Source organism: Symphalangus syndactylus, chromosome 7 (genome assembly GCF_028878055.3).
Source record: "Symphalangus syndactylus isolate Jambi chromosome 7, NHGRI_mSymSyn1-v2.1_pri, whole genome shotgun sequence".
Lineage (NCBI taxonomy): Eukaryota > Metazoa > Chordata > Mammalia > Primates > Hylobatidae > Symphalangus > Symphalangus syndactylus.
Window position 1 is genome coordinate 38,595,796 of NC_072429.2, and position 72,089 is coordinate 38,667,884.

General features: G+C 35.7%; 2 protein-coding genes and 1 long non-coding RNA gene across 3 annotated transcripts; 1 reads left to right on the forward strand and 2 right to left on the reverse strand.

Moving 5' to 3' along the window:
* Positions 1-14,421: 14,421 nt before the first annotated feature.
* LOC134737209 (uncharacterized) lies at positions 14,422-30,929 on the forward strand. The gene is made up of 4 exons (XR_010121869.1): positions 14,422-21,677; positions 24,227-24,280; positions 24,386-24,502; positions 27,633-30,929. It is a non-coding gene; the product is annotated as an uncharacterized lncRNA (long non-coding RNA).
* On the reverse strand, positions 22,260-27,256 carry MARCOL (MARCO like). The gene has a single exon (XM_063643228.1). It carries the CDS (start codon positions 23,884-23,886, stop codon positions 22,588-22,590), a length of 1,299 nt encoding a protein of 432 aa, XP_063499298.1. The 5' UTR covers positions 23,887-27,256; the 3' UTR covers positions 22,260-22,587.
* Positions 30,930-44,655: 13,726 nt separating the features above from the next.
* LOC134737208 (serine protease inhibitor Kazal-type 6) lies at positions 44,656-57,813 on the reverse strand. The gene is made up of 4 exons (XM_063643232.1): positions 57,581-57,813; positions 54,681-54,703; positions 47,332-47,447; positions 44,656-46,456 (listed from the first exon to the last, which is right to left on the reverse strand). Exons 1-4 carry the CDS (start codon positions 57,636-57,638, stop codon positions 46,411-46,413), a joined length of 243 nt encoding a protein of 80 aa, XP_063499302.1. The 5' UTR covers positions 57,639-57,813; the 3' UTR covers positions 44,656-46,410.
* Positions 57,814-72,089: the final 14,276 nt, after the last annotated feature.

A 72,089-nucleotide genomic window follows, 5' to 3' on the forward strand; every position in this document is an offset into this window, starting at 1 on the left:
GTGTTGTTGGTTTAAAGTGTGCAATGTATTTGAGACTGAGGGAGATCAACTGTAAGAATCAGGACTATTACCAGTGTTGTAATCTGACTTTCCCATACACAGTGAGTGCCAGAGAAGACTCACTTTATGGCTTGTAGCTTCCCCCCCGAAAGAGCCGCATCCACGTCATCTTACAAGAGATGTGGATATATCATTGGGGAGACTAAGTTATTTCATCTTTTTTACTTGTGCAGATACTGCATTGTCTGAGTTGCCTGCTGTGTTGGCTGAGGTAAGTTACCTCGAATTTTTTAGAAAGTCGAAAACAATTTTTAAAAAACTGTTAGCCAAAAACTAACTGTTATATGGAAAATGTTCACAACAGAAATTATGTGTTACAACGTAAAACACTAACTTATTGCCCTTCTCCGGGAGGAGATACAGCAATCTCAGCATTCCAGAAGTTCTTCTATTTATGTAGACATTTCTTCTTATTTACTAGCTCTATGGTACTCTATTTTGTAGAATTTCAAGAGATAATCCAATCTTTTATATTTCAGCATTTAAATTGTTTCCCAGATTTTGCAATTACAGATGATAGTTCAGTGAATAGTCTGTGCATATATATTTACAATTTAAATTTCTAGCTGTGAGAATGCTAGTATGAAATGTAAAAATATAGGTAATTTTGTTATACATTTTACCATATTGGAAACAATATCCTTTTTAAGAGTTTTCCTAGTTTTTATTCCCATTAACAATGAGAGGGTCTTGATCTCCATAGTCTTGTCACCATAGTGGGCTGTCAAAAATTTTCTGTTTATTTGGATACATTTATATATTACATGCATAGATTGTGTAGTGGTGAAGCTAGGGCTTTTAGGGTATCCTTTACACAAATAAAGTACATTGTACCCATTAAGTCATTTCTCATCATTCTTCTCCACCTCCTCACTCTTCCATGTGTCTCCATTTTCTATCATTCCATACTCTATGTCCACAAGTATACATTATTTAGCTGCTACTTATAAGTGAGAACATGTGGTGTTTGTCTTTCTTCATTTGACTTTCATGTAAGATGGCCTCCAGTTCTATCCATGCAAAAGACATGGTTCAATTCTTTTTAATGGCTGCATAGAAATCAACTGTGTATGTATACTACATTTTCTTTATCCAAACATTCATTGATGGGCACTTAGATTGATTTTATATATTGACTATTGTGATTAGTACTGTGATAAACCTATAGATGCATGTGTGTTTTTTTTGACATAATGATTTCTATTCCTTTATGTAGATATCTAGTAGTTGGATTGCTGTGTTGAATGGTAGTTCTATTTTTATTTCTTTAAGTAAAGTTCATGTTGCTTTTCAGAGATGTACTACTAATTTACATTCCCTTCAACAGTGTATAAGAGTTCCCTTTTCTCCACATCCTAACACCTGTTATTTTTTATCTTTTTAGTAATAATCATTCTAACTAGTGAAAGATGATATCTTATTGTGGATTTAATTTGCATTTCTCTCATGATTAGTAATGTTGAGCATTTTTGTGTGTGCTTCTTGGCCATTTGTATGTCTTCTTTTGAAAAATATCTATTCATGTCTTTGCCCACTGTTATTGAGATTATTTTGGTTTTGTTTTTGTTGTCAGTTGTTTGAGGTCCTTGTAAAATCTGGATATTAATCCTCTGTCAGATTCATAGTTTCAAATACATTCTCCGATTCTACAGGTTGTCTGTTCATCCTGTTGTTTATTTATTTTGCTGTACAGAACCTTTTTAGTTTAATTAAGTCCCATTTGTCTGGGTTTTTTTGTTGTTGTTTGTTTGTTTGTTTTTCATTTGCTTTTGAGGTTTTAGTCACAAATTCATTGCCCAGAATGATGTTGTTTTTGTTTGTGTGTTTGTGCTTAGGATTGCTTTGGCTATTCAGGCTTTTTTGCCTCCATATATATTTTAGAGTTGTTTTCTCTAATCCTGTGAAAAATGATGACACTGGTACATTTTTACATTGTTAGGGATTAATTTGAATTTGTAGATTGCTTTGGGCATTATGGTCACTTTAATTATATTCTTCCAGTCCATAAGCATGAAACGTTTTTTCATTTGTTTCTGTTATCTACAGTTTCCTTTATCAGTGTTTTATTGTTTTCCTTGTAGTGATATTTCACCTCCTTGGTTAATTATATTTCTAGATTGTTAACATTTTTGGGTCTATTGTATGTGAAATTGTCTTCTTTTTCAAAGATTTAAAATTTCTGTAGATCTTGTATGTGGGAGTGAATATTATGTTTTAATTTTTCTAATTAGAAGTAAAATTTAACATCTTTTCTTATATTACAGAACCACTTTTCTAGGTCCTTTAGGAAATTTTTGATCATACATTTTGAACACTGTTCTCTTTGGCATTTTAAATATCTCTCTATTATTTATGAGTTTTAATAATATCACCATATTATGCTACATATGTTAAAAATATGAACGCATTATAACTTGATTATGGTGTTTATTTGCCATGCAAATGTCTTATGTGGTTAAATTTTTTGTTCTTTAGGTATATAACTTATTGACATTAAGTCATATTTAGAAACTTTCCAACTGTCTGGTTTTAGAGAAATTCACCCTTGTTGACTTCTAATGTTCTTGTCGTTTTATGATTTATACTTAATGCTTTGATATGTTGGGAGTGTATTTTTGAATATAGCGTGAGATGTATCTTCAATTTTATCTTTTTCCAAGAAGCAAATAAGGTTTCCCAGGATAATTTATTGAAATGTACACCTTTGTTTGAGTTATTTGAGAAACTACCTCTATTATATATTAGATTTCCAAATGCACTTTGATCTATTTATTGACTTTCTATTTTACTCTACTTCTTTGATCTGTAGGATATTGTCAAATTATAGAAGTTTAAAAAATGTTGAACATCTAGTAAAGCAAATTCATCAAGCGTATAGTTTTTATTTTCCAGTTTTTAACTATTGTCAAATATCTATTTTTCCCTGTAAAATAGATATCAATTAAAGATGCTCAATCGTCTTATCCAAGAACATAAAATATCTTTCTTATTGTCCAAATATACCTTTGTGTTTGTGTTATTCAGAAATTTTTTTTTAACTTTTATTTTAAGTTTAGGGTCACAAATACAGGTTTGTTACATAGGTAAACTCGTGTCATGGAGGTTTGTTGTACAGATTATTTCCTCACCCAGGTATTAAGCCTGGCACACATTAATTATTTTCCCGATCCTCTCTTTCCTTGCAGTCTGCACCTTCTGGTAAGCCCCAGTGTCTGTTTTTCCCTTTTATGTGGTCATGTGTTTTCTTTTTTTTTTTTTTTAAATATAACTGAAAATTTATTGGATAAACAGTAGATGCAACACAGCAGAAAGGGAATCAGTGAACTTTTTTTTTCTTCTTTTTTATTATTATACTTTAGGTTTTAGGGTACATGTGCACAATGTGCAGGTTTGTTACATATGTATCCATGTGCCATGTTGTTTTGCTGCACCCATTAACTCGTCATTTAGCATTAGGTATATCTCCTAATGCTGTCCCTCCCCCCTCCCCCCACCCCACAACAGTCCCCAGAGTGTGATGTTCCCCTTCCTGTGTCCATGAGTTCTCATTGTTCAGTTCCCACCTATGAGTGAGAACATGCGGTGTTTGGTTTTTTGTCCTTGAGATAGTTTACTGAGAATGATGGTTTCCAGTTTCATCCATGTCGCTACAAAGGACATGAACTCATCATTTTTTATGGCTGCATAGTATTCCATGGTGTATATGTGCCATATTTTGTTAATCCAGTCTATCGTTGTTGGACATTTGGGTTGGTTCCAAGTCTTTGCTCTTGGGAATAGTGCCGCAATAAACATACGTGTGCATGTGTCTTTATAGCAGCATGATTTATAGTCCTTTGGGTATATACCCAGTAATGGGATGGCTGGGTCAAATGGTATTTCTAGTTCTAGATCCCTGAGGAATCACCACACTGACTTCCACAATGGTTGAACCGGTTCACAGTCCCACCAACAGTGTAAAAGTGTTCCTATTTCTCCACATCCTCTCCAGCACCTGTTGTTTCCTGACTTTTTAATGATGGCCATTCCAACTGGTGTGAGATGGTATCTCACTGTGGTTTTGATATGCATTTCTCTGATGGCCAGTGATGATGAGCATTTCTTCATGTGTTTTTTGTCTGCATAAATGTCTTCTTTTGAGAAGTGTCTGTTCATGTCCTTTGCCCACTTTTTGATGGGGTTATTTTTTTCTTGAAAGTTTGTTTGAGTTCATTGTAGATTCTGGATATTAGCCCTTTGTCAGATGAGTAGGTTGCAAAAATTTTCTCCCATTCTGTAGGTTGCCTGTTCACTCTGATGGTAGTTTCTTTTGCTGTGCAGAAGCTCCTCAGTTTAATTAGATCCCATTTGTCAATTTTGGCTTTTGTTGCCATTGCTTTTGGTGTTTTAGACATGAAGTCCTTGCCCACGCCTATGTCCTGAATGGTATTGCCTAGGTTTTCTTGTAGGATTTTAATGGTTTTAGGTCTAACATGTAAGTCTTTAATCCATCTTGAATTAATTTTTGTATAAGGTGTAAGGAAGGGATCCAGTTTCAGCTTTCTACATATGGCTAGCCAGTTTTCCCAGCACTATTTATTAAATAGGGAATCCTTTCCCCATTTCCTGTTTTTGTCAGGTTTGTCAAAGATCAGATAGTTGTAGATATGCAGCATTATTTCTGAGGGCTCTGTTCTGTTCCATTGCTCTATGTGTCTGTTGTGGTACCAGTACCATGCTGTTTTGGTTACTGTAGCCTTGTAGTATAGTTTGAAGTCAGGTAGCGTGATGCCTCCAGCTTTGCTCTTTTGGCTTAGGATTGACTTGGCGATGTGGGCCCTTTTTTGGTTCCATATGAACTTTAAAGTAGTTTTTTCCAATTCTGTGAAGAAAGTCATTGGTAGCTTGATGGGGATGGCATTGAATCTATAAATTACCTTGGGCAGTATGGCCATTTTCACGATATTGATTCTTCCAACCCATGAGCATGGAATGTTCTTCCATTTGTTTGTATCCTCTTTTATTTTGTTGAGCAGTGGTTTGTAGTTCTCCTTGAAGAGGTCCTTCACATCCCTTGTAAGTTGGATTCCTAGGTATTTTATTCTCTTTGAAGCAATTGTGAATGGGAGTTCACTCATGATTTGGCTCTGTATTTGTCTGTGATTGGTGTACAAGAATGCTTGTGATTTTTGTACATTGATTTTGTATCCTGAGACTTTGCTGAAGTTGCTCATCAGCTTAAGGAGATTTTGGGCTGAGACAATGGGGTTTTCTAGATATACAATCATGTCATCTGCAAACAGGGACAATTTGACTTCCTCTTCTCCTAATTGAATACCCTTTATTTCCTTCTCCTGCCTGATTGCCCTGGCCAGAACTTCCAGCACTATGTTGAATAGGAGTGGTGAGAGAGGGCATCCCTGTCTTGTGCCAGTTTTCAAAGGGAATGCTTCCAGTTTTTGCCCATTCAGTATGATATTGGCTGTGGGTTTGTCATAGATAGCTCTTATGATTTTGAGATACGTCCCATGAATACCTAATTTATGGAGAGTTTTTAGCATGAAGAGTTGTTGAATTTTGTCAAAGGCCTTTTCTGCGTCTATTGAGATAATCATGTGGTTATTGTCTTTGGTTCTGTTTATATGCTGGATTATGTTTATTGATTTGCGTATGTTGAACCAGCCTTGCATCCCAGGGATGAAGCCCACCTGATCATGGTGTATAAGCTTTTTGATGTGCTGCTGGATTCGGTTTGCCAGTATTTTATTGAGGATTTTTGCATCAATGTTCATCAAGGATATTGGTCTGAAATTCTCTTTTTTTGGTTATGTCTCTGCCAGGCTTTGGTATCAGGACGATGCTGGCCTCATAAAATGTGTTAGGGAGGATTCCCTTTTTTTCTATCGATTGGAATAGTTTCAGAAGGAATGGTACCAGTTCCTCCTTGTACCTCTGGTAGAATTCGGCTGTGAATCCATTAGGTCCTGGACTCTTTTTGGTTGGTAAGCTATTGATTATTGCCACAATTTCAGAGCCTGTTATTGGTCTATTCAGAGATCAACTTCTTCCTGGTTTAGTCTTGAGAGGATGTATTTGTCAAGGAATTTATCCATTTCTTCTAGATTTTCTAGTTTATTTGCATAGAGGTGTTTGTAGTATTCTCTGATGGTAGATTCTATTTCTGTGGGATCAGTGGTGATATCCCCTTTTTCATTTTTTATTGCATCTATTTGATTCTTCTCTCTTTTCTTCTTTATTAGTCTTGCTAGTGGTCTATCAATTTTGTTGATCTTTTCAAAAAACCAGCTGCTGGATTCATTAATTTTTTGAAGGGTTTTTTGTGCCTCTATTTCCTTCAGTTCTGCTCTGATTTTAGTTATTTCTAGCCTTCTGCTAGCTTTTGAATGTGTTTGCTCTTGCTTTTCTAGTTCTTTTAATTGTGATGTTAGGGTGTCAATTTTGGATCTTTCCTGCTTTCCATTGTGGGCATTTAGTGCTACGAATTTCCCTCTACACACTGCTTTGAATGTGTCCCAGAGATTCTGGTATGTTGTGTCTTTGTTCTCATTGGTTTCAAAGAACATCTTTATTTCTGCCTTCATTTCATTATGTACCCATTAGTCATTCAGGAGCAGGTTGTCAGTTTCCATGTAGTTGAGCGGTTTTGAGTGAGTTTCTTAATCCTGAGTTCTAGTTTGATTGCACTGTGGTCTGAGAGACAGTTTGTTATAATTTCTGTTTTTTACATTTGCTGAGGAGAGCTTTACTTCCAACTATGTGGTCAATTTTGGAATAGGTGTGGTGTGGTGCTGAAAAAAATGTATATTCTGTTGATTTGGGGTGGAGAGTTCTGTAGATGTCTATTAGGTCCACTTTGTGCAGAGCCGAGTTCAATTCCTGGATATCCTTGTTAACCTTCTGTCTCATTGATCTGTCTAATGTTGACAGTGGGGTGTTAAAATCTCCCATTATTATTGTGTGGGAGTTTAAGTCCCTTTGTAGGTCACTCAGGACTTGCTTTATGAATCTGGGTGCTCCTGTGTTGGGTGCATATATATTTTGGATAGTTAGCTCTTCTTGTTTTTTTTTTTTTTTTTTGAGACAGAGTCTCGCTGTCGCCCAGGCTGGAGTGCAGTGGCACGATCTAGGCTCACTGCAGGCTCCGCCCCCCGGGGTTCAGGCCTTTCTCCTGCCTCGCCTCCCAAGTAGCTTTACCATTATGTAATGGCCTTCTTTGTCTCTTTTCATCTTTGTTGGTTTAAAGTCTATTTTATCAGAGACTAGGATTGCAACCCCTGCCTTTTTTTGTTTTCCATTTGCTTGATAGATCTTCCTCCATCCTTTTATTTTGAGTCTATGTGTGTCTGTGCACATGAGATGGGTTTCCTGAATACAGCACACTGATGGGTCTTGACTCCTTATCCAGTTTGCCAGTCTGTGTCTTTTAATTGGAGCATTTAGCCCATTTACATTTAAAGTTAATATTGTTATGTGTGAATTTGATCCTGTCATTATGATGTTAGTTGGTTATTTTGCTCGTTAGTTGATGCAGTTTCTTCCTAGCCTCGATGGTCTTTACAATGTGGAATGTTTTTGCAGGGGCTGGTACCAGTTGTTCCTTTCCATGTTTAGTGCTTCCTTCAGGAGCTCTTTTAGGGCAGGCCTGGTGGTGACAAAATCACTCAGCGTTTGCTTGTCTGTAAAGTATTTTATTTCTCCTTCACTTATGAAGCTTAGTTTGGCTGGATAGGAAATTCTGGGTTGAAAATTCTTTTCTTTAAGAATGTTGAATATCGGCCCCCACTCTCTTCTGGCTTGTAGAGTTTCTGCTGAGAGATCAGCTGTTAGTCTGATGGGCTTCCCTTTGTGGGTAACCCGACCTTTCTCTCTGGCTGCCTTAACATTTTTTCCTTCATTTCAACTTTGGTGAATCTGACAATTATGTGTCTTGGAGTTGCTCTTCTCGAGGAGTATCTTTGTGGTGTTCTCTGTATTTCCTGAATCTGAATGTTGGCCTGCCTTGCTAGATTGGGGAAGTTCTCCTGGATAATATCTTGCAGAGTGTTTTCCAACTTGGTTCCATTCTCCCCGTCATTTTCAGGTACACCAATCAGACATATGTTTGGTCTTTCACACAGTCCCAAATTTCTTGGAGCCTTTGTTCATTTCTTTTTATTCTTTTTTCTCTAAACTTCCCTTCTTGCTTCATTTCATTCATTTCATCTTCCATCACTGATACCCTTTCTTCCAGTTGATCAAATTGGCTACTGAGGCTTCTGCCATCTTCGCATAGTTCTCGATACTTGGCTTTCAGCTCCATCAGCTCCTTTAAGCCCTTCTTTCCATTGGTTATTCTAGTTATCCATTCATCTCATTTTTTTTCAAACTTTTTAACTTCTTTGCTATTGTTTTGAATTTCCTCCCGTAGCTCGGAGTAGTTTGATCGTCTGAAGCCTTCTTCTCTCAACTCAAAGTCATTCTCCATCCAGCTTTGTTCCATTGCTGGTGAGGAACTGTGTTCCTTTGGAGGAGGGGAGGTGCTCTGCTTTTTAGAGTTTCCAGTTTTTCTGCTCTGTTTTTTCCCCATCTTTGTGGTTTTATCTACTTTTGGGCTTTGATGATGGTGATATACAGATGGGTTTTTGGTGTGGATGTCCTTTCTGTTTGTTAGTTTTCCTTCTACCAGACGGGACCCTCAGCTACCGGTCTGTTGGACTTTGCTAGGGGTCCACTCCAGACCCTGTTTGGCTAGGTGTCAGCAGCGGTGGCTGCAGAACAGCGGATTTTCGTGAGACCACAAATTCAGCTGTCTGATAGTTCCTCTGGAAGTTTTGTCTCAGAGGAGTACCCGGCCGAGTGAGGTGTCAGTCTGTCCCTACTGGGGGGTGCCTCCCAGTTAGGCTGCTCGGGGGTCAGGGACCCATTTTAGGAGGCAGTCTGTCCGTTCTCAGATCTCCAGCTGCGTGCTGGGAGAACCACTACTCTCTTCAAAGCTGTCAGTCAGACAGGGACATTTAAGTCTGTGGAGGTTCCTGCTGAATTTTTGTTTTTCTGTGCCCTGCCCCTAGAGGTGGAGCCTACAGAGGCAGGCAGGCCTCCTTGAGCTGTGGTGGGCTCCACCCAGTTCGAGCTTCCTGGCTGCTTTGTTTACCTAAGCCAGCCTGGGCAATGGCGGGCGCCTCCCCCCCAGCCTCGCTGCCGCCTTGCAGTTTGATCTCAGACTGCTGTGCTAGCAATCAGCGAGACCCCGTGGGCATAGGACCCTCCAAGCCAGGTGCGGGACACCATCTCCTAGTGTGCCGTTTTCCAGACCCATTGGAAAAGCACAGTGTTAGGGTGGGACTGATGCGATTTTCCAGGTGCCATCTGTTACCCCTTTCTTTGACTAGGAAAGGGAACTCCCTGACCCCTTGCACTTCCCGACGGAGGCAATGCCTCGCCCTACTTCGGCTCGCTCACAATGTGCTGCACCAACTGTCCTGCACCCACTGTTTGGCACTCCCTAGTGAGATGAACCCGGTACCTCAAACGGAAATGCAGAAATCACCCGTCTTCTGTGTCGCTCACGCTGGGAGCTGTAGACCGGAGCTGTTCCTATTTGGCCATCTTGGCTCCACCCCCTGTTTCCATTTTTCTTAAGGTGTTTCCTCTCATAAAATCTTTCCACTTTCTTAATAATCATTTCCTTCAGAAGAACCACAAATATAATTATTAATCTTCTCCTTTAAGTATGGGCAGATTTCAAAATTGAATCTGGCCTGAGCAAGTAGGAAGGGTCAGTTGTCCCCACAATGGGACATATGTAGGTTTGGTGAACAGATGGGTCCCAGCTGTTTGTAGAAGTGGAGCACAGCCTTGTCCTGTCCCAAGTTCAAATCTTCACTGAAAAGAATTTGGTCCACTTCTCAGAGGAGCTTAACCTGATCTTTTAGTAGTGTATTTTTCTCTCTTTCTTTCTCTACAGACTTCGTGGTGAAAAACTTAAATTTTATCATTATGGTGTTTGCTGAATTCTGACAGAACCATATAATCATATGGCATTAGTGTGAGCCCATTTTGCAAAGGATTCTACTATTAGAATTAGAAATTAATCAGAGTCTCAAATTCATAGATGTCCAGGTGAAATCTTCTGTGGAATACAAGATAGAACATAGCATGTTCAAGATTCTTTCCAACTATTAAAATTTTGTGACTTTGGGGTTTTGATTACTGATGTTCAATTATTCAATGACAGTTTTTAAAATATTTTAAGTGTATGTTTGATAATGTAAAACCTAATGCAAATAAAAATAACAAATGTCTCACTCAAAAAATGTTAAATATTTTATCTTTATTTTAATAAGTACTTCTTTTTTTCATTAAGGTAATATTTTCCATTAGAACATAAAAATATAATCACCTAGTTGCATGGCCTTTTTCTTTATAGATGCTTTTAAAATAGTTCTTCATTGAATATGATATGTTCATATATGTATTCTTTTTTATATTTATTCACCATATTACATAAAAGGCTACAAGCACTATATCAGATGATAAAGACAAGTTGATCAGAGAAAGCAGGTGCAGTCACTCACTGTTCTCTAGGATCATTCACTGTATTTGTTAAAGTTATTGTCTATCAGAAAACGGAAACTCTTCTTTGTCGAGTGACTGTTATCTGCAAAAGCTGTGTCAGGGAGCCTCCCACATGTCATCTGAATTCTTATAAAAATCCTACTAGGCATTGACTCCATACTTTAGCCACAATTAAAGTGAGTAATAACTTAAATCAAACTAAGTGAGGTATTTGCATACCAGAAAGTTATTTTAGATGTAATAAATTGATTTTTTGTGAATATGTCAGAGATATGAAACCACCATGCAATCAAATTTTAGATCATTTATATCACCCCCAAAAGACTCTTCTGATTGCAGTTAACCCCTCTTCTCACCCCCATCCCCAAGCAGCTACAATTCTACATTCTCTATTGTGTTACCTTTTCTGGATATTTCATGTAAGCAGAATATGTAGTTTTTACAATTTGCATTTTCATTAAGCATAATCATTTGGAAGTTTATACTCTATACCATGAATCAGTAGTTCATTATTTTTAAATAATGAATGGCATTGCATTTTTTGTGTTGATAAACTACATTGTGTCACTTATTTACCAGCTGATAGATACTTGGATTGTTTCGACTTTTTTGGCTATATGGTTAATGTTGCTATCAACACTAGTGTAAAAGTATTTGCATGAACATCTGTTTTTTTATTTCCTTTTTTCTGTTGGGTAAATATCAGTAGTGAAATGGATGGATGATTCACATAGATGTATATTGAGGTTTTTAAGAATCCGACAAACTTTTATCCAAAGTATTATCTAAAATGGTGTACCTTCTCATTCTCATACCTTACATTCTCACTAGTAATATAAGGTTACCCTTCATCCACATTCTCATAAACACATTTTATTATCTTTCTTTTTTGATTATAGCCATTCTAATGGGTGCATTTAGTATTTTTATAATCATAAACATATTTAAATTAGTATATGAAATCTGAATATAGTCTATGGTAATAATTAAGAAAAAAGGTCAAATATTAACATACCAAAATATTAAAATTGTTTGCCTTCGGATTAGAGAATTAAGGTTTTCTCTCTTTTTTGGAATTTCTACATATTTGTTTTTAGTAAGAAGGGTATATCTACTGACATAATAAAAAACTGGTGAATGAAAGTATTTTTACAGCCAAGGTTTCAATCACTGAAGCCAGATTTAACAGTAGAGAATTCAGACAGCAATTGATATTAAGAATATATAGATCCAGCATAACAAATACAGCAGGAACACAGACATTAGAATAGGGAACATGCTGAGTTTGAACTGTACTTTCATTCACCATTGGCCTCCATATCTGGCTCAACACTTCTGACAGTTTCTGCAAATCATTTTTAATACCTCTCATCCTACCATTTGTTAGATTTTTTTTTCTTTTCTTGAGCTCCATGTTGCTAATCAATATGATTAATATTCTGATGAGATTTCTTCTAGTCATCTAAATTTCAGGCTATAATGGGCTTAAACATATAAATATGTTAATTTTTCCATTTTAATAACTAAAGATCTATAATTTTATAATATACTTGTAGTCATAGAACCCTTTAAGAACCCAATAATAGCTTTGGATACTCTCTTAAGAAAAAAGCACATAGAGGATTTATTTGGTATATGGTTTGATGGGCCTTCTGAGTCAATCAGTGTGTCCTTAAAAACATCTTAAATCAGTTTTTCATCATGTCCAGAGACAAACTTTGTTAGAAAAACCTGGAATGTGGTATTGAATTGCAGTTTCTTTAGCTCTGCTAGATCCCTAAATCAGTATTCCTAAAGTGAGGAATCTTCATTTTTTTTTTTTTTTTTTTAGGTGAAAAATAATACTTTATTAATTTGCGTTTGTTGGTTCTTTTTTTTTTTTTTTAATTATACTTTAGGGTTTTAGGGTACATGTGCACAATGTGCAGGTTTGTTACATATGTATCCAATCCTGAGATTCTTAGATCTATTAGGATTTACAAATTGTTGGCCTAGGTCCTGAAGTGTTGTCCCTGAAGGAAAGAACAGAATTCATAACTGTTTTGGCACTTTGGGAACAGAGGGATCACAGACACATAGAATTAGGGAAAGTCTAGAAAAAAAAAAATCCAAGAAGCCAGAAATTACTCTGGAACTGACTTTATTTGACATCGAACAAACTTGAAAAGTATGCAGGATCCATCAGATCTATAAGATTCAAGCTGATCTCACAATGGAACTCCTAGGGAAATCATTCTTTGAGGAGACTCGCCAGTGAATTTTGACTTCCAACTAATTTGGTTCTCATAAATGCTTAGCATTCTCCCTCATGATTCAGACTCAGTTTTCCATTACTCAACCTGAAAAAAATGAGAGAAATCAAGGATCGAATAGTTGTAGCAGCATCATAAAGAGAAAATGAGATTATTTAAAAATCACTTGGAAAGGAACAGACCTAGATGCTGGCTTGTGTACTTTTCATTGACTGCCCCGAGAATCTGTGCACTTTGAGTCAGTTCCTTCTCATCTCTGGGCCAGATGGCTTATCCATGAGGGAAGTGGCACCTAATGCCCTTTCTCATTAAAATGGCATAGCTACTGGGGACACTTAACTTTTAATTAATTTATTTCTGCAACAAGAATTTACAAAGTACTTACAAATTCTAGAACTGTTGAAAACAAAACAAATATTCTTACATTATCCCCACCTTTCATAGCTGAACATTCAAAAATTCTAAAAGCTAAATTATCTAACCTTTTTTAGCCACATGTTACAATTTAAAACAGCTATATAATTTATTTCTGTAGGTAGTGCGTAACTCAAAGGTTTGATTCACTCACCAAATCCAAACTTTGCTATTGTTATTTAGGATTAACATATAATTGAGTAGGCAACAATTAGTAATCAATTGGCTTCATAGTCCTTTTTATGCTCTGATATATTTCATTTGTCTTCTACTGCAGGAATCAAAACTCCATGAAAGCAGAGATTTGTGTGTTTTGCTTACCATTTTACCTCCAGCTCTTAGAGCACTTTCTGCCATATAATTGACATTCAATAAATATTTGCTAAATAAATTACTCAAAAGTAAATTTACTTCTACTTTAATAACTGAATAAACCACATTCCCCCAGGAATTGATTGAATTTATTGTTCAAGGTTTAATTTAAGTATCTTTTCGTTTTCTTTGGGCAAACGATAGCCATGGTACTATTAGGCAAAATATCCAGAGAAGTGAAGAGTAATCATCTTTTATTCCCTGTGAAACAGAATAGTACTCCCTCATATAAAGAGATACAAAGCCTTCTTACCACTTTGCTTCACGAAGTATGCAGTGGTTACCATAGGTTTTTCCATCAGAACCACAGACTGGTTTGTAGACAGACTGACATTTTGTTTTTCTAATTGAGTTCTTGCTGCTGGCACTGCCAGTCTGTAGAAACGTGAAAGATTATTAGGAATCGGGTAATTAATTTATTTCAGATATTATAATAAAAATATTCATTACCCATTAATTATTAAGCATTGTAATCAACCAATTATTTTATTGATTCTTGTATTTAATTCTTACAATAGAACTGAAAAAAGGGGTATATTTTGGTGGAGCAAGATAGCAAAGAGAAGATTCCACTGATTATCCTCCCCACTCCAACAAAGACACCAATTTAACAACTATCTACACAAAAGAAGCATCTAGGTAAGAACCAAAAATCAGGTGATCTCTCATAGTATCTAGTTTGAACTTTGTCACTGAAAGAGGCACTAAAAAGGTGAGGAAAGAGTCTTGAATTGCTGATGCCACCTGTCTCTCATCCCGTTGCAGAGGCAGTGTGGCATGGACAGAGAATCTGTGTGCATGGGAAAAAGAGAGCACAGCAATTGTGAGACATTGCATTGAAATCAGTGCTACCCTGTCACAGCAGAAGGCAAAACTGAGTTGAACTCAGGTGATGCCCACCCATGGAGGGAGCAGTTAAATCAGGCATAGCGAAAGGAGAATTGCCCATCTCAGCAGTCAGAACTTGAGCTCTGGCAAGCCTTGCTACCATGGACTAACATGCTCTGGGGCTCTACAGAAATTTGAAAGACAGTCTAGGCCTCAAGGACTGCAAATCCTAGGTGAGTCTTACTGCTGAACAGGGCTCAGAGCCAGTGGACTTGGGAGGCACATGACCTGAGACATCAGCCAGGGTGACTAAGGAAGTACTTGCACCACCCCTCCCCCAACCCCAGGCTAAAAGGCTCTGGGCTCCAAAAGAGACCTATTCTTTTCACTTGAGGAGAAGAAAGGGAAGAGTAAAGATATCTAAGATGTTTTGCATCGTGGATACCAGCTCAGCAACAATAGCAGAGGGCACCAGTTAGAGTCATGAGGCCCCTTTCCAGACACTAGCTTCCAGATGACATATCTAGACACACCCTGGGCCAGGAGGGAACCTTCTGCCTTGAAGGGAAGGATCCAGTCCTTTCAGGACCCATCACCTGCTGATAAAGAGCCCTTGGCCCCTGAATAATCAGCAGCAATTCCCAAGTAGTACACCAAGGGCCTTGAGTGAGACTCTGAGACTTGCTGGCTTCAGGTGAGACTTAATACATTCCCAGCTGTGATGACTATTGGAAAAGACTCTTTCTGCTTGAGAAAAAGTGGAAGGAACAGTAAACAGGGCTTTGTTTCGCACCATAGGTACTAGCTGAGCCACAAGGGCATAGACCACCAAGCAGGCTCTTAGGGTCCCTAATTATAGGCCTTGGCTTTTGGATGGCATTTCTGGACCTGCCCTGGGTAAGAACAGAGACAAAGTCCCTTGAAGGATAAGTCTGAGGCCAGGCAGCAATCACCACAAGCTGAATAAAGAGCGCTTGGACCTTAAGGTAACAGTGTTCCCCATGGGCCTTAGATGGTGGTGACCACAGGGTGAGGCTCCTCTGCCTATGGAAAGGAGGGGGAAGAGTGTTAAAAACTGCATCTTGTGGTTTGAGTGTCAGCTCAGCTGCAGCACAATAGAACATCCGGTTGACTTCTAAGTTTTTTTAATCCATTCTCTGGCTCCTGGATGGCACCTCTCTCTGAACTGGCCCAGGGACTGGGGGAGTTCACTACCTTCTAGGGAAGGATGCAAGCCTGGCAGGCTTTGCTACCTGCTGACTATAGAGTTCCAGGGCCTGAGAAAACATAGATAGTAGCCCAGCAGTGGTTACAGAGGTGAGACACAGTGCTGTGCTGTCTTCAGGTCTGACCCAGCTACTGATGGTGGCCACTGAGATAATTGTGTCGCCCAATGCCCAGCTCTAGACAGGTTAGAATATAGAGAGAGACTATTAGCTTGTAAGAAAGTGAGAGAAGAAAATAAGAATCTCTGCCTTGTAATCCAGATAATTCTTCTGGATATTATCCAAGATGATCAAGGCGGTACCTCTATGTGTCTGCAAGAAACACAGTGTTACTGGGATTGGGGTGCCCCTTAATGCAAATACAGCTTAGATCACAAGATCACAGCACTCAGGTTCTTTCACATATCTGGAATGCCTGCCCAAGAAGGATGGGCAGAAAGAAGCCCAAACTGCATAAACTACAATAAATGCTTAACTCTTCAATGCTCAGATGACAACGAACATGCAGAAACATCAGGACCACTTAGGAAATCATGACCTCACCAAATGAACCAAGGGTCAAGGGAGAGGCACCAGGGACCAATTCTGGAGAAACAGAGATATATGATCTTTCAGGCAGATAATTCAAAATAGCTCTTTTGAGAAAACTCAAAGACATTCAAGATAACACAGAGAAGGAATTCAGAATTTTATCAGATAAATTTAACAAACAGATTGAAATAATTGAAAAGAAACAAGCAGAAATTCTGGAGCTGAAAAATACAATTGGCATATCAAAGAATACATCAGAGTCTTTTAGTAACAGAATTGATCAAGCAGAAGAAAAAATTAATGAGCTTGAAGACAGGCTATTTGAAAATACACGGAGCAGAAAAAAATAATAAAATACAATAAAGCATGCCCATAGATCTAGAAAATAGCCCCAAAAGGGCAATTCTAAAGGTTATTGTCCTTAAAGAGAAGGCAGAGAAAGAGATAAGAATAGAAAATTTATTCAAAGAGATAATAAAAGAACTTTCCAAACATAGAGGAAGTTATCAACATTCAAGTACAAGAAAGTTATAGAAAACCAGGCAGATTTAACACAAAGAAGATAACCTCAAGTCATTTAATAATTAAACTCTCAAATACCAAGGATAAAGAGAGGATCCTAAAAGCAGTGAGAGAAAATAAATAAATAACATACAACAAATCTCCAACATGTCGGGCAGCAGATTTTCTGTGGAAACCATACATGCTAGGAGAGAGTAGCATGATATAATTAACATGCTGAAGGAAAAAAAAAAAAAAAACTTTAACCCTAGAATAGTAAATCTAGGAAACATATCCTTCAAACAGGCAGGAGAAATAAATACTTTCTGAGACAAACAAAAGCTGAGGGATTTCATCAATGTCGGACCTGTCTTATAAGAAATGCTAAAGAGAACATTTCAATCAGAAAGAAAAGGCTGTGAATGAGCAATAAGAAATCATCTGCAGATACAAAACTCACTGGTAATAGTAAATGCACAGGAAAACATAGAATATTATAACATCATAATTGTGGTGTATAGACTACTCTTAAGAAGAGAGACTAAATGATGAACCAATCAAAAATAATAACTACAATGACTTTTCATGATATACACAGGCTGGGCATGGTGACTCAAGCCTGTAATCCCAGGACTTTGGGAGGCTAAGGCAGGCAGATTGCTTGAGGTCAGGAGTTCAAGACCAGCCTGGCCAACATAGCGAAACATCATCTCTACTAAAAGTACAAAAATTAACTGGGAGTAGTGATGTGCACATGTAATCCCAGCTACTCTACTCCAGAGACTTAGGCAGGAGAATTGCTTGAAACTGGGAGGCAGAGGTTGCAATGAGCCGAGATCACACCACTGCACTCCAGCCTGGGCAACAGAGTGAAACTGTCTCAAACACACACACATACAATTCCAATGCTCTGTTGCCTACAAGAAACACACTTCAGGCCAGGTGCAGTGGCTCATGCCTGTAATCCCAGCAATTTGGGAGGCTAAGATGGGTGAATCTCTTCAGGTCAGGAGTTCAAGACCAGCCTGGACAATATGGTGAAACCCATCTCTACTAAAAGTAAAAGAATTATCTGGGCGTGGTGGCACACACCTGTAATCCGAACTACTCAGGAGGCTGAGGGAGGAGAATCTCTTGAACCTAGGAGGCAGAGGTTTCAGTGATCTGAGATTTCGCCACAGCACTCCAGCCTGTGCTGCACAGCAAGAGTTTGTCCCCTCACCCCCCCCAAAAAAAAGAAAGGAGAAAAGAAGAAAAAAAAAGTACACTTCACCTGTAAAGATACACATAGACAGAAAATAAAGGGATGAAAAATAATACCCCATGCCATGCCAATGGAAACCACAAAAGAGCAGGAGTAGCTAGACAGAATAAATTTCAAGATAAAAACTATAAAAAGAGAAAAGGTCACTCTATAATGATAAAGGTGTCGATTCAGTAAGGGCATATAACAATTGTAAGTATATATTTACTCAACACTGGAAAACTCAGATATATAAAGAAAATACTATTAGAGCTAAAGAGAGAAAGATCCCAATACAATAATAGCTGGAGACTTAACACCACACTTTGAGCATTAGACAGATCTTCCATACAGAAGACACAAGAAGAAATATTGTATTTAATCTACACTATAGAACCGATAAAACTAATAAGTATTTACACAACATTTCATTCAATGGTTGCAGAATATACACTGTTCTCCTCAGCAGATAAATTATTCTCAAGGATAAACCTTATGTTAGCTCACAAAGAAAGTCTTAAAATATTCAAAAAATACTGTAATAAAGTTAAGCATCTTCTCTGACCACAATGTAATAAAACTAGAAATCATTAATAAAATGAATTTTGAAAACTATTCAAACACATGGAAATTAAACAAAATATACCTGAATAACCAGTGAGTCCATGAAAAAATAGAAAATAAAATTTAAAATTTTCTTGAAACAAGTGATAATGGAAACACAACATACCAAAACCTATGGGATACAGTAAAAGCATTACTAAGAGGTAAGTTTGTAGCTATAAGGACCTACATCAAAAAACAAGAAAGTCTTCAAGTAAATAACCCAATGATGCATCTTGAAGAACTGGAAAAGCAAGTGCAAACCAAATCGAAAATTAGTAGAAGAAAAGAAATAGTAAAGATCAAAGCAGAAATAAATGAATTAGAAATGAAGAAAATAATGTAAAAGATGAATAAAACATAAAGTTGTGTTTTGAAAAGTTAAACAAATTAGACAAACTGTTAGCCAGACTAAGAAAAAAAGAGAGAAGCTCAAAAATAAATAAAATCAGAGATGAACAAGGAGACATTACAACAATACTGCAGAAACTCAAAGGATCATTAGTGACTACTGTGAGAAACTGTATGCAAATAAATTGGAAAATCTAGAAATGGACAAACTCCTAGACACAAACAACCTAAACTTGAACCATGACGATATCCAAAACCTGAACAGATAAATAACAACTAACGGGCTTAAGCCACAGTCGAAAGTCACTCAGTAAAGAAAAGCTCAGGATCTGATGGCTTCGCTGCTTACTTCTATCAAATAATTAATGATGATCTAATATCATTTTACTCAAACTATTCTGAAAAATAGAGAAGGGAATACTTCCAATCCTGTTCTATTCTGTGAGACCAGTATTATCCTGATACCAAAACCAGACAAAGAGACATCAGAAAAAACTATGGCCCAATGTCTCTGATAAATATTGATGCAAAAATTCTCAACAAAATACTAGCAAACCAAATTCAACAACACATTAGAAAGATCATTCATCATGACCAACTGGGATTTATCCTAGGGGTGCAAGGATGCTTCAACATACACAAATTAATTAATGTGATATGTCATGTCAACAAAATAAAGAACAAAAACTATATGATCATTTCAATTAATGCTGAAAAAGCATTTGATAAAATTCAACATCCCTTTATGATAAAAAGCCTTAGAAATCTGGATATAGAAAGATTATACCTCAACAAAATGAAGGCAGTGTACAACAGACTCACAGCTAGTATTAAACTAAATGAGGGAAAACCAAAACCCTTTCCTCCAAGATTGAGAACACAACAAGGATGCCCACTTTCACAAGTTTTATTCAACACAGTTCTGTAAGTCCTCCTAGAGCAATTAGACAAGAGAGACATAAAGGGCATCCAAATTGGAAAGAAAGAAGCCAAATTATCCTTGTTTGCACGTAATCTGATTTTATATTTGGAAAAACCTAAAGACTCCACCAAAAAACTATTTGAACTGATAAACAAATTCAGTAAAGTTGCAGGAAAGGAAATCAACATAGAAAAATCAGTAGCATTTTATATGCCAATAGTGAACAATCTGAAAAAGAAATCAAGAAAGTAATTCAATTTACCTTAGTTACAAATTAAATTAAATACCTAGGTATTAACTTAGCCAAAGAAGTGAAAGATCTCTACAATAAAAACTATAAAACACTGGTGCAAGAAATTAAAGAGGACACTAAAAAATGGAAAGGCATTTTATGTTCATGGATTGGAAGAATCAATGTGAAAATCTCTATACTACCCAAAACAATCTACAGATTCAATGCAATCCCTATCAAAATGCCAATGACATTCTTCACAGAGATAGAAAAAACAATGCTAAAATTCATATGGAAACAAAAGATACCCAGAATAACTAAAGCTATCATAAGCAAAAGAAAACAAAACAAAAAAGAGAACTTGAGGAATCACATTACCTGAGTTCAAATTATGCTATAGAGCTATAGTAACAAAAATGGCATGGTACTGGTATAAAAGCAGATATGTAAATCAGTGGAACAGAATAAAGAACCCAGAGATAAATCCATATGTCCACAGCACAGTGAACCCATTTTTGGTGAAGGTGCCAAGAACATACACTGGGAAAAGGACAGTCTTCAATAAATGATGCTGGAAAACTGGATATCCATATACAGAAAAATGAAAGCACAATCCTATCTCTCACCTTATACAAAAATCAACTCAAAATGGATTAAAGACTTAAATCTAAGACCTCAAACAATGAAACTACTACAAGAAAACTGTGTTGAAACTCTCTTGAACATTGGACTGGCAAAGATTTCTTGAGTAATACCTAACTAACACAGACAACCATAGCAAAAATGGACCACATCAGGTTGAAATACCTAACCAACACAGATAATCCATAGCAAAAATGGACCACATCAGGTTGCAAAACTTCTGCACAGGAAAGGAAACAATCAATGAAGTGAAAAGATACCCACAGAACCAAGGAAAATATTTGCAAACTACTCACTTACTATATGTCAGACTACCTCCATTTTAATTTTCTGGAGGCAATTCTTCCTCTACATGGAAAAACAATAGTCAGGGAAAAGTCATACAAGCAAATGCAAAGCGCATACAGTCATAATTTGTTGATTCCCTTTTTTTGGTATGCCCATGAAAAAAAATTATACAGGAAGTAGGATTATGCAGGATTTATTTAAATAATACCTGACGCATTTTCTTTGGATGTGAGCTAAATGGCAGAAGCGTGTGAATATAAGTACGCTTTGACTAGCAGGTGAGAACGGAGACATTAATGAGAATGATGAGACATTTTTGATAGATGATGTGGTATTCTCAGAGCTGAGATGTTGTAGGGAGATAAAAAAAAAATACCTCCATATTTTCCAAATTATACAACCCTTTCATGACGATCAATTTATTTCACACATACTCTGTTAATTGGACATGGTTATTTCTCCTATTCTAGAATAAATATAAAATCGCAAAAATTTAAGTGACATCCTAAAAACTCAGAGACCTGCTGGTGACGGCATTAGGATCTGAATGGTAGGGAGTCTCTCTGAGAGATTACTACTTCATGCCAGTCAAGTGATGATGACTAAGAGAACAAATGACTTTCATCTGGAAGGCTTGTGAGGGGTGAAAATTTATGAGGTAAAAAAATAAAGTTTCCATTAAGATGATAAGATAGTGTTCTAGAAAATTGTTTTGAATGTGAGTATCAAATGGCGTATTCAAAGCAGTTGTTAAATTAGGAGGCCGATTGTTGGAAGAGAGGCAGGCAAGTGAAAGTAAAAGTGCAGCAGGACTCAAAAGGGAATACAGGAGACATGTGGATCAGATAGATGTTCACCTATTTGAAATGGTAGCTTCCAAGTAGCAGGCATTTATCTATCCATCTAACATGCAGTTCAGGAGAACTTACTGTATGTCACATTTATTCTAGGTTCTGGGGATACAGGTTTGAAAATAAATGGTACTTTCTTCAAGAAGTTCATTATCTAGCTGATAATAGACAATTACAAAGTGTTAAGGTGAGTTTAATAATAGATGAAATCATTAGTATTAGGAATACATGAGTGGAAAATCAAAGGGCTCTGTATGATATGGGTGGTGTGTGAGCAACAGTGACATGAAATGAGGCTAAACAGTATGCAGTATAGTCATGAAAATCTGTAAATTCTATGTTTAGGAGTTTAAGTTACATCTTCTAGGTAGTATGAAGCCACTGGGGAATTTCAAGTAGGGGTCCAAAATATCAGAGAGGATTTTTGATTTAGGAATATTACTTCAGTGATTTATAGATTATGGATGGGATAAAAATGGACATGAAAGTTAAACCTGGCAAAGGTGTGGGCTCAGTTGATGAGGATCTGAGTTGTTCTAGTATAGGTAGGGAGGTTTGAGTGGAAAATAATAGAGGGAAATGAAAGATAGAATAGAAGGGCAGTACATTCATTAATAATCATAAGTATTATGCATGAAAATAATCAGCTCCAAAGTTCTTCTCATTTTGTTTAATCAGTGTCATTGCAAGTGACTTTTCATTAACACATTGTGGTTTTTAAACCATTTTAAGTCTTGGAAAAGAGAATTGCTGGATCAAGTTGACTGAGAAAAAGAAGTTATTAGCACTAACCTGAAAGTCCATTATATTGCCATCCAAAGTGCTGTCAATATTTTTTCTTTGTTGTTGGTTGTAAAGTGACCTTAATTTTCTCTGTTGGCTAGATGACTCTGGCTTCCATTCCTGGCCAGATGACCCTATATTTCCTTGCTGGCTAGATGACCCTGGCTTCCCCTGCTGCTTAGAAGATCCTAGATCTCCTTGCTGGCTAGATGACCCTAGATTTCCTTTTTGACTAGATGCCCCTGGCTTCCCTTGTTGGTTAGATGACACTGGCTTCCCTTGATGGCTAGATGACACTGGTTTCCCTTGATGGCTAGATGACCCTAGATTCCCTTGTTGGCTAGAAGACTCTGGCTTCTTCTGTTGGCTAGGAGATCCTATATTCCCTTGCTGGCTAGATAATCGTAGATTTCCTTGATGGCTGGATGATCCTGGCTTCCTCTGTTTGCTAGAAGGTCCTTGATTCCCTTGCTGGCTAGATAAATGTAGATTTCCTTGTTGGCTAGATGACCCTGGCTTCCCCTGTTGGCTAGAAGATCCTGGCTTCCCCTGTTGGTCAGAAGATCCTAGATTTCCTTGTTGGCTAGATGACCCTGGCTTCCCTTGTTGGCCAGATGGCTCTGGCTTCCCTTGATGGCTAGATAAACCTAGATGCTCTTGTAGGCTAGAAGATCCTAAATTCCCTTTCTGGGTAGATGACCCTAGATTCCCGTGTTGGCTAGATGATCCTGGCTTCCCCTGTTGGCTAGATGACCCCACCATCACTTTCTGGCTAAATGAGCCTGGTTTCCCTTGTTGGCCAGATGACCCTGGATTTCCCTGTTGGGTAGAAATCCCTGGTTTCCCTAGTTGGCTAGAAGATCCTGAGTTTTCCTGCATATAAGAAGATTCTGGATTCCCTTTTTGGTTAGATTTTCCTGAATTCTTTAAAATCCCAGGCTGGTTTAAAACTCCTGTTCTCCCTTGCTTAAAATTTCTTGGTTTCTCTAGCTTGTTAAAATAGCCTGGTTGTCCTTGAAGACTAAATATTCCTGGATTTCCTTGTGTATAACCACCTCCTCGCTTGTTAGAATGCCTTTGTCCTCCTAGATGGTTAGCTTCATTTTTTTTCTCCAGAATAAGTGCAGGTTTTGGATTCTCTTCTAGTTTGAAAACACTGGTATTTGAAATCTGGGTTGAAGATGCTGGAATAATAACACAACCAGAAAAAAATGAACATAAAGTTATATACATTAAATAATTTTAAATCAACATTTGTCCAAGATATAGTATGTTTTTAATGCTTTCTTGATTTTTTAACCAAGTCCCAAGATAGAATCTTCTCATTCTTCCTCATATCCTGAATATTTTGGCTCTTCCTTTGTTTTCTTTACTCTACTACATGGATTTCAAAAATTAGAAGATCAATCCAACTTGCCCCATTTCTAAATCATAAAGTCTGAATTATTTGAATTGAGACTTCATTCTACCCCCAATTCCTTTAAGTGGTTTTCTGATGAATCAAACTGGCTCTGCTCAATGCTCATTATAAACTTATTTTTTCACACCAAGTACTTTATCCCTAATTTTCCAGCTTCACTTTACGGAGAACGCCATCAACTTTCCAGACAGGAAAAGGCTGGCAGACGTGAGCCCCACTTTATTCTTCTCTCTTCCATCTCTATACATGTTATCTGTAGCCATCTTTCTTTCCATTTCCATCCCTAAAACAGTTGTTTCCTTTCTCCTTCAGAACATGTTTCTTTCAATCAGCTTTATGTTCACCATTTCCAACAAAAGGCCCTAGGATCAATCATGCTGTCTCTAGTGGTTATATTTCTTCTATTTTGGTCAACTACTCAAGAGAATGGTAAATGTCATGATTATTTCTTAAATCCTATGTTTTATAGCTTCTCCAACTTATTTTGGAAGCATATCTATGCCCTAATGAAATATATATAATTGTGTGTATGTGTATATGTTTTATTTTTTTCAGATTATATTCCATAATGAGCAGGATCTAAAAAACAATAAATAAACAAATGGCATGACTTTAGAGTTAAGTATAAAAGTATTGCATTGGGTCTATGCTTCTTTTCCTTTTTTTTTTTTTTTTTGGTAGAAGTGTATATTTTTCTCTTCCTTTCCTTCTTGCTTGATAATTCCTCTTTCTTTATTCACTTTCCTAATGTGAGGTTCTCTTAAAGATTGTAATTAGGCTTACATTTTGTTTTCTGCATAGTTTTTTTGGTATTTTTTTCAATATATGCAATTTTAAATCATTCCGATGTTGATTATTTCAGATGCATACTTAGGGTCTGACTTGAATTTTCAATTGCTCTGCTTTATATTTCCATAAATATACACATTTATACCTTCAAGTCAATTTAAGTAAAGTCAAATGATAGTAAATTGGTATGCACTGAGCATGCTATGGTATACTACTGCAGGTGATTAAGGTCCTAGTCAAGACACAGAAGCTTAGCAGGTAGCAACCTGCTTAACTAAACTGTGGTATAGTGTGGATATGGTTTGTGAGTATAACTGAGCCATTCATTCAATTTAACAAAAAAATATAAATTTAAATAATTCATTATTATAAAAGAAGCTTAGAAAAAGCTAGGAATGAACAAGACATTCACGGCCCTGCCCACATGAAGCTGAGAAGTCTAGTAGTGGGGCAAATAAGTAGGACTTTATATTATAGTAGAATGATCAATGCTATCATGTGAGGAGTAAACTAGACAATAGTCTCCTAATCAAGGTAGCGGAGAGTGTGGAATCCTTTCTTCTTCCTGGAGGAGGAGGTACATAAGAAACATAAGATTCAACCAGAGAAATTAATGAGAAAAAATAATTTTTTTTAGCTAAGAGATGAGTACATGTATGGATTCTTTCAGTTCTAGGAATAAAACATTGTTCATTAACTGTTGCTAACACCAAGTAGAAATCAATTAAAGTAGATATGTGGATGAAATAGGAAAAAAAAAAGTCGGTAACATATTTTTGTTAATGATTTTGAGTTTTTTTAACAGGTGACACAAGTAAATGGAGCCAAATCCCAAAGATGCAAAGAGTAAACAGTTTAAAAATACTTTCCTTTTCTTTCCTGTCTGTACCCCCACTCCAAATCCCCCACAAAAATAATTTCCTAACTACGACATAATTATTTCCTGTTACCTAGGAACCGGTAAAAGTAAAGTGCCTAAGACACCATCACATTTACAGGTTTTTGTGAATTATTTGATGGATATCCTATGTATTTACAAACATATGTGAATATAATTATCCACACAATTGGTGGCCACTCTACACAGAGTTCTACTCTTTGTTTTCTCCAAGGACAATCAATATAATGAAGGTTTCACTACATCAATACATACAGAGCATATTTATTTATTTCCCGTCTTTGGTTGCATAGTATCCCATTTTATGGGTTTATCATAATTTATTTAGCCAGTGTTCTAGTAATAAACAGGTAGTTTATTTCCCTCTTTTGCTAATGTAAGTAATGAATCAATGAAAATCCTAATAATACATCATTTCTTACATGGATAAGAAAATTTATTAAACAAAAACTAAGGGTGAATTTTGGAGTAATAAGAGGCAATTAAGATATTATAACGTGGTTTCACCATCTATTTTTTAAGCTAAAAACTTGGAAAATAAGTATCTTCAGCTTTGTTTTGTATTTTTTCCCTTCTGATTTTACAAACTCTAGGATGTGCTTAGTATTGCTTTTCTGATTCATCTCTCTTCTTCATCTTCCAATCTATATAATCATTGCATATATAATACAGTTTCTTCCATCACAAAATACCTTCTAGCACTTAGCAAGGCACTGAAGGTCACAACACTTACAGTACCTGCCATCATGAAATATGAAATATATGTTCTATAAAGGAATTTTATCTGAATATCTGTTTTCCCCCTTTAAAACACACACACACACACACACACACACACACACACACACACACACACACGTATTGTTCTCCTTTCTCTAATTCTATCTCTTAACTCTCCCTTTTTTTTCTTAACTCTGTTACTTCAGCAGCTCCTCAGTGGCATTACTGTACAACTTCTTAAATCTAATTCATTTTTAGTATTACCACAAGACTGATATTTCTTAACAAGATAAATATTATCACTCTTGTACTCAAAACTCTGAAACAGCTTTGCAGTGTTTCCAATGAGAAGAGAACCACTATTTTGATGTTACAAATATAAGAAGTGGGGGGTCTGAGGCACTTTACTTTTATTATTTCATTTCACTAGGTATAAGAAAGATGGTCAAGTGGGAGCTTATGATTTGGGGATAAATTAGAATCAGTTTCATTATTATAATTTTTATCTTGAGAAATGTATTAACTATGTCATTTATTATCTTGAGAAATTTATATCTCAAAGCTAGAAATTTACATATCTGAAAATCACCTAACTGTTGTACTGAGGTAAGGAATAGAGAAAAGTAAGTTGAGAGTCAAGTGCCTAAGAAAACACAAGTAATGGTAACTAAAGCTATTATCTGTATAGTTCCCGAAATAACTCTATAGGAAAGAATAATAATTTCCATTTTCAAATGAGAAAATTGAGATTCAAGTAAGTTAAACAAATTTCCTCAAATCACATGAATGGGAAAAAAAAAATCAAGATTTGAACACATTATTATTTGACCATATAATCCTGGATCATATCACAAAACTATTTCCTTATAAATTATGAACTTAAATATTCACAAACTCATAAGCCTATTAGTCTAAATTCATCTTTCCAGTCTCATGTCTTGCCTTTCTTACTTCCTTGTATCTGTTTCTCTTCAGCCACACCAAACTATTCACTCTTATTTCATTCAGTCCGTATTTTTATGACTCTGGATCTACATTTATTTTGTTGGAAATTTACCTTCTTCCATTTTTCTGTCTGATGGATTGCCTATTTTTAAATCTTTTGACAAAGTATTGCTAAATCACTTAACATTTCTAATTCTTTACTTTGAGATTTGGAAGGAAAATTATTGACTGTGACTTTCTTACCTGAGAACATGGCCAGGAGAATGAAGAGAAAGAAAATGAAAGCCCTCATGGTACCGTCAGTTGTTTCAGACTTGACTGTTGGGTGGAGTTAAGCCTAACTCTGCACTAGATGCTCTTCAAATAAACCATGCTCACCACCACCATGTTATATATTGGAAAAATTCTTCTCCCTAACTGCCAAACACTGTCACAGTCTTTAGTAAATTACAGAGTAATTTTCACAAACTGGAAAGTATTGCTTCTTGAATGAACTGTCATTTTCAAAATTAGCTCCATGCCCCAACTTCCATAAATATTCAAACTTTAATATGTGTCTATTAGGTATCTTCCTCCCAGAAGAAAATTAAAATGATGAAACCCATCTGGGAAAGTGGTAAATTCAGTGTTCACTTTTTTATTGTTAAGGGATGGCTTATCTTCAGTTAGTATTATTATTTGTTCTCCAAGTTTATGTGGCCATGAGAGAAACTTTCAAGTGATTTATGTGTCAATTATTTACCTCAAATTATCTTTTAAAAGCAAGTAAAAATGCATTGAATATTGGTCATTAGCAGTAATGAATGCAGACAGTATTCATCAAGATGAATGGTGACAAGAAATGCATTTTTATGAGTTAACAGGAGACAGTAGAGCCCATGTTTAAGAAATAACATTACACAATTGGCATTGTTGCTTCAAGTTATTACGTCAAACAGCAGCTCATGGGAAAATCACCTTGGGATTTTTAGTTCGTCATAAGCTCAATGTTATTAGACATTGGAATATTCAAGATTGGTTTCTCTAAATAAGAGAAACTTGAATCAGTTGGAGCATGTCCAAAAGATAACTTTGATAATGTGAGGTCTGGAGACCATAAAGCGTGAAATAGATTTATGGCAGTAGAAAATGTAAGCTCAGAAAAGCACAAACTCGGGAGTGTTACTGTCATTGGCTTCATCTTCTCAAGGGCATCACTATGGAGAAGAAAGATATTATTTGAACTTTTTAGTTACAGAGAGCAGAAATAATATAAGGAAGTTCAGGATAAATATCTTAGAGTTCTAAAGAAAATTTCAACTTTCGGAGGAGAGATTAACTAGACCATTTTTCCAATTACTTCCGATTCTAAGACTTTCAGATTTAGTGGTTCTGGATTGTGTTTGATTTTCTCTTCAACTTATTTAGAAGAAGGAGAAGTTTGAAAATAATAGATGATTTCTTTTAATCAAACAAGCAATTTTATGGCATCAAAAGAGACCAAGTTTAAGTTTCCTATAGTAAGAAAGCAACTTTTTCTCCCTGCATAATTATCTTCTAAACTGACTGGAATTCACGTGAGTATCAAAGGAAGCTTATGGAACCAGACAGAGTTGGATTGTTTATATAACACACAGACACACATACACACACACACACACATATATATATATACTCACACATATATGGATGGATTGTTTACATATATATATATACATACACACATATATATAAACACACAGCTCAGGTTAATTTTTCAAAATTTTTATTATGAACTGCTGCAATATACAGACAAAATTAAAGAATTCTGCAGTGAAAACCCACTAATATGGTTTGGCTGTGTCCCTACCCAAATCTCATATTGAATCTCATAATTCCATGTTGTGGGAGGGACCTAGTGGGAGATAATTAAATCATGGGGGCAGTTTCTCTCATACTGTTCTTGTTTAGTGAATAATTCTCACAAGATCTGGTGGTTTTATAAGGGGAAATCCCTTTTGCTTGATTCTCTCTTCTCTTTTCTGCCTCCATGTAAGACATTCCTTTTGCCTTCTGCCATGATTGTGAGCCCTCCCCAGCCACATGAAACTGTGAGGCCATTAAACCTCTTTCTTGGTAAATTACCCAGTCTCAGGTATATCTTTATAAGCAGCGTGAAAATGAACTAATACACCAATACACACACCATTAAGATTAATCAATTAACATTTTGCTAAATTTCTTCTACTATATCTCTATCAAAATAGGTAAATTTTGTAGAAGTTATTTTCACATGCAGGTACTCATTAATGGAACTCAATGTAGTAAATTTCCAAATAACAAATGGGTCACAACAGATGCTTTTGTATTTTGCCTAAACCATTGCCTCTTAAACACTCAGTGCTCCCATCTGTCCTGCCCATGCTTTTTTCTAACTCCAGTACTGCTGATATAACACAATAGCAATATCAATAATAAATGTTGAGTGTCTTGTAGGTCAGGCAGTAATAAAGTAAACTCTCATCAAGTTCATACTCTGAGGTCTTAGAAACTGTCTATTTGTTGAAGGTGTTCTTGGTTGCATGGAGTAAGATTGCGCCGTCTCTCTTTACGTACCTGTTTTCCAAATCATTTCAGAAGGCTTTTTGACTAATTTTTTTAGATGCTACAGTTATCTTACCTGAAACATTAAATTTTTCTTATAGTAATGGAAATTTTCCCATCTGTAGAATTGTCTTCCATTTTTACTCTCCTTCACATTTGAGGGTAAGGTCAAAATTCTGGCTTGGAGCAGGCTCACCACACCTGCATATTTAAGAAGGAGGATAATGTGTTTCATATGTCTTGGAGTGAAATGTTGGGCCAAGGCTTTTCTTTCAGTTGTCATTATACTTGGTGGAAATAGCAATAGCAATGGAGTCAAATGACCCAAGGTGTCTGTCCTTTTTTAGCTATGTGTTATGCAAGTTAATCTTAATCTCTCTCTCTCTCTTTCTCTCTCTCTCCTCTTTCTCTATATACTTACCTATCTAATCATCTCTTCACTTTGCCTACCCAGGGGGTAAAAAATAACAAAAGCTTTTCATAAAATAGGAGGATCTCAGCAAAATTCTAGCAGTTGAAACTCTTTAGACAATAATTTATTGAAGCTGACCTAAGATGAGAATTTCTTATTCAATATACATTTTTTTTTAAAGATGAAGCTTGTCTGTAAACATAGTGTTGTTAATTGTGGTCTACTAAAGGGAACATAACTCCTAATCCTGGGACTCCTAGATTAAGAGGCCTATTTGACCTAGAGCAGGTCTTCTCATTTTGACTTGCAACATTGTTTTTCGAATTGGATAAAGCTATCTCTTCCATAGCATTTTAGTGAAAATTAAAGGAGCTAATTTATAAATAAAAATTCCTTGTAAATTAAAAGTGTGATTTGTAGTCACTATGATTAACCATCTTTATCATCATCATAAAAAAAATCATGTTACAGCTTCAGTCATTGACTGGTCTGGTCCAGAATTCCGTAAAACTCACCTGCAAAGAGGAATAAACAGGCCACACTAATAAAAAGCCAAAGGGTACCTGATGGCTTCTTGGTAAATAAGATCTGCATGGTTTATAGGAAATACACTAATAGAATTCACTATTGACATTCTACAGGCTGCATTTTAAGTGGATATATGAATGAATCTAAGTACCTATAAATTTGGTAGTCAGTTACATCCCTCATCTTAGTTACGTAATGTATTTCCCCAAAGAGTAGAGACACCAGAAACCAAAGAAACTTTAGGCCTTTTTTAAACAGACAGAAACAATAGTCAAAAATAATGTTTAGGTAGAATGAAATGTGCTACAGGTAACACACCCATAATTTTCGCTGTTTAGCCCATGGAGATAATTACAATCAAGTCATCATCTTCCAATTTGCATATGTTAGACTTGCCTCCAGTAGAGCCTTGGGTTAGAGAGCTTACACTATGTAGTAACCTATAGGATGATTTGCACAATTTGTGCACAGTATTAATAGTAATAAGGCTTGGTGTCACAACTACCAGGGAAATAAAAGTGCTGATGTGAGGAATTTTGAAGTCAAGGGATTTATTGGACAAAGTAAGAGGGCACTCTCAATAATCATTGAATTAGAAACTCTGGACATTCAAGGTGAATGTGAATCATGGGGCTGTTTCCTTCAGCCTCTTGCTTTTAGTCAGCCTATGTATGATGGTTTCTTGTTTACTTGGTTTACTTGTTTTTTTTTTTTTTTTTTTTTGAGACAGAGTCTCGCTCTGTCGCCCGGGCTGGAGTGCAGTGGCGCAATCTCGGCTCACTGCAAGCTCCACCTCCCGGGTTCACGCCATTCTCCTGCCTCAGCCTCCGAGTAGCTGGGACTACAGGCGCCCGCCACCGCGCCCGGCTAATTTTTTGTATTTTTTAGTAGAGACGGGGTTTCACCGTGGTCTCGATCTCCTGACCTCGTGATCCGCCCGCCTCGGCCTCCCAAAGTGCTGGGATTACAAGCGTGAGTCACCGCGCCCGGCCTACTTGTTTTACTTGGTTTACTTGTTACTTGGTCTTGTTTACTTGTTAATTTTAACAAGTAATTCACAGGTTGACTTTGGTCCTTGTACATATATCCCACACACACTTGTGTTCTTTCTCTTTCTCAAATCCATCATTCACTGTTTACCTTAGAACTCTTGTTCTTACTGTTTCCTCTGCCTGGAAAACTACTGTCTCAGATAAGTAAATGGCCATTTCTTCTTTCCAGAAGTAACAGTTCAAATATTACTGGTTCAGTAAAGATTTTCCTAACTATTTAAAATACCCCAACCTAAATCAATGTGTTTTATTGTCATCATACTTTTCAATATCTGAAATTATCTTTCTTATTTCATTAATTATTTGTATATTTTCTCACCATCAAATCTATGGTTACATGCACACAAATATATATACAAACACAGATGCATACACACTAGGATATAGCTCATGGATCTTTTGTTTTGCACATGGAAGCCCATAGACACCATTTGATTTTACAAATGTGAACCAATGAAAAGTCCTTTCTTCCTTTGAAAATAATAATTGAGGACTGATTATTCTAGGTATTATTAGATGCTGAAAACACAGTAACAACAAAGATATATTCATAGAGCTTACATTCTTCATTTTTCTCTCAAACACTTACCAGGTGGAACCTACTGATTATTGGTATTTTAAAGATGAGTAAGAGAAGCTCATAGGCAACAGGTGAAAAAAATATAATTAAAGTTATACACAAATAAGTAGAGAACCACTAAAGAGACCATACTGACTTGGAAGTAGGGTGGAGGAATGGACCGAGCAGAGATGGTCATGACCAGGCTCCACAAAGGACCTGGCCCTCAGAGATATTAGAAGGTGTTGAAGCACTTGACGGGATAACCAGCATTGTAAGAATAAAGAATGCTATGGAAATAAAACAAATAAGAACTAAACTATATTTTTTTGGAAATGAGAGTAATGGTTAGACCCAAATGCAGAGATGGAACTTTAAAAAAAGGTTTTTGTGTGTCTTTCATGTTTCTTGTGCTTGAGATCCACTAAGATCTTTGTATCTATGGGTTTATAGTTTTTATCAAATCACGATTATTTCAGTTATTTCTTCTCATTTTTCATAATTTTACCATTTCTTATAAGCTACATGAAGTCCCATAACTTACTAATGCTCTCTTCATTTTTTTCTTCAGAATATTTTTTCTGTTTTCTTTTTGTTGATGTCCAATGTTGTGTCTTCAAGCTTACAAGCCTTTTTTTCTGCATTGTCTAATCTGTTCTTGATAACCATATAGTACATTTTCCTCTACAAGCACTGTGTTTTCTCATCTTTAAAAACACACTTTTTAAAAATACGTATCTTCCTTGAATCTACTTAATATGTTCTATTTTTCTTCTACCTTCTTGAACACATAGAATAGCTGATTTAATGCCCTCATCATCAATTACACTGTTTGTCTCACTTCTGGGTCTGTTTACCTGATTTATATTTTTTCATATTACAGGCTATATTTTCCTGCTTCTTTGGAACCAGACATTGTGAATTTCATTTTGTTAGACACTGGATTTTTAAAAATTTTCTTTAAATGTTTTTCATCTTTGTCCCTGGATGCAATTAAATTACTTGGAAAACGTTTGATATTTTTGTGTGTGTGAGACTTGCTTTAATGTTTTGTTAGATGAACCAGAGTAGCCTTTATTCTAGGACCACTTGTACCCGCACACTACAGAGGCAATGCCCTACCGAACACTCCACATGCTACTCGTGTATTATGAAGTTTTTCACTCTGCTGGTAGGACCACAAAATATTTTCAGTCCTGTGTGAACTCCAAAGATTATTATCTCTGTCCTTCATTTTGGGGGTTCTTTCCTTGGCCTCATGTAGTTTCCTAACACACACATCATGATCAACATTGAGCTGAAGACTAGAAAGGGTATCTCTGCAGAGCCCCCAACCTCTCTAATTCTGCCCTCTGAACTCTTGTCTTCACCTCATGGATATTTAAGGTCTGCTTGGGTTTCACATTCCTCTGCTTTCACCTGAAAAATCTCCAAGGAGCAAACTGGTGCCATTTTAGTTCTCACTTCATTTATTTCTTCCCTTGAGAATCAGTGTCCTGTGCCTGGTGTCCAATGTATGAGAAACATTGTTAAGTATATTTTGTCTAGTTTATTAGTCTTTTTAGGTATGAGGGTAAAACCACTCCCTCTTACTGCATCTTGGTCAAATCTAGAGTTTTATGCCAAAGACTTGGGTTTATCTTATTCTTACTATAAAGGTGATGAGAGTCATATAAAAAGCATCATGATTAAAAATAATTTCAAAGATCATTTCTTCCACTTTGTGGAAAATTACTTGAAGGGTATAAGGGTTGTGGGGCACTGGAGTGTATTTGTGAAATTATTGTCTAAATATGCAATAATAAGTGAGAGCTTGTATCCTCAACTAACATATTAAATATTGAATCTCACAACTTATCCTCTCTAACTTATTGCATCTCATACCAGTATCATCAATAATTCAGAACCCAGAATAAAAGTCACATACCTACAGCCATAAAGTCAACGAGAAATACACTGGGGAAAGGACACCCTATTCATTAAACAGTGCTAGGAAAACTGTATAGCCATATGTAGAAAAAAGAACTGGACTTCGATCTCTCACCATAAACAAAAAATTAACAAAAAGATGAATTAAAGTATTAAATGTCAGACCTGAAACTGTAAAAATTTCAGAAGAAAACCTAAGAAAAACTCTTCTGCACATTGTCCCAGGCAAAATGTTCATAACTAAGATCTCAGAAGCAAATGCAACAATAACAAAAGTAGATCAATGGGACTAAATTAAACTAAAATGTTTCTTCACAACAAAAGAAATAATCAAGAGAATGAATAGAAAACCCACCGAATGGGATAAAATATTTGCAAAGTATTCATTCAACAAAGGGTAACTCAAACAACTCAACAAGAAAAACAAACAACAACAACAACAAACAAAAAGTGGACAAAAAACATAGGCATTTTCCAAAAGAACACACACAATTGGCCAAAAAGGCATATTTTAAAAAAGCACAACATCTCTAATAATCAGAGAAATGCAAAATAAAACCACAATGAGATGCCAGCCAGAATGGCTATTATTAAAAAGTCAAAAATGAGCAGATGTTGATGAGGATGCAGAGAAAAGGGAATATTTAGACACTGTTAGTAAGAATGTAAATTAGTACAACCTCTATTGAAACAGTGTGGAGATTTTCAAAGAATTAAAAAGAAAACTACAATTCAATTCAGCAATCCCGCTACTAGGTATCTACAAAAAAGAAATCATTATATCAAAAAGTTACCTGCACTTATATGTTTATCGCAGCACTATTCACAATAACAAAGATATGGAATCAACCATCAACCTAAGTGTCTATAAGTGTATGTCTGCATAAAGAAAATGGAATACTACTTAGGCATAAAAAATGAAATCGTGTATTTTGCAGCAACGGGAACTGAAGACCATTATCTTAAGTGAAATCATTCATGAACAGAAAGTCAAATACTACATGTTCTCATGTTCTCAATTATAAATGAGAGCTAAATAATATGTACACATGGATATAGGGAGTGGAATAATAGATACTGAAGTCTCAGAAAAGTGGGAGGGTGAGAGAGAGGTAAAGTATAAGAAGTTAACTAATGGATACAATGTACAGTATTGGGGTGGTGGTTACATTGAAAGCCCAGACTTTATCACTATGCAAAAACTCACATAACAAAAATGCAGGTGTACACCCTATATCTATTTTTTAAGTGAATATTCTGCTTTAACATATTTTTGCTTTACACAGTCTACTTACTAAACTACACATTTCTGTTCCTCTCAGTGTATTTCTACCGTGTCATATTTCTCATCTAAGCACAATAGTACAGCTGCTTCCTACAAACCACATATGTACATTGCTTATTAGCAAGTCGAAGTGAGTTTCTTTCCAGATTCTAGGATTTTAGAAACAAAAAGCTAGTGTTCTTAGAGGGGTGGGAAGGAATTCATACACAGTGATGTGTTTATGAGATTCTTATGTGTTTATGAATATAAAACAGTAAGAAAGTTTTCAGTAAGTCCCAGAAATTAACCTATAATTAGTTATGACACATACAGGAGGGGCTGGATACATCTTTAAAAACTCAGTAAGAAAGTATTTAATGACGTTGGCTTAAGCCTATAAAACTTTCCAAAGCATTGCTCATCTAACAAGATCAGTGCCACAGAATGAGTTAGATTTTATTGGGTGAGCTAACAGTTTCCTGTGAAATGAGAACTTAAGGACTGTGCTTATTAAGTCAAACTATTCATATAATAAAGTAATTTAGGTGATTGCCATTGTTACTCTGACCTGAGATTTGTGAGATTCTCTCTACTACTACCATTTTTGTTACTCAGCAAATGACCTCATATACTTTTGTAGCAACAAAGTTGAGAGTTAATTTTCTTTATTTCTCACTACTAGTTTTTTGGCATCCACTCCTGTACCCTTACTCCATTCCTGAATATCAACACATCTCTGACTGCTATATATTTCCTATTCACATTTCATCCTTTTAGAGATTTTTAGATTAAAAAGTCATCTTGGTTATATTCTTTTTTAATAACTTAATTCACAAGTTATATTTCCCCAAGTGTTTAAAATTGTTTATATATCCATATATATATCCACATATACATATACACACATTTATATATATATATATATATATAATTTTTAATATTAGAACACGCCTTCCCCTAGTGGAAAAGCATGAGTTTCTAAAGCAGCAGAGATAACATGGACTGAACCTAGTTCTCATGTTTTCTGTTCTATCTTTGCTGCTATGGTTTTTGTCTTAATGGGTCATTTAGTTTACAGGTCACCACATTTCTTATAATTTCTAATATCCTATCACCAGGTGCTTTACACCAGACTGGGCTCTAGACATTTGATTTTTTAAAAAACTTTACTATACAGGCCAAAGTTGTTAACCATTAAATATAACAAATCTCCAATAACTTCCAATGTAAATTTGGTTATAATTTAAGTTCTTGACCCCACATCCCATTTATTAGCACTAAGTATGTGTCACTCATTGCCTTATAGATTGAGGATACAATAAATAAAAGACTAAGAATATTCCGACTCTCAAAATACCCCTAACCAAAAGAGATTAAAAAAAAAAAAGGTAAAAGTTATTAGTTCTTTGGGAAAAATAAAGCTATTTATAAAATATATGTTACTAGCCAAGCATTCATAACAAGATTGGTAGTTATGAAATATCTATGTTGGTGCATTAAAAAAAAAAGAAGAATGAACTCAAATCAATTACCAAGCTGTATAACTTAAATGACTGGACAAAGAAGGGCAATCTAAATCCAAAGCTAACTGAAGAAAGGAAAAAAGTAATGATGAAAGTAAAACTACATGAAATAGAGACTAGAAAAACAATGGAAAAAATCAACAAAACCAAAACATGGCTTTTCAAAATTGATGAAGCTTTAGATATATTGACTAAGAGAAAAAGAGAGCTCTCAAATTACTAAGATCAGAAATAAAAGTTATATATTAATACAAATCTTACAGAAATTTTTGAAAATTAAGAGAATACTATGAACAATTGTGTGCCAACAAATTAGATTAACTAAATAAAATGAATGAGTTTCTGGAAACACACAATCTACCAAAATTTAATTATGAATAAATATAAAATCTGACTAAACCTATAACTACAAGATTTAATCAGTAATCAAAACCACCTATTGAAGAAAAATTCTTGATCAGATGACTTAACTAGTGAATTCCACCAAACATTTAAAGAGGAATTAACACCATTTTTCCCAAATATTAAAAAGGAACACTGTCTAACTCTCTCTATGAGCCCTGTATTACCCTGATATTAAAGATAGGTAAAGAGAGTACACAAAAAATAGACCAATAACTTCTATGAATATTGATGCAAAAATTGCTCAACAAAATACTAGCAAACCATAGTCAGCAGCATTTTTTTTTTTTTTTTTGAGAAGGAGTCTCGCTCTGTCACCCAGGCTGGAGTGCAGTGGTGCAATCTCCGCTTACTGCAGGCTCCGTCCCCCGGGGTTCACGCCATTCTCCTGCCTCAGCCTCCCGCGTAGCTGGGACTACAGGCTCCCGCCACCTCACCCGGCTAATTTTTTGTATTTTTAGTAGAGACGAGGTTTCACCGTGTTAGCCAGGATGGTCTCGATCTCCTGACCTCGTGATCCGCCCGCCTCGGCCTCCCAAAGTGCTGGGATTACAGGCGTGAGCCACCGCGCCCAGCCTCAGCAGCATATTAAAAGGATCATATACCATGACCAAGTGGGATTTATTCTTTGCTGCAAGAATGGTTCACCATATAAAGTTCAGCCAATGAAATACACTACATTAGTAGAAAAAATGGGAGAAAAAAAGCTCATGATCATCTCAATTGATGCATATTTGACAAAATTCAACATGACTTTATGATAAAAACACTCAATAAACTAGAGATACAAGGAAGCTTTCTCAACTTAATAAAGGCTATATATAACAAACTCACAGCTAACATCAAACTCGGTGGATAAAGAATGAAAGCTTTTTCCTTAAGAGAGGAACAAGATAAGGATGCCTATTTTTACTACTTCTATCCAATACGGAATTGGAAGTTCTAGCCAGATAAACTAGGTAAGAAAAAGCAATAAAATACACCCAAATTGGAAAGCAAAAAATTAAATTATTTATGTTTGCAGATGACATGATCTTATATGCAGTACCCTCAAGAGTCTATAAAAGAACTTTTAAAGCTAACAAAAATATCGAAGTTGCAAGATCCAAAATCAACACACAAAAATCACTTGTTTCTCCACATTAACAACAATCCCAAAAAATGAAATAAGAGAAGTTCACTTATAATAGCATCAAACAGATTAAAATACTTAGAAATAAATTTAATAAAGAGGTGAAAGTCTTGTACATTGAAAACCACCGGTTCCATCCTCTTCCAGTGTCCCCTTGGTTCTCAGTTCCTTCGTCTGTGGGAGGAGTGGCAGTGGCCAGGCAGCTCAGCTTCACCAAGGCTTTTGGTGCACTGGGGCCTGCAGGCATCCAGCACTTGTCCTCCCAAAGGCAAAGATGCCCAAAAGAAGGTCAGCTCAGCCTAATGAAGGGGCGGTGAGGGAAGGGCCCAAGATCTGCCTAGTTGTCAGGTGAACCTGCTCCTTCAAAAGTGGAAACGAAGCCGAAAAAGGCATCAGGAAAGGATAAATCTTCAGACCAAAAAAAGTGAAAAACGAAAACGGGAAAGCGGGAGCAAAGAGATAACAAGCCAAAGATGTAACCAGGATATTTACCTGCTTAAAATGGAGAAACTAAAACCGAGAAGAGTCCCGCTTCTAATGAAGCCAGAGAGAGAAGCCAGGTCTGATTAAAACTATATACCATGTTTTATCAGTGGTCCTTGTCTCTCTACATGTACAATCCAGAGGAATATTTTAATCAACTATTTTGTAAATGCAAGTTTTTTAATAGCTCTAGAAACATATTTAAGAAGGAGGGAATCCCACCTTCCCATTATTTAGGTGTAAGTGTCTTTTATTTAAGAGGTGAAATGGTTCACTGGTAGTTATTTTGGGTACAACCAGAAACTAGTGTGGGATATTGAATTATGGGAGGCGTTGACTGAGATGTCAGCTTAACATTCCATAGATAGTGGGTTAGTTTTTATATCCTCTAATACAACGCATACACTAAATGGCAATATGGAGTCACAGTCCTGCATTTAATGTCTTCAACATTTTAAATTACGTCTATTCCCATGTTTTTTTTCATAGAATTGTTTGTTTCCTGAAGAAAACCACTCTTGATTATGGCTCTCCCTGTCAGAATTGTGTACACTCTGTAACATCTTTTTGGTCATGGTAGTCCTGTTTTCCTAACAACTTTGTCAATGTGCTGTGAAAGATTAAAGTTTTGAGTATGTAGTATGTGTATTAGACTGTGAATTGGTGGGACATATCTAATAACTTATCAACATGTGAAATACTGGGACTTTATAGCCTCTTACGGAAAATTTGCCTCCAAATTTTTTTTTTATTTTTTATTTTTTATTATTATACTTTAGGTTTTAGGGTACATGTGCACAATGTGCAGGTTTGTTACATATGTATCCATGTGCCATGTTGGTGTGCTGCACCCATTAACTCGTCATTTAGCATTAGGTATATCTCCTAATGCTGTCCCTCCCTCCTCCCCCAACCCCACAACAGTCCCTGGAGTGTGATGTTCCCCTTCCTGTGTCCATGAGTTCTCATTGTTCAATTCCCACCTATGAGTGAGAACATGCGGTGTTTGGTTTTTGGTCCTTGCGATAGTTTACTGAGAATGATGTTTTCCAGTTTCATCCATGTCCCTACAAAGGACATGAACTCATCATTTTTTATGGCCGCATAGTATTCCATGGTGTATATGTGCCACATTTTCTTAATCCAGTCTATCGTTGTTGGACATTTGGGTTGGTTCCAAGTCATTGCTATTGTGAATAGTGCCGCAATAAACATACGTGTGCATGTGTCTTTATAGCAGCATGATTTATAGTCCTTTGGGTATATACCCAGTAATGGGATGGCTGGGTCAAATGGTATTTCTAGTTCTAGATCCCTGAGGAATCGCCACACTGACTTCCACAATGGTTGAACTGGTTTACAGTCCCACCAACGGTGTAAAAGTGTTCCTATTTCTCCACATCCTCTCCAGCACCTGTTGTTTCCTGACTTTTTAATGATGGCCATTCTAACTGGTGTGAGATGGTATCTCACTGTGGTTTTGATTTGCATTTCTCTGATGGCCAGTGATGATGAGCATTTTTTCATGTGTTTTTTGTCTGCATAAATGTCTTCTTTTGAGAAGTGTCTGTTCATGTCCTTCGCCCACTTTTTGATGGGGTTGTTTGTTTTTTTCTTGTAAATTTGTTTGAGTTCATGGTAGATTCTGGATATTAGCCCTTTGTCAGATGAGTAGGTTGCAAAAATTTTCTCCCATTTTGTAGGTTGCCTGTTCACTCTGATGGTAGTTTCTTTTGCTGTGCAGAAGCTCTTTAGTTTAATTAGATCCCATTTGTCAATTTTGGCTTTTGTTGCCATTGCTTTTGGTGTTTTAGACATGAAGTCTTTGCCCACGCCTATGTCCTGAATGGTATTGCCTAGGTTTTCTTGTAGGATTTTAATGGTTTTAGGTCTAACATTTAAGTCTTTAATCCATCTTGAATTAATTTTTGTATAAGGTGTAAGGAAGGGATCCAGTTTCAGCTTTCTACATATGGCTAGCCAGTTTTCCCAGCACCATTTATTAAATAGGGAATCCTTTCCCCATTTCTTGTTTTTGTCAGGTTTGTCAAAGATCAGATAGTTGTAGATATGCGGCATCATTTCTGAGGGCTCTGTTCTGTTCCATTGATCTATGTCTCTGTTGTGGTACCAGTACCATGCTGTTTTGGTTACTGTAGCCTTGTAGTATAGTTTGAAGTCAGGTAGCATGATGCCTGCAGCTTTGTTCTTTTGGCTTAGGATTGACTTGGTGATGCGGGCTCTTTTTTGGTTCCATATGAACTTTAAAGTAGTTTTTTCCAATTCTGTGAAGAAAGTCATTGGTAGCTTGATGGGGATGGCATTGAATCTAATCGATAAATGTAATCCAGCATATAAACAGAACCAAAGACAAAAACCACATGATTATCTCAATAGATGCAGAAAAGGCCTTTGACAAAATTCAACAACCCTTCATGCTAAAAACTCTCAATAAATTAGATGTTCATGGGACATATCTCAAAATCATAAGAGCTACCTATGACAAACCCACAGCCAATATCATACTGAATGGGCAAAAACTGGAAGCATTCCCTTTGAAAACTGGCACAAGACAGGGATGCCCTCTCTCACCACTCCTATTCAACATAGTGCTGGAAGTTCTGGCCAGGGCAATCAGGCAGGAGAAGGAAATAAAGGGTATTCAATTAGGAGAAGAGGAAGTCAAATTGTCCCTGTTTGCATATGACATGATTGTATATCTAGAAAACCCCATCGTCTCAGCCCAAAATCTCCTTAAGCTGATGAGCAACTTCAGCAAAGTCTCAGGATACAAAATCAATGTACAAAAATCACAAGCATTCTTGTACACCAATCACAGACAAACAGAGAGCCAAATCATGAGTGAACTCCCATTCACAATTGCTTCAAAGAGAATAAAATACCTAGGAATCCAATTTACAAGGGATTTGAAGGACCTCTTCAAGGAGAACTACAAACCACTGCTCAATGAAATAAAAGAGGATACAAACAAATGAAAGAACATTCCATGCTCATGGGTTGGAAGAATCAATATTGTGAAAATGGCCATACTGCCCAAGGTAATTTATAGATTCAATGCTTCCAAATTTTAAGTTAGAAAGCCACTGGAATAACTTTTTTAAAAAATTACAATGCATGACTTTTTAGATTTTCAGTTTGTATCTTAAGAATTGTGTACAAATTGAAATGTCTTTGTACTGACTTTAAACACATCCAATAAAATCTCAATTATGAAAGAAAACTACAGATCACTATGATAGAAACTAGAGAAGACATAAATATATCACAAGACATCTTCCACTCATGGATTGGAAAAATTATTGCTACGCTGACAGTACTAACAAAGTGATGTAGAATGATTCCAAGCAGACACATAGCTCTGCTTTATTACTTGAATTCTTTTAGTATGCTCATCAAATCTGAAGGGTAGCTGCAGTGAACTAAACTGGGCCATTAAGAGTACCTGTTTTTATTAGGTCTAAATCTTCTCTAACTAACTCAGGGGAAATCTGTTCTGCCTATCTCTCCCTTTACTCAAACTGCAGAACTGATATAAACTAACATTTTAAAAAGTCACAGGTGCTAAAGCTAGAAGAAAAAAGAAAGTCCAAGAAAGAAAAGAGCAGTTCATTAGGTGTCCAGTGGAGAGTTAGTCAGCCCATTTGAACACAGACCTTCTCAGGATTAAACGGTAGTCCCATCACAAGATTAACATAATAGTGCACATACTGGAAATTATGGCTGATACATGTCACCCTCTTTAAACATTCGCTTAAGGCTTTCTTGAATTATGAATATTTCTATTTCTGATGTCACCAAATATATAAGACTAATCTGTCCAGTTCAACATCTACATTCATGTCACTCAATTTATCATAATTATGTGGCATATAGTTTAGAAAATGGGATTGATACTAAGTATCTTAAATTTAAATTCAGTAAATTTAAACTCAGTAAATGGGTTAGTTGACACATAGTAATGAGTTATTTCAATGTTTATCTTAGTTATTTTTTCTCTGACTTTTTTTTCCCATGTTGTACCCTTTTTAACTTGTGTGTGTGTGTGTGTGTGTGTGCATATTTTGCTTAAAAAAACCTTCACATTGTCATAGACAGACAGGAAGCCTCCAGAGAATCCCTTTCACTCAAGCCTAATCATTGACACACTACATCATTTTTGTCATGAATTTAACTTCAAAAACAAGTAAGAAGAGAAAAGAAATAAGTGTCTTGGCATCAATTGTAGTGGAGGAATAAGGACAGTTAATGGTTAAAGATCTGGAATGATTTAATTTTAACAATGCTGCCATTGTCATCTGAAGGTATAATAATTAATATGGATGTTGAGATCAAATAAACTATCTTTTTATGCTTTGAAGTTTGAATAAAAACGATATGTGAAACAGCATGTTTTGTACTGGATATCACAAAAATGAGGAACATAAACAATTGCAAATATCTGACCCTGTTAACACAATCTCTCTGTGTGTGTTTTGCCATTTTTTAAAATTATACTTTAAGTTCTGGGGTACATGTGCATAACATGCAGGTTTGTTACATAGGTATACGCGTGTCATGGTGGTTTGCTGCACCCATCAACCTGTCATCTACATTAGGTATTTCTCCTAATGCTGTCTCTCCCCTATACCCTTCACCTCCCAGCAGGCCCCAGTGTGTGATGTTCCCTTCCCTGTGTTTATATGTTCTCATTGTTCAACTCCCACTTATGAGTGAGAACATGCGATGTTTGGTTTTCTGTTCTTGTGTTAGTTTGCTAAAAATGATGGTTTCCAGCTTCATCCATGTCCCTGCAAAGGATATGAACTCATCCTTTTTATGGCTGCATAATACTCTATGGTGTATATATGCCACATTTCCTTTATCCAGTCTATCGTTGATGGGCATTTGGGTTGGTTCCAAGTCTTTGCTATCGTGAACAGTGCCTCAGTAAACATATGTGTGCATGTGTCTTTATAGTAGAATGGTTTATAATTCTTTGGGTGTATACCCAGTAATGGGATTGCTGGGTCAAATGGTATTTCTGGTTCTAGATGCTTGAGGAATTGCTACACTGACTCCCACAATGGTTGAACTAATTTACACTTCCACCAACAGTGTAAAAGCATTCCTTTTTCTCCACATCCTCTCCAGCATCTGTTGTTTCCTGACTTTTTAATGATCGCCATTCTAACTGGTGTGAGATTGTATCTCATTGTGGTTTTGATTTGCGTTTCTCTCATGACCAATGATGATGAGCTTTTTTTTTTCACATTTGTTGGCTACATACATGTCTTCTTTTGAGAAGTGTTTGTTCATATTCTTCACCCACTTTTTGATGGGGTTGTTTGCTTTTTTCTTGTATATTTGTTTAAGTTCTTTGTAGATTCTGGATATTAGACCTTTGTCAGATGGATAGATTGCAAAAATTTTCTCCCATTCTGTAGGTTGCCTGTTCACTCTGATGATAGTTTCTTTTGCCATGCTGAAGCTGTTTAGTTTAATTAGATCCCATTTGTCTATTTTGGCTTTTGTTGTCATTGTTTTTGGTGTTTTAGTCATGATATCTTTGCCCATGCCTATGTCCTGAATGGTGTTGCCTAGGTTTTCTTCTAGGGTTTTTATGGTTTTGGGTCTTACATTTCAGTCTTTAATCCATTTTGAGTTAATTTTTGTGTAAGTTGTGAGGAAGGGATCCAGTTTCAGCTTTCTGCATATGGCTAGCCAGTTTTCACAACACCATTTATTAAATAGGGAATCCTTTCCCCATTGCTTGTTTTCATCAGGTTTGTCAAAAACAAGCAAACTACAATATGCATAAATCTTAAATGTGTGTTCACTGAGATTTGAGAGTGTGGATATCTCTGTAGCCCAAATCTGTATATTTTGACTGTTGACTTCTTTTTTTATGTGACTTGCTTCTTTCTAAGAAATATAAGTCATCTAGTCTTCTGTGGTTTATTTTTATATGCTTTCCCTTCATTTCCAAAGAATAGGTCAGAACTAGACAAGAGATACTTTATGACAATTTTCAGATACAGCCCCTGACATAAGCCTTAAAATAAATGGTGCAATTAGATTCAGATTTGTATGAGAAAAGAAGAGTTAGGCAGTGTGACAGAAGATATCATAAAAGACATTTCAGATAGGCAAAGGCAAAGTGGTGAAACTAAAACTTTTGTGTGGAAGATGGCTGGTAGGAATCTGGTCTGGCTGGTGGGGAGGGTTCCAATAGGAGATATAAGTACTTTCACCAAGGCCCAACATGGTGGCTCATGCTTGTAATCCCAGCACTTTGGGAGGCCAAGGTGGGTGGATCACTTGAGGCCGGGAGTTCGAGACCAGCCTGGCCAACAGGGTGAAACTCCGTCTCTATTAAAAATACAAAAATTAGCTGAACATAGTGGTGGGCACCTGTAGTCTCAGTTATTCAGGTGGCTGAGGCACGAGAATTGCTTGAAGGAGGGAAGTGGAGGTTGCAGTGACCTGAGATTGCACCACTGCCCTCCAACTTGGGTGACAGAGTGAGACTTTGTCTCAAAAAAATATGATACTGCTACTGCAGAAAACCAAATACTATATGTCTTTAGAAATTATATAGTCTAAATTTTCCATTCCAGATGCGTAAAAAATTGACCTGTAGAGAACAAATATTTTTCTTTTATATAACATGCTTTTTATGAAATTGGGAAGAATGAATATTATGTGATCTAATAAATGATAGATATTTTAAGTAACTGTAAGCATAACATATGGTCATGTTGTCAAAATCCTTCATTATAAACATGGAGATTCTAAGAATAAGAGAAAGGAAGGGATTTTCCTAAGATCTCACAATGACTGGATGGTTAACTTAGATCAGGAAAATAGGTTTCTTGATCCAAGTTTATCCCAGTTCAATTATTCTCTGTTGTATGTATATATTTTCTTGATCTCAGAGTAAGAACACAGTCAATGCTTTTGCAAAATGTAGTTTATTGACAAGTGAATCAAGAGAAATAGACATACATTGAACTCCTCAAGACCCAGGCAGAGTAGGTATGTCTTTATGAATTAAAAGAATCCACTAGCAAAAGTATAAGCAGAAGTGAGAAAAGAAGGCTACAAGAGCTGGCAAGTCACCAAGAAACATTGGCTTTAACTCAGCATTTTCCAGGATGCTTTAGGCTAATCTTTCCACCACTTTTCCTACAAAAAAGAAAGACAAATATATACTCAGCGCAATATCGTAAGTACTCACCACAGAGGTTCGAAACAGGTTTAACAATGGCACCGTCCATTTAATTATTTGATTCTGTAAATTCTATTTATATGATTCAGAAGATGTTAATTAAATGCACTCAGAGGTTACGTCTGGCCTAGCTGTGGAAAGTATGAATCTTAAACAAATCTCAGAGTTTTCATAAGTCTTAGACTTTTTGGTACCAATTGTTCATTCTCCAAGAGTAAGTATGTATACCATTGAAAAGGTAGAGGTCACAGGAGAAATAATGACAAAGGGACTATAGTTCTTTTCTGACAGAAGATGTAAGAAGTTGAACCAGATATTCAGGCGTTTGACATTTTGGAGCAAGTGACACATTCAAGCCCTCTCAGTAATATGCATCTATTAATTCAAATCTCATATTACACCACTGACTTTCTCCTGAGGAAAGTTTGGTATTAATTAGTCAGATGTGTTATATGTAAGTGTAGACATATGTTCATTATGTATTGATATAGCAAGTTTTAATTAGAAACAAATGAAAACATTAAAACATATCAAAATTATTAAGTGTAAGTTATAATATATAAGATGTGTGAATGTTTTTGAAAACTTCTCTAAGACAATCAAAATTAATAATAACAAAGCAAAGCGATTAAGATTGTGTTTTCAAATAATTTAGTATGTAATGCTTTTGTTGCTTTTGACCCATCTGTTTTCAATCAAATTGCCTGAAGCTTGTTTCTTCAGTCTTTATGGGGAGGTATGGGTGTTTTCTATAATACCTCAAAAAAGTGTCTTAGTCTTATTCTGGAAGTTTGTGTTGGCAAGGGTCAGCTTTGATGAATATAATACTTACACCATGGCCTTACAGAAGGCACATTTATTGCCATATGTCTGGCCATCAGAGCCACAGTGTGGATTAGATTCCCGAGTGCAGTAGACCTTGGGGTCCTGGAACTCACCACAGTCAACCTACCAAAGTAAGCAGAGTGACATTGACATCAGTGCATTCTAAGAGACCATCCTTCAGAACAGAAGCTTTAGACAGCAAACTTTAAAAACCATATATAAATAGTTGTGACATAAAGCATTCTGAAATATAAAATAGCTCTCCTTATCTAATGTATTCTACTTACCTACTTAAGTAGAATACATTAAATATACTCGAGACATTTTGTTTGAGTCACAGGAAACTCATTACAAGGAATACAGATTGTATTCAGGAGTAAATTAATGATGTAGTCAAATGCTATATGGGTAAAACTTTTTGCTCCCACATTAAACTGTTCCAATTGAGAGTGGTTTTTGGTCATGAAATGACTTTTTAAAAATCACATTAATGTGCTCTAACAGCACTCCTTCTGTATTGCTATCAAAACATGGATGGGCCAGGCGCGGTGGCTCACGCCTGTAATCCCAGCACTTTGGGAGGCCGAGGCGGGCAGATCACGAGGTCAGGAGATGGAGACCATCCTGGTTAACACGGTGAAATGCCGTCTCTACTAAAAATACAAAAAAAAAAAATTAGCCGGGTGTGGTGGCGGGCATCTCGGGAGGCTGAGGCAGGAGAATGGCATGAACCTGGGAGACGGAGCTTGCAGTAAGCCCAGATCGCGCCACTGCACTCCAGCCTGGGCGACAGACTGAGATGCTGTCAAACAAAAACAAAAACAAACAAACAAAAAACATGGATGAACCTTACAAGGGGCACCAGACATTACCTGATGCTTGTTACTTTTCCCTGCGGATGCAATATCCATCCATAAGCTCTTGAAAACAATATTCTAATGTGTTTGTGTATATACACATAAACTAATATATATATAGGATATGCATATATAAAGTATATCTCTAAAGTATATATATATATACTCTAAAGTATATAGATACTAAATATATCACTTATATACACATAAACTAATATATATACAGGATATGTATATATAAAGTATATCTCTAAAGTATATATATACTCTATTTCTAAAGTATATAGATACTAAATATATCTACTTACGTGTATTATAAATATATATTTATATACTAAATATGTATACTTTAGAGATAGAGTCTTGCTATGTTGCTATATATATAAAATATATAATATATAAAGGTATACAATATATACTTTATATACAATATATACTTTATATAAAATATATATACACACTATATATATATATATATATATATATATATACACACTATATATATATATATATATATATATATATATATATATATATATATTTTAGAGATAGAGTCTTCCTATGTTGCCCTGGCTAGTCTCAAACTCTTGGCCCTCAAGACATCTTCCTGCCTCAGCCTTCCAAGTCACTAAGATTATAGGTGCATCTAATGTCATTTTATTACCTTACCCTGTTTCAGAGTCTGTGGAATTTGAACTTTTGTGCTTACTACAATCATTTAGTAATGGCTGCCTAAGTTGCTGTGTTTAAAATGATTCTAAGATTGCACTATTGTTCAGAACATATGTTATGACTGATTAATAATTATTATTATGGGCTCCACAGTAGGAATGGTAGCACCGGTGCCACTAACATATCCTTTCAACTATAGCTGTTTTTCAAAAGTAGTCTGGAGTTTTAAGATTGTTTTCAACACAATGTCAATTAAATCCATATTTGGTGTGTAAATGACATTTGAGCCATTATTTCAAGAGTAATGACAATAAGCAATAGGTTAAGCTGAACCCCTCCAAATATATCTGTGTGGAATGAAGTGACATTTACATATGGAGAGAGGAAACTTGCTTTATCTCTATCTAAAATAATACTGCCTTGTGTTTATCAATTGCTTCAAAATATTCAAGCTACTTTCACATAGATTATCTCAGTTGAGCCTAGCACAACTGAACCCACACCCAAGTATTTTCTTCCTCTGCCCTGTGGAAGAAGACTAGGAAGAGAAAAGCATTTCAATAAATGAAAACAAATCAATCAAGTGGCATATGAACAAACTTCCATAGAACAGATAAATATCATACTCTTAAATTTTAGTGGCCTTCAATGATCTCTGAAGTAAGCTGAGAATCATGTTTTAGAACCTGTTCTGCCATTGACTGTCTGTGTTATCTTGAACAAAGGACTCGATGCCTGCACCTCAATTTTCTTAACCAAGAAACGACAAAGAACACATGTCATGCCTAATTTTCAGATTCCCAAGGTTTTTATAAGGAACAAATGTGGTCATATGAAAGTTGTAGAGAGTTAATATAGAATATTTGAAATAGTTCTGGGTTAGGAGTGTAGAAAGTAACCTTATTACAGGTCTATGCTAACTACAGTAGCTCTGAAAGATCTCTGTAACTCATAGAAAATGGTCAACACCATGAGATTAAATGGTATCTCGGATTCTTCTAGCTTTGATGGTTCAAGATTTATCAGTGAACACTTTCAGTGATGTGTTTTAAATAAAGCTGGTATGTCTTTAACTTCAGCTGGGTGAGAGAAATAGCAATCTTTACCCAAATACTTCCTCCTTTAATTTTAGAGAGCCCTCTAAATTCACTCTGTGAGACATTTTAACATGGTGGCTGGGCAGGAGAGGACCACTCTCTGTGGGCCCCAGGGGTTGGAGAAGGTGCAGAATGCTTCTGGAAATTTGAGTTTATATGGTCATTAAGTCAACTAAAGACTCAGGATTATTCATACTCAAGTCTAGCGTTTTAGGTTTACAAGTAAAACCAATGAAAATTTGCAATCACACAAACATGGATTTGGGATATAGAATAGCATCTCTTCTTTATATTACTGACAAACACTACCTATGTGGTTAAATAATTTCCATTCTTTACCATATCTGTTTTCTTAATTGCTACCAAGCTTGGCTTCCCCTCACTCTTATTTCCCTCCCCTTTCTACTCTACAGAAACTGCCCTCAAAAATACAGAATACATCTATTGGTTGTTTTAAAACTTTCATGATTTCCTTATGACATGTGCTACTCTTGATCACTCCAACCTTTTTGAAACTCTTTCCACACTTTCATTATATGTTGGTTCTCTTGTTCTCTGTTTCTTCTCTCTCTTGCTGTCTTTTCTTTTTTCCTCCAGAGTATTAATTATGGTCATTTCCTAGATAGTTTAATATACTTGGTTTTCTCTTCCTAATGACATATACTTTCCCATATGGTACTGAAAAATCCCAGAATATTTTTATAGGTTTTTTATAAATATCTCAAACTAACTCTCAATGGTCAAATATATATACACATATATATACATATATATATGTGTATATATGTATATATATGTATATATGTATATGTGTATATATGTATATATGTATATATGTATATGTGTATATATGTATATATGTATATATATGTGTATATATATGTGTATATATATAACCTTTTACTCAATAGTTTCATTCATATTTAAGACGTTTATGTGCAAAATACAACCCTTTCCTTCCAAACTAGTTTTATATTCTGTTTTTCTGTTTTTTCCATTTTTCATGATAGCAGCATTTTTTAGATTCTCCAACCCTCCCTCAGATGGAAACATTGCCGTTTATTTTCCCTTGTGTTACCTTCTGCATTGCTTTACCTCATTTTCTTTGCCAGTTCCAAATTTACTGCCTATACCAGTTCTCAATATTTCTTGTCTGAACCAATAAAATAAATTTTTATCTCCTTAATTTCGGCTGGGTGAAAGAAATAGCTACTTTTGCCCAAATACTTCCTCCTTTAATTTTAGACAGCCTCTAAACTCACTGTGTGAGACATTTTAACATGGTCTCTTCCTCATTTTCCTCCTAATTTCAAATTCTTTCTGCATGTGGACACAAGTTATCTTATTTGAAACTAATGTAGTTATCATATTATTTGCTTAAGTGAGAATAGTGATCACTACCTTATATTTGCTTAAGAAATTGTACTGCTCAAAGCTCTTTCACATTCACTACACAATGGCCCTCTATTGCTGATTAAAAGCAGTACACAGCCATGGAAAGCTCACTCCATATGGAGTCAGGAGTCTTGAAGTGTTGACTTCACAGCTTTACTGCTGTTGGTAGATGTAAGTCAGCTAGACTTCGTTTCTGAGGCTTTAGTTTTTCAATTTGTAATTAAGTTATAGATACTAGATAACATTTCCAAATTGTATTTAGACATTTTGTCAGTATATTAATTTTAAGCAAAATTAAGCTAATTAGGAAAAATGAAAAACTTCAAACTCATTAGAGTCATGGAGCGTTGTTTTACCAATTGTATGAAAATTCACCAATTCTTATCTTAAAATACAAGCAAAAATAAACTTAAGTATTTCAAAAAGTATTGTAACAGAAAATGGTTGCCAGTCATTGCTTTTAAAAGGCTTGTTCTGTTCATTTCAATTCGAACTATTCATCTAAACAGCTCTTTAAGGATATGGTGCCCAAATACAGAGCCTGATAGGAAAATGTAAAAATATTAAAGGCAATGCAGTACGTGATTCAAAAAGCAAAATGTATTCAGTTAAAGAACTATCTTTATTCTGAAAATATGTCTTTTAAACATTTTGGTGCTATATAACAAATTACTTAATGAAACACTAGTGATGATAAATAGTAGTTTTATTTTACTCTTATTGTTATTATTGTGCCATTATCTATCTCCTTGGTAAATTAAAGAGTTGTCAGCATATTAGTCATTTACATTTACAGGGAAAATTTTACTGGAATATGATTTCCAAAAGTCTGGCAACATGATTTTGTTTAGCTTGAATAATCTTTTCAAATTAATGTGATATTTTTTGAAGTCCATAATTCAGACTGCCAACTATAATTTCCCATCAGTTGTCTCATCATGTAGAGAATTCTTGGCGTGAGAAGAATGACTTCAGTGTTGGAGGAAATCTTACTTCCTTTTATCCTGGCTGGATCAGACTTGAGCAAGCATGCTCCTAATGATAGTTTCAGTGTCTTCTGCTGGCATTGAAACTCCCACCCTCCCTCCAGGCACGCAAAAGAGAAATGGCAGCCTCAGTGCCATTTAAAAGAGTAAGAGCTTCCCTGTCGTTTATATTTGAGTGGAGAAGAGACAGCAGCCTTGGCAGGACAGGCTTGGTTGATAACAATTCGGACAGTTAGGGCAGGAAGGGGCTTCACAGATCATTGCATTCAAATCTTCATCTTAGTGATATGGAAACAAAGGCAATGAGAAGGGAAACTACGTTTTTCAAGTCACACAGCAAGTAAGTATGAATGAGGACTCCACTCATCTATATTATCTGACTCCAGAGATAATGCTTCCCAATGCAGCTTGCCTCCTCTTACCTAGGGAAAAATGTTCAGTTTTCTTATGTATAAATATCATCTGGATAATTATTTAAAATGCAGACTGAAACTCAAACTACCTTTCTGATTATTATTCAATGTCTTGCATGATGCCTGGGGATCTGTATATTTAGTAAGCAATCCAGGTGATCATGAAGCAAGCAAACTATAAGACTTTGGCCCATCTAAAGCATAAAATCAGTAAGTAGTAAAATGTAAATAAACTTTAGAAAACACTGCAGTGGCACAATCTTGGCTCACTGCACCTCCACCTCCTGGGCTCAGGGGATTCTCCTGCCTCAGCCTCCCAAGTAGCTGGGACTGCAGGTGCTCCACCACGCCTGGCTAATTTTTGTATTTTTAGTAGAGATAGGGTTTCACCATGTTAGCCAGGCTGGTCTCTAACTCCTGGCATCAGGTGATCCGCCCACCTCAGCCTGCCCAAATGCTGGGATTACAGGTCGAGGCGCCGTGCCCGGCCCTTCAGTAGGTTTTAAGGAGCCCCCAGCCTTCCTTCTCTCCTTTTGGGCCTGACCAGCTATACTGCTCCATCTCTCCCAGCCACACACCCTGCCAAGTACTACACAGGGACCCCCACCCAGGGGCCCTGCTCCATGAGATAATGTAAAATATGTCTCTGGACCAAATGCAATAAAACCTCTGTTTGTAAGAAAAAAAATCTGAGAAATCAAGGTTCAAAGAAGGGAAGTAACGTGTGTGTTAATGAGAAAACTAGGATTAAATTCCGTATTTCTTAATTCTATGAGTAATGGTTTCACTATATTTTACTAACTAATGAGATATGAAATGTGTTGGCTGGATGTTATGTCCTTTCCTTGTGTGTTTGTTTTCACGTTTAGTATAGACAATACTATCATTCTTATTTAAACATAATAATACAACTTTAAGGTATACAGTTTCATATGACAATGCCAACACACATGTGTGCATGTGTTAGGCATACACCTAAGTGCACATGCATGTACACACACACACACACACACAAATGCATCATCATTTGTAAGATGCATCCTAATTTCTGAGATGCTAAAATTTAAAAAATAACAGTCTTATATAATGCAGTGGGTATATCAGGGTTGGAAAATATTTCCAATGGCTTTTCCACCTCCAATTAGTTAGCAGTAGTGTCTAGAAATTTTCATGTCAAAGGTATAACAAGGCACACCAAGGCTAAACAAGAACTAGTGCCAAGACCAAGTAGAAGTGCTTCATATGGATAAAGGAACAGGATTGGCAGAACAAATAGTACTTGTGTTATCCTTTGACAGTTAAAATGAAAAAGAAAGACATTGGTGAACGAATTTGGGGGAAAAAATCCAACGATGAAGATAACTTGTGCTCATTCCAGTTTTTAAACCAAATTTTATTAAAATTTGAGTGAATCATTCTGTGTATCCTCATTACAGAGCAGTAAACTAGTTTCCTGTCTACTTTCAGTTCTTATTTCTGTAAAAGAAATAGCCTATATCCTAACTTCTTCAGAGGATGTTAATTTTTAATCAGTAACTAATACATATATAGCCTTTAACGGCTTGCCAAATACTTTCACATTGTTTACATAATTTAAATATAATTGCACTTCTATGAAGTGAATAATATTATCCCTTTTCTATAGTTGTGGAACTTGCAGCTCAGAGAAATCAATGATAGAGCACGAATTTTATCCCAGATACATCCTATTTTTATTTATATTTATTCTTCCCTAAAAAATTATGAGAAGGTGTAGTTAGGTTCTTTTAAACTGACAAGAATTTAGTTAAGGAATAATAATTTCTACTGATGTCTGCATAAGGTTTGCCTGCTCATTGTTTTTGCTCTGTTAACCATAGACAAATTTCTTTTTGGCCAGTGAAGATCAAGCCAAGCACCACCCAGGCAGAAAGAAGAGATAAAAATAGGCACTGACCTGTCCTCCCTGACTGAAGACACCTGAAAGAAAAACACAAAATTCAAACACTGTAATTCATTGATGTACAAAAAGTGAAATTTTCAACATTAGGAAATTCCTAATATCTACTCCTGTTACTTGGCTATCTTAAAAAGTCATGGTATGTTTTTTTGTTTGTTTTTGTTTTCTTTTTTTTTCTTCTTCTTCTTTTTTCTTTTATCTGCTCACTTCTTAAGAAGGTCATATAAAGACATGAACCATGAGGAGGTAACAATTGTTGGAGGTTAGGGTGGGGTAGAAAAAAAAATGGATTAAGGATCTGGAAATTCATGTTACAGTCCTAGCCCAGTCACTAATTTACTATGGAAATTATCTTATCATTGCTGGTCTCACTTTGGAGAAGTTGAATTGGAAAGTATCCTCTACCTTTGACATTTCAAGATTCATTTCATGCAGTTCCTCCCAAAAGCCTTTGCCACAGGCAGTTGGGAAAGAGATTAAGCTTGTAGTTTGTTCTTTGAGTTTGAAATTGCTCAACTTTTAAAACTTGGCCCAAATGTAAACTGGTAAGGAACAACTCATTCATTCCTGTGACTTATTTCTCCTTTTACATCTCTCTAAATTCTTAAAAAGGGAGAAGATCCCATATATATAGTCTTGTTTCTCTCCCTTTCCTTTCTCTTAATATTGTATGTGTAAATTTAGTTTGTGACTAATTAGTTCAGTGGTTTAAAATACTTAAATAATAAAATCCCTCAATCCAGTCTTGGAATGGGCTGCTGAGTTTTGATCTGTGGCCATTTCAATGGGACTCCTGTCCCAATCCCTCTGACAGGTAAGCCCAAGGGCACCGCAATGAGAGAGAGTGTGGATTAGCTCAATCCATCTCCAATGATGGCCAACACTTATGGGATAACAACTGGAAATTCCTTAAAGCACGATCTCTAATAATAAAGATAAGGAGAAAACAAGTTGTTGTTTTTTAATTTGAAAGAAGGTTACTGTTCATTTTTTCAGCAGAGATTACCAGCCTTACTGATTTATAACTAGCAATATGGGTGATTATTAAAATGACAAATTCTTAGGGCAATCACTTAAAAATTCTGTCATATAAAACCAGAGAGTTCCTTGACAGTCTATATTTTTTAAAGACTCTAAGTGGTTTTTATAGCCAGGGACAATTTATTATTATAATTTTCAGTAAGTCTCCACTGTACAAATCTGTCATCAAAAGAGGAGAGATTTGCCTAATGTCTCATAGGTAGGAATTGGCAAGGCAAAAACAGGATTAATATTCACAATGATGGAGTCCAATTTAGTACTCTTTTTATTAAACTTTATTATGGCAGTAATGTTAATAAACATTTGTTAAACATGCACTATACCCCATCCACTATGTTAAGCATTGTACATGCCTTGTTCTCATTTAATTCTCCATACAGAGATAGTCCTTTATATGTTTATTTTATATGTGAGTGAAATAAACATCAGAAAGTTCACAAAGCTATAAAATGAAAGTGCCAGGGCTAAAATTCACTTTACTCTGTTTCAACATTAAGGCCCTTAGGCATTATGCCCTCCCAAATACTATCTAGTATGTCTGTGAAGCATCCATGCTTTGGTAAATTGTATTAGTCAACCAGATCCTGTTAAAGATCAATTCACCTTTGTCAAGAGAAAAAAAGGGAATAACAATTGATTTCTGAGACTATCTTTGCAGCTAAACTTTACATAGTCGGATCTATATTTTTCTGCCATCTCAGCAACTGATTGAACTACACATTAAGGTTATTTGGCTTTAGTAGTCAAGCTTACTCCATAATATCACAGGAATCCTTTACCCATTTTTTTTCTAAGTGTATTTGTTCATGTAATTATGACCAGCTACAGATTGGCTTCTCTATCAGCTAAATCTCATTGAATTTTTTTTACTTGTACAGCCATTTAAAATCTTGCATAGTAGTAAAATTCATCTGCTACTGTCACAGAAAATGATACATAAGATATGGAAGGTCCCAGGGCTTAGTTTTATTTCTATTATTTTACAAATGAGAAAATATCTCAGAAAATTATGATGTTTCTTTAAGTGACACAGGCCATTAATAGAAGAGATGAAACTGGTCTTGGGTCTAAAAACTAGCATTTACTTTGTGCCCTACAATGTGAAAGAGTAGAATAATAAGGAAGGAAAGAAATAGCTTATGATGGACCTGCTCATTCCAATAGTTCTGTCATAAAAAACATAATCTTGAAGTATGATTGTGCTTTGAACCTCACTAAAGTGTCCAAAGATATTCTCCTTCTTGAAGATTATTTAGCTCACCAGAGACATACGTTTCTGCATTCTAAGTTTCAATTACATATTTTCAAAGATTTTTCTCATTGAGTTTCCAATTTCCCCATTGTCCTAATTTAATTATTTGAATTTCTTTGTAATAAAAACTAAGGGGAGGAAAATAGTCCTTTGTTCTGGAAAGCAAAACCAATATTTAATGCAATTATCCATCCTCCAATCTAGTTTTATGGAACAAACATTAAATGTGATGGCAAGAGAATCAGATTCAAATTCCAGATTCTAACTGCTAGTTGCAAGTCTTTTGCTGATTTTCTCAATTTTTCTGTTCCACAGTTTCTTATATGAAGAACAGAGATAGAAATACCTTATTGTGAGTCTCAGAGACAATGCATAAAATCCCTTGGTACATGCCTAGAATATAGTATATGCTCAACAAATCATAGTAATTTGTATAATTATTACCATAATCATTGTCATCATCACAATCATTATCATCATTATGATAATCTCTCAGAATTGGTCTTTTACATCAAAATCATTAGGATTTAAAATATGATAAACAACTACTCATCATATCCAGTTCAGTATAAATATGGGATCTTAATTTTAAGAAAAAACTTACCTGTTAAAAAGCAGAAAAGAGCCAGAGAGAGGAGCAGAAAGATGCCTGACAGCTTCATTGTGTCAGTTAGCTCACTCAGATCAAGGCTGCTTTGTCCAGCTCAGGTTCTCTGTCAAGACAATTCCCAGAAAGCCCTAAAATACATTCAGACCACATGAGTCCTATGCAGTTTATGCATTTATTGGGGCCTGTCAACACATTAAAAAAATGCTTCATGCTCCCCATCAATCTTAAAAATTAGGACAATTATGTATGTTGCACCTCAGATCTTATTAATAGAGGATGTCATTTTCTACTGGTAGCCTACATTTTCCTAACAACCAATACATCCTCCAGGCTCTTCTCTCTAAAGTTTCACTACATTATAGGGATGATTCACTGGTTGAGTTCCACTTGATTCTTATATTTCTTTCAGACAGGTCCTACATGTCTGTGGTCCAAGTGAGTAACCACAGGATAATGGAATCTTGGGTGTAACTTGTATTTTTAGAGTCCAGATCATCCAAGGTGTACCTAAAGGAGACAGATATTCCATACTGTAGCTAGAACTGCATTAGAAGAAGCATTTTCTGAGCAGGAATCAGCTTATTAATTTTTAAATCATTATTGCAGTCAAATGCCAGTGGTTGTCCAGTTTTGAGTCAAAATAAATAGGGGAGTCAATTATTTAATTTGTAACAAAAATTTGTTTTTTAAAGTTACTGAATTTAATTTTCTTTCTTTTTTTTTTTGAGATGGAGTCTTTCTCTGTTGCCCAGGCTGGAGTGCAGTGGTGCGATCTCAGCTTACTGCAGCCTCTGCCTCCCGGGTTCAAGTGATTCTCCTGCCTCAGCCTCCCGAGTAGCTGGGACTACAGGTGCCCGCCACCATGCCCAGCTAATTTTTGGATTCTTAGTAGAGACGGGGTTTCACCATGTTGGCCAGGCTGGTCTCAAACTCCTGACCTCATGATCCGCCTGCCTGGGCCTTCCAAAGTGTTGGGATTGTAGGCGTGAACCACTGTGCCTGGCCTGATTTGAATTTTTGAAATGAGCAATATATTTCCTTTCACTTTTCATATAAAAGTTAGATGAATCACATTATCTTTCATGGCCAATTTAATTGCAAGATAGATCAAAGAGTGCGATGCCATAACCTTCTTTCAGGAAACAACAACAAAAAAGAATGGTTGTAGTGATAACAAGAACGTCTACCTCAAATCATAAATTGCTATTTAAAATATCCTGAAGGAAATCATCTTAAAGTCCTTTACAGAAAGATGTAGGTCAGATGTTAAAAGTATTCAAAGACACCACTGAAAAACCTTAAAAACTGTATTTAAAATTTTCTTGAACCTTTTGTGGGAAAAGGAGTCAAAATATTTAGAAAAACAAAACATATGGGAAATTGCTTAAGTCATGAAATTTAAAAACAGCAGTTGTACAATTTACCCACTTGCGAACTTTAAGTATGTTTTCTCATTCATATGAGCTAATATAAAGATCAGTTCCTAAAACTAAAGCATTGCATAGCATGGTTTTAGGTACTGCTGTGACCTTCCTCCCTCTTTCCATTGTACTTCCTATGTTTCTTCCTTCTTTGACCACCTTTTTTTCCCTCCTTCTGTGACTAGAATGTACAGAATTAGTCTAATAATAATCATATGTCCAAAAGTGGCAAAAGTTTGAAAGCATAAACAAATAATAATTAAAAAAAACAATGTAACAGTGGTAGTCGATCATATGCCATCATTAAATTCATGGTGATGTTTCTAAACTTCCTGTTTAAACTTCTTCCTCTCTCCCCAGAGTTTCATTTTTGGTCCTTGCTTCTCGTATTCACCTCTACACTCTCAGTCACTGTTCACCTAAATATTACCATCTCCCTATCTTCCAGTCTTTCTTTCTCTGCTTTCCTCTGATCTTCAAGAGTTCTTTTTTAATAGGTGTTTTTTTTATAGAATTATTTTTGTTTGGAATGATTCTATCCTCTTTTTCAGAATGTTTTCAATTCTCTATCCTCAACACTTACACTACCTACCACAAAAACGTTTAGGAACATGAAAGCACAAATTAAGTATTGGCTCTGGATAGACATAGGGAAGGAAATATTATATCATAAATATATATAGTTTAAGAAAGAATCTGGCCCCTAATGATTGAATCATCCTTTTCCTTAGGTTTCTGAGGCCATATGAAAGTTTTTGGTTTTGTTTTAATACAACCTAAAGGAAAAGGTAAGAAATATTCTCTGGGAAATCACTTAATTGGCTCTTTAAATAAGAAGGTGAAATACTAGAAGTTAATAAATTAAAGGCAATTATTCACAGACTGCATACAATTATAGTCGTTTGGCTTCATAGTAAGTAAAAGACAGCAGTTTGAATTTTGTTTTATGTAATACCCTGAATAAAAATAGGAAAAGTTTAAAAAATCTTAACATTAAAGAATAAGTAAACGTCAATATACTGAATCAGGCAAAAGCAAAAAGGAAACAGAAAAAATAAAAGAAAGGGAGATGTGGGAGAATGCAGTAGAAGCCATGGCTCTTATATAGACATACTAGAGTGCATTCCCAACATATGTACAGTGGTCTTCCAAAATATAGCTATGCATACATTTTTATGTAAAGACACAAACCCTATAAGAATATATTTTCAATGTAAAATTTATTATATAAACAACATACATTTACTAAAAAATTACTATTCATGGTAGTATATAAAATCATCTGCATTTCATTTAATACACATGCAAGGGAATTTAAGGTAAATTTTAATTCTATCATTTTTTCCTGCCAACTATATATATACTATTATTTCATTTATTGAAATGCAGCTTCATTGCTTTCAGAATGCTTAGCTCTGAATCCAAGGAGATACATATATCTGTGCCTGTGTGTTTTAACATTTTACTTGTTCATATACATTTTCCTTTTCCCACCATTGCTTATATATATTGTAAAATGTATGATTTTGAAATGTCACTTCTCAGACAGCTATGTAGTCTATTTTCTCTCAAACCCCTGAACCTTTCCACCATTTAGCATAGGGGATGAAATAGAGGCTTTTTTTTGTTAAATAAAAAAAGGACAGCCACCACCTTAATCCAAGAAAGTATTAATCGAGGAAGTCAGTGCTTGCCATTGAATTATAAAGTGGTCTTTGTTAACATCCTTAGCTGTACAATAGACTAAAGTCAAGCATTTTTTATTTGCAACAATTGGCAATCTTTATTCAGAGTGAAGATTGTTTTTCTTAGAACTTTCATTGGACCACTTAGGAAAAGAGGAGAACTGTTTCTTAGGACTAAGAGGAGGGGTTCGGGAAGAGAAGAAAAAGGGAGTTTTTGAGCTTAGACTTCATTGTCCTGGTTTAGTTCAAATTCCTTGGCTGTTGGAAGCATCTAAAGCATTATTCAACATATGATGGGTAAAACAGAGTGGGCAATATCGAGGAAGATATCCAAGTATTTGGACTTTATAGCAGTCTTATAGGAGTCTGTCATGTTGCAATGAAGATCAGAAAAAGCAACTGAAATCCATAGTCCCCAAGATAGTCAAGTGCTGGGAGGGCTCAAGAACAAGAAGAGTTTTTATTTCAGAACAAGGGACTTTGAGCTAAGAGACATTACAATTGATAGATTGATGGGGGGAATCATATAACTCAGCAGAGTATGATAACACATGAAACAGATAACGGAGCTGGGGAATGGAGAACCAGGTCCTCTATGATACAGTGACCATAGGAGTTGTATTACACTGCAAAAATTCCTTGAGAGGTAGAAGTCAATATCTAGGGACCAACTGGTAAGAAATACCTCACCAGGTGCCAATGTCATGCAAATGTCATGAAGTTATGTAAGCTTTGTCCTGGATTCAAATGTTATAGGGGGGAAAAAAAGGGAATAAAAAGGGAGAACCAGAGAGACACACTAAATTTGTAAAATGTGAGTGCTTAGTGGGAGAGATTTTTTTTTCAATGTGGTATCTGTTGTACTTTCAACCATGCTTAGTATAATAGCCATTCAGAAAATCTTTGTTGAATGACTGAGATTGAAATACCTTTAATTAATAACATATTTTCTGATATTACATTGAAATGAAGATAACAATTAAACATAAACACTTTATTTTTTGACACTTGTAAATCTTAGCTTATATAAAATTTGATCTACTCTACTTGATGGATTAGATTCAATTATTATTAATGTTTTGGCAGAAAAAAACAAAACATAGATTCTTTTATTGTCATCTTAGAAAACATTTACCTCAATCTTCCACTCAATATTTAAAAATGGCCTAAAGTTCTGCTGAGAAATACACATTGTGGTTCTGTGATAGATTAGAATGAACGCAGACTTTGAGTCCAGATAGATGTGGGGTGTGCATTCTACTTCTGCCAAATCTCTATGATATGGGGGATGTTAATTAACCTTTCTGAGTTTTAGTGTTCTTAACAAGATAGGTTTCTGGGTTATTTTCATACATCATATGCCTATTTCACTAACATTCTTTGATTATAAACGCTTTCAGTTTTTTAACTAAAGTTTGCATTCAGTCCCTCGAGATTGCTTAGGCTTGACTGTGTCTTCACTTTAGCAATCCTTTCCACCTTTGTATCAACTGAAAATTTAATAAGTATGTCTTCTTGATTATCATCTATGTCATTGCAAAAGTGCTGAACAAAGCAAGCTCAAAGATATTTCACCAACTTATTTCCAAGTTACTCTACTGAAATCAATATTCATATATTGTATGGCATGGTACCAAGATTCTTCTCATCCTTGTGAAATACAATGAAGGAAGTTTGGCCAAGACTTGCTTGTAATGAATTTATGTGGACTACCAGTCATCCTCACCTTCTTTCCTAAATGCTCATATTATCATATGTCCTGCTCTTCCCCATCATAGACTCTACACCTCTTCCAAAATAAGCTCTTCCTCATTTCTCATTTGTTTTCATTACATATCTATTTGCCTACCTGAACTCACAGCGTTGCCTTTGCCTGGGTTGTTATTTTCTTTAATCATTATATCTCTCAATTCTATATATCAAACAATAAAAAGTCCAAATTATGTTACTCTTCACAGAACATTTCTTTATCCTCCAAGGCAGACATTCTAAACTGGTAGCATAGAGACAAACTCAGGCTTGTTAATAAATTTTATTTAGCCTATGCTGTGATTTTAAATGTCTTTCTAAATAATCTACAGCTTTTAAATTTGAATATTTAAGAAAAATAGGCCAGGTGCGGTGGGTCACACCTGTAATCCTACTACTTTGGGAGGCTGAGGCGGGTGGATCATTTGAGGTCAGGAGTTTGAGACCACCCTGGCCAACATGAAAAATCCCATCTCTACTAAAAATACAGAAAAAATTAGCTGGCTATGGTGGTGCACACCAGTAATCCCAGCTACTTGGGAGGCTGAGACACAAAAATCGCCTGAACCTGGGAGGCAGAGGTTGCAGTAAGCTGAGATTGTGCCACTACACTCCAGCCTGGGTAACAGAGTGAGACTCTATCTCAAAAAAAAAAAAAAAGAAAAAGAAAGAAAAAAGAAAAAAAAGAAAAATAGAAGCAAAACAGAAGATTTTTCTGAAAATATTTGGGCACTTCATTGCCATGGCAAACGTCAGCTGGAGTTTAGTGGTACATGCCTCATTTAAATGTGCTCTTATTTCACTCTTTTGCACCTCTTATTGTTGGCCCTTGGAGGCATTTGAGTTTGAGAATCCTGCCCTTTGACACTAATAATACTTCTTAATTCTCAGAATATGTGTATTTACTTTTCTTGTGAAACTGTTCTACATTATAAAATTATGCCTATATGATATCTCCTCTATTTGTCTAGATGCTCTTTATGAGCAGAATCTGTACCTTATTAATCTTTAATTCTTCAAATTTTCATCTAATATTTAGCAATTACTGCATAAATATTTATTCAAAAAATATGATTAAAAAATAATTACCACTATATGATTATCAGGGATTATTAGTAACTATTCTGACATTTTCCAAAATTTATCTTCTTCCTTATTTTAAACATATGTGTATTTGCCCAGCTCCAGTTTTCTATCATTGCTTTCATTTCTTTGATTTCTTACTAACATATTTTAACAAAATTGCAGTCTCACTTGGGAATGTCTATATTCTTATCTGTTTCCTAATGAGATAAAAGGAAAAATTTCTAATACTCACTGGCTCTTGCACAAGAGTACATTTCACTACATAATTGGAAGTCAGTTTTTCCAATTTGTAGATTATCGAGTGACAGTTCTCTCTCTGTCCAATTCATATAAACTGTGTTATTCATCACTTCTGCTCCCCCATTTATCCTCCCTTCAGATCCCATTTCACCAGGATCAAAGCAATCTACATTTCTCTAAATTATGTTTACCACAATGGAAATCGAACTACATCACAAAGTGTAGTTTGCAATATAAAACTTTTGAAAGTTAACAGATATTATAAATATTAATAAAGCATTCAGTAGTTTATATTTCATTCAAAATCTCTTTCTTCTTAATTTGCTTTCTTTTTTATGTTTTTGGATATTTCTTCTTAAATTCATTAATTAAAGTTGGATTTCGTACATGTGTTTTGTGGTAGGTCTCCTCAAATCTCTTTGCTTTTAAGTTTTAGTGTTTTAGCTTAATGTTAATTCAGAGAATTATTCAGGAAGAGATTAGTTTAGCATAGCCTTAGGAACATGACAAAAGGATGCCACGATCCCTAGGTTTAGAAAAAACTAGGTCACAGTGACTTTGTTTTCTTCATTGACAGTGTAAATAGACTGATGGTATAAGGTATCTGCAGATACAATGGATTTGAACATCAGCAAGGCATTAGATAAGCTCTCGTGCTGTCTTTGTAAATGGATAAAGATACATGGGTAGACTACTACACTTGACTGAACAACTGAACAAAAAAGTGCCAATAGATTAATTAATATAACCAAGAGGAATAGAATCTTGTCCCAGTCAGTATGTTTATAACTAACCTAAATGATGATATATAAAGCATGCTATAAATACAATATCAGAGCTCTGCTCTCCTCTCTTTTTGTGGTTCATTTTCTTCACATACATAGCCATTAATCAAGTTTCATCGTGTTCATTTTGACTCATCATCATTTTTAATATATAAAGATCTTTTTGACTCCTGACATAGAATCTCACCCTCATTGATTACATCTGAATCTGGATTTTAAAAATGAATATTTTTAAAATAAGATTATTTAAAAGATCAAAGAGAGTGAGAGTTACAAGGTAATCCAAAGCTGGGTGCAGTGGCTCATGCCTGTAATCCCAATACTTTGGGAGCCTTAGGTCAGGAGTTCGAGACCAGCCTGGCCAACATGGTGAAAGCCCATCTCTACTAAAAATACAAAAAAAAACACAAAACATTAGCCAGGCATGGTGGCAAGCGTCTGTAATCTTACTTAGCTACTCAGAAGGCTGAGGCAGGAGAATCCCTTGAGTCCAGGAGGCGGAGGTTGCAATGAGCCAAGATCGCACCACTGCACTCCTGCCTGGGCAACAGAGGAAGACACCATCTCAAAAAAAAAAAAAAAAAAAAGAGTTTAGGTGGGATTTCTGTGTATATACCAAAAATACTTGAAAAGGAGTCTCAAAGAAATATTTGTTCATATATATTCTTAGTAGCGTTATTTATAGTAGCTAAAATGTAGAAGCAACTCAAGTGTCTTTCAACAGATAAATGGATAAGCAAAATGTGAAAATAATGTGTATATATAACACCTTTATATATACTTGTTATTATATATATGTTTCTATACACACACGCATATTTATGCAGAGAAAAATGCAATATTATTCAGCTGTAAAAAGGAAGGAAGTTCTTACATATTCTATAACATGGATGAATCTTGAGGACAGTATGCTAAGCGAAATAAGCCAGTCACAATAAGACAAATTTTGTATTATTCCACTTTTATGAAGTACTCAGAATGGTCAAAATTGGAGAGACAGAAAGTATCATGGTAGTTTCCAGGGCCTGGGGAAAGTGGGTAATGCAGGTTATTGTTTAATAGGTATAGAGTTTCAGTTGAGGAAGACGTAGTATAATAGTTCTGGAAATGGATGGTAGTGATAGTTGCACACACAATGAACACACTTAATGCCACTGAACTGTTGAACTGGACACTTAAAAATGATTAAGATAGTGAATACTAAGTTATGTGCATTTTGTCATGATTAAAAACTTTTTTTTTTTTTTGAGGCAGTCTCGCTCTTATCGCCTAGGCTGGCATGCAATGGCGTGATCTCAGTTCACTGCAACCTCCACTTCCCAGGTTCAAGCGATTCTCCTGCCTCAGGCTCCCAGAGTAGCTGGGATTACAGGCACCCACCACCACGTCCAGCTAATTTTTTTGTATTTTTAGTTGAGACAGGGTTTCACCATGTTGGCCAGGCTGGTCTTGAACTCCCGACCTCAGGTGATCCACCTGCCTCGGCCTCCCAAAGTACTGGGATTACAGGTGTGAGCCACCACGCCTGGCCTGAAAACAAATTTTTTAAAAGGTCCAGGTTAGATAATGGGGAAAGTGTTCAAAGAATCAAACTAAATTCTATTAATAATTTTGTGGTCATTTATCTCCCTCTTCTTAGAACTTTTATAAATTTGTTCCACAAAGGTGAATACTAAGTTGCTCTGTTACATTATTTACTGACTGATTCATGCCTAGTCTATAGCATGAGATTATAATGATCTTAAAGCAGAACATATGCTTCTTTCATTCTTCTCTTAAATTCTACTACTGATTTTCCTGGGCTGAGTCTGAGGTTATACAATATGTCTTGAGTGAAAAAATACAAACTGTTTTAATATTTATTTAAATTTTTATTTGATCTTTTACTTTTTATAGAGACAGGGTCTTGCTATGCTGCCCAAGCTGGCCTCAAACTTCTGGCCTCAAGCAATCCTCTAGCCTTGGCCTCCCGAAGTGCTGGGATTATAGGCCTTAGCCACTATGCCTAGCCATTTTTTATTTGTTAGTCTTTTTGCTATCTTGTGTGAACTGCCTTCTAATTTTCTATGCTATTCTTTGATTGTGGCAGTTTTTCAATGGTTTCTAAAGGTTTGTTTGTTTTTAATTCTTCTGTGTTCTCATACCAATTTGCACATGGCTTGAATATAGTACTTACACTGTGTTATCCCTGTACTCAAGAAGCTGACGGTTTAGCAAATCGAATACATACAATATAATTCAAACATAATGGGATAACATCCTAGAAAACAGAATGTGCCCGAAGAGCTGTGAATACATAAATAAAGAACCAATTACTTTTGCTAACACAGTGTCATCGGAGAAAGCCCCATTTAAAAGATACAGTTGCACAGGTATGAATCTTGAAGGCTAAATAAGAGTTCTGTGGCAAAATAAGACTGCTTCTAGATAGAATAGTAATGTTCACTGTTGGAGAAGAGGAGAACACATATGCACAAAGAAAATTAAACTATCGCCCATGAAAATAGACATGAGTGTGTGAAGAATGTTGATTGCATTAACACCAAATAGTTCAGCAGGCCAGAGCACTGGATATCAGGTAAAGATGGTTGAAAAGGAGACTGAAAAGAGGCCAGTAAGGACAAAATAGGTCATGCAACACCATGCTGTTTTCAGTAAGTACGGTGGCCCAAAGTGAAATGAGAGCTAGGTCTAAGTCATACAGTAGTAAAAATTCTTGCCAACATACTGACTTTCCCTACCGTCTTAAATCAGAACATAATAAATGTCAATACTACCCTCTGGAAAAATATAATGGAAAATAAACAAGGTAGAATTGCATATTGGTAACAGTGAGAGAAAAAAAAAAGAAATAGTTTCATCCTAACTACATGTCTGGCTTTTCCCCTTCCCTTTGAAGTTTAATTATAAGCATCAGAGGAAGCCTCTTAAATGTTTGCTAAGACACTGAAATATGAGAGGGAAAGTTTGCCAAAGTCTTTTAAAATCACAAGGAAGCAGTAATGCCCAGATCAGGTGATTTACTTTAAACAAATTGTTATTAGGTTTGCCCTCAACTTTGGGAATAAAAATCCTCTGTGATATCTTTATTTCTAAATTTAAAAATTCCCATTATGTCTGCTACACAAATTCGCCCCCAAGCCTATCATCTCTGGTCTGGCCAAGCCACCCCAAGGAAAAATAACTGGGTGTGCCTTCCCATTGTTTAACTAAGCTTGCTCAATAAAATTAAAGAGCTTTAGCTTGTGATTCAAAGTTCTTCTGCAATATAGCATACTTCTCTTCTTACTCCATCTCCCAGTTTCCCTTCCAGTTATCAGAGACTTGAACCACTAGTACTTTTCAATACTTTTGCTGATTAATATTTTCTCTGCTAAAGCACATTTTGCTATCTCTACCTCTCAGAATCTAACTCAATGTTCCTGACTAATCTAAAATGAAGCCTATTCTCAAATGTGTTCTGCAGTTATCCAAGAAGGAATCAATAAATCTTTCCTTCTTTTTTCTTTTTTTATTTAATAGAGACAGAGTCTCGCTCTGTCGCTCAGGCTGGAGTGCAGTGGCGCGATCTTGGCTCACTGCCAACCTCCGCCGCCTTGGTTCAAGCGATTCTCTTACCTTAGCCTCTTGAGTAGCTGGGACTACAGGCACGCACCACTATGTCTGGCTAATTTTTTTTTTTTTTTTGTATTTTTATTAGAGATGGGATTTCGCCATTTTGTCCAGGCTGTTCTCAAACTCCTGACCTCAGGTGATCCACCGGCCTCAGCCTCCCAAAGTGCTGGGATTACAGGCGTGAGCCACCGTGCCCGGCCAATCTCTTTTTTTTGACTTAAGATGAAGTATAACATTTTATCTTTCATGGCATATAGGCTGTGGCATGAGTATATGTCCTACTAATAAGTTATTTATTACTTAAAATACAATATTGCCTGTAAGGGTAGCGTTTACTTGATACATGCCAGTATCCTTTACAGCCACTAGAACAAGTAACAAAAGCAAAATAACTACTTTGGGTGGAATCATCAATGCCTGCATGATTTAATTTATAAAGCTAGCACGACCCAATAACTCCCTTATCTCCATACCCTAATGCAGGTAAATTTTGCACTGTGCCTTTTATTACAAATGTTTTACTTAGGGTAATCCCAGCTGATACAACAAATAACCCCTTTGTGTAATAATTTGTAGAGGATAGAAGTCTGTTTCTCAATTGCATAAAGTCCCCATGATTGTCCCTAATTCATAGGCAGTTTGCCTTCAGGCAGTGATGGAGATACCCAGTCTCCTTTCATTTCTGGCTCTTCCATTTTCAATACATGGCTCAAATTTGCCCTGCTCATTTGCATCAAAGTGGTGAGAAGAATAAAATATTGTGATTCTTTAAAGGTGGCTTAAAAGTGAAATACAACATTTTTGTTCATCGTTGCTGAGAATTAGGCATATAGTAACACCATATGCAAAAAGGACAGAGAAATAGGTTCCCTTATTAGACTTCCAATTCCCAGAAATGTTCTATATTATAGTTTTGTAGTATGAGTTTTGTAGACAATTAGGCCCTGTGACCAACAAAACACTGTGCACACCCTTTTGTCCACATGTGGGACATACCCTGCCCCTCAAAGGAGACCAACTAAAGTCTTATCCAGTCATTGCAACCACCAGAAAGTTCAGGGTTTCTAAAAGTAGCTCTTTATGGAGACCTATCAACTCCTCACCCCTCCCCCATGCTTTTTATAGAGTAGAGGAATATGAACAGGATAATCATAATTTAAACTCTCATTTTAAAAAAGTGTAATGAGATACATGTAGATGTCATTGGCACATAGCACTGATAAAAATTGCTTACTTGGAAAGGTAGAGACCCCCTGGTCTGGCAGTGGCATATATCCTTTGATAAGGCTCTGATTGTTACTGAAAATTAATGCCCTTGTCAGTTGTTCTTGGTTGTTTCTGGCTGTGCCCTCTGATAGGCTCTTGCGCTTCTACCAAAAACCAAACTGAGATAAAGTTAGAAAACCACATTTACTTTTTGGGGCTGTACTACTTTCAGAGGCTGCTTGTTTATGGTCGTTTTCTGGGTCTTGAAAATTTATTGAAGGTCATAGGTTCTTTAATCTTGGCTTATTGTTTATCCGACAATATAAATCCCTCAATATTTAGAGGGTTCCTTAACTGTTTGTTTTATTTTTTTTCCATACACCAGTAACTATTTTTAAAGTGTCCTAAGTTCTTTCTAGCCACAATTCTGAAGCTTACCTTTTGTTTTTCTTTATTCTTCTACCTGTTTCTAAATTTAATGGTAGATAGTTTGTGGCCATCTGAAACTATAAGCTTAGGTGAGAAGAAGTCGACAGTCTTAATATGATCATGGCAACAAACCCGAAAACCTTTTTTAAACTCAGAAAATACATATGGTTTTTGTTACTAAAAGCATTTCTTACTTTTGGGTGTCTAGAAGAAAACAGCTTTTAAATTTCCTTTACAGCATCACATTTCTTAGTATTCTCTACACTTCCTTTAATTTCTAATTACAAGTCTCCAAATACCTGCCTAAGTACTTTTTCTTATCCTATCATGTAAAATAAGAAAATAAAAGCCAAAATACACTTTCACTCTGACTCTTTCCAATCTTTTCCTCTAGAATGATAGGCTTAGGCAGCACATGATCTGACTTTTAATTTATCACAGTGTGGCAATTTTAAAACTGTCTCAAAACTGATTATACTGCTTTCATTGAGAAGTGAGGTCTATAGTTAATGCCCCTGAATCTGGATAGGCTTAGGATTGTGTTAGTCACTAGACTGTGTCAAAAGGGAGGGTAGATCATACAAAGCCACAGAGAATGCACCTGGCTGTCTGGGAACCCCTGCTGTCAGGATGCTCCCTCTTGGTGTGCACCTTTCTGAACTGTAGCCACCATGCTATGGTGGATTATTTCCATCCATGTATATTCTTTGATGAAATGTCTACTTCAAATCTCATTTACATGATAACATTCATTTACATTTGGTTAAGTTTCAAGAGCATTATCCAAATTCTTCTTTATCAAATATGTCCTTTGAAAGTACCTTCTCCACCCTGTAACTTGTTTTTTTCAATTAGAGTTTTTTCAAAAAACAGAAGTTTTTAATTTTGATGAAGTCTGATTTACAAAATGTTCTTTAATGGATGATGTTTTTCGTGTCATATCTAATAATTTTATCTACTCTAAAATCATAATTTTTAAAGTTATATAGTTTTGATTTTAGTTCAGGGATCCATTTTGAATTAATGTTTTTATAATTGACGTTCATTGTTTTTGTCTATGTACGTTCAATTATTTCCGCAGCATTTGTTGAAAATCATTTTTTTCCACTGAATTGTCTTTAGATCTTTTTATAAAATCACTTTTATATGTAGATAGACCTATTTTTGGACCTTCTATTCCGATCTTTTGATCAATTTTTCTCTCTTGACTCCAATGATGTACTGTCTTGATATCTATAGCTTTATAATTAGTCCTGAAAAATGGTAATGTTAGTTTTAACACTGTTCTCCTTTTCAAAGTTGTTTTGACTATTCTAGGACTTTTAGTTTTCCATATGAATTTTAGAATAATCTTGTCAATTTCTGCATAAAACATTGCTAGAATTTTAGTAAGAATTGCACTGAACATATAAATCAATTTGGAGGAGAATTGATGTTTAGCAAAAATGATTTTTTGACCCATGAAAAAGGCATATCTTTCTATTTATATAAGTTTCCTTTAATTTACCTCACAATGTTTTTTTAAAAATTTTAATTATAGGACATTTACAACCTCAACAGATTTCATATTTTTGATGCTGTTGCAATTATTTTCATTTAAATTTCTGATTGCTCTTAGTTTATAGAAATACAATTTGTTTTAAAAGTAGAATGGTGGTTACAAGAGGCTGGTGGAGGCAGTTAGGTGGGGAAAGGGAACATGATCAAAGTTTCAGTAAGAGAGGAGGAATAAGCTTTAGTGAGCTATTGTACAAAACGGTGACTATAATAACTTATAATGCATTGCATATTCCAGAATTTCTAAAAGATTAGATTTTAAAATGTTTTCCCACCAAAATTAAGTATGTGAGATGATGGATTTGTTAATTAGCTTGATTTAATCATTCCACAATGTAAACATCATATTATATCCTATAAATACATATATTGCCATCGTCGATTAAAAATAAAACTGTAAAATGAAATACAATGTATTTTGTATGTTGTTGCCATATCCTCTAATGTATTTTGTTATTATATCTTCCAACCTGGCTAAACTCACTTGTTAGATCTAGTATCCTTTTTTGTGGATTGCATCACGTTTCCTACAGAGACCATCATTTCATCTTCAAATAAAGAAAGTTGCAGTATTATTTCTTACTTTCCCATCTGAAAGTTTTGTTCTGTTCTTTCTTTTTTTCTCTCTCTCTCTTGTCTTATTGTGCTGGCTAAAACCTCCAGTAAAATATTGAAAAGAAGTAGTGAGAGTGGAAATCTTCATCTTGTACTTGTTTAAAGGGGGAAAACA

Coding starts and splice junctions, on each gene's coding strand:
- MARCOL (XM_063643228.1), bottom strand. CDS start 23,886: ATGTATATAACTTTATGTTCATTTTTTTCTGGTTGTGTTATTATTCCA.
- LOC134737208 (XM_063643232.1), bottom strand. CDS start 57,638: ATGAAGCTGTCAGGCATCTTTCTGCTCCTCTCTCTGGCTCTTTTCTGC. Junction 54,704..57,580: donor TCTTTTCTGCTTTTTAACAG/GTAAGTTTTTTC, acceptor TTTTTCTTTCAG/GTGTCTTCAGTCAGGGAGGA. Junction 46,457..47,331: donor GCCTTCTGTAAGGCCATGGT/GTAAGTATTATA, acceptor TCTTTTTTGTAG/GAAAAGTGGTGGAAAGATTA.